We start from the raw sequence: 72,089 nt of genomic DNA on the forward strand, positions 1-72,089 counted from the left end.
TCTTTGCTACTGGCACCACCTGGGAAGCCCTCTTTGTTGAGTCTGTTGGGTCTTAATTGTCTTTAGCTTGAAATAATCCACATGTCAAAGTGGTACATTCTGGAGTGGCCAACCCTGAACCCCTGAGCCTAGAGTTCTCAGGGGTCTCAACCTTAAGTTGAGAGCCTAACAAAGAAAGGAGTCATTATGCTTTGTGCTTGTCTTTGTACCACTCCTATCTTCTCAGAAGTCAAAAGCCCAGTTTGGGGATTTTCTTGGTGGTCCAATGGCTAAGACTCCGTGCTCTCAGTGCAGGGGGCCTAGGTTGGATCACTGGTCAGGGAACTAGATCCTGAGTGCCACAATTAAAGATCCTGCATGCAGCCTAAATAAAGAAAGACAAGAAAGCCCAGTGGGCAGGGTTGTAAATTCATTCCAGTCATGAGGACTGCAAACAAGATAGTCATTCCACAATCCCCTGTCACTCTGACATCAAGTGAGGTGCTGCAAAACTATTCAATTCTGAGTCTAACTACTCAGAATTAGCAGCAGGCTCTCAGGGTAAAGGGAAGAATCCATAACAATTCTTCATTTCCGACTCCAGCTGCAAGTGAGGGCCCCAGGCCACCTGCAGTTTTGATCAACCAGCTACAAATCCAAGGTGTTCCCAAGACCCCTTTCAGGTTTGATAATTCGCTGGCATGACTTACAGATCTCAGGTAAGTATGTCGACTGAAAAAATACATGCAACCTAAAAGTTGAGAGTTCTGTTTTATTTGGCAGAAATTTTTAGGACTTAAGCCTGGGAGGCAGCATCTCAAGTAATCCTGAGAGAACTGGAGGGATGGGGTGGGAGGAGCCAGGTTATATAGAAGCTTGCAACAGGGGGCAGGTAGTCTGAATGTCAAAAGTATTTTTGTGAATTAAAGAAAACCAGATATCCCAAGTTAAGGGATTTAGCGCTTTTCTATGTATGGGAAGATGCAAATCTGGGGCTGGTATGCTGTTTTCACAACCTGAGTTCCTCAGGGCTCACTATAGGGAGTGGCGTAGTCTGATAGCTGCTAGATAGAAGGTATTCTTCTCCTTTCTGAGTTCCCTCAGGCTCATGGGCTCACATTGGAGGGCTGCAATTGCTGATGACTGATATGGCAGGAAATATTCCATTTCTCAAATGTTATACTTATAAATGGGGCTTCCCAGGTGGCACAGTGGTAAAGACCTGCCTGCCAATGCAAGAGGAGATGCAGGTTCAATTCCTGGATTGGGAAGATTTCTGGAGTAGAAAATGGCAACTCACTCCATTATTCTTGCCTGGAAAATTTCACGGACAGAGGAACCTAGGGGGCTACAGTCCATGGGGTCACAAAGAGCTGGACATGACTGAACCCGCGCACCACACCACATACTTACAATTGCAGTTTTACTATAAAAGATACATGTCAGGACCAGCCAAGTAAAGAGACTTACTGGGTGAGGTCTGGGAGGTTCTGCAGAGCTTCCGAGCCCTCTTCCTATGGAGTCAGGGTGCCTTATCCTTCTAGTGCATTGATGAGGTCACCCACCAGGAATCTAGAATTTTTATTGGGGTTTCATTGCAGAGGCATGATTGACTGAATCATTGGTCACATGACTGAACTCAATCTCCAATCCTCCTCTCCTCCCCTGAGGTCAGGCTGGCTCAAGTTGCTAATCATCGAATCACATGGCTGGTCTTTCTGGGGACCAACCCCCATCCTGAAACATCTTATCTCTTAGCATAAACTCAGGTGTGATCCAAGGGGTTTATAAATAACAAAAAACCCCTATCACTCAGGAAATTGCAAGGATTTACCATCTCTTTTCAAGGAACTAGTGGCAAAGGCCAAAGAAATTATTATACTGTAGGCTACTGCTTGGCCTTTAGTTATCATTCTATTCATATGCTGAACATTTGGAGCAGCCAGTGAGGGCTGGGGATTGTTGCTGTTGTTGTTCAGTGTCCGACTCATTGTGACCCAAGGACTGCAGCATGCCAGGCTTACCTGTCCTTCACCATCTTTCAGAGTTTGCTCAAGCTCATGCCCATTGAGTCAGTGATGCCATCCAACCATCTCATCCTCTGTTGCCCCCTTCTCCTCCTGCCCTCAATCTTTTCCAGCATCAGTGTCTTTTCCAGCTCTTCACATCAGGAGGCCAAAGTATTAGAGCTTCAGTTTCAGCATCAGTCTTTCCAGCGAGTATTCAGGGTTTATTTCCTAGGATTGACTGGTTTGATCTCCTTGTTGTTTAAGGAACTCTCAAGAGTTTTCTCTAGGATTGAAAGCATCAGTTCTTTGGTGTTCAGCCTTCTTCCTTCTTTATGGTCCAACTTTCACATCTGTACATGACTACTGGAAGAAACATAGCTTTGACTATATAGACTTTTACTGGTAAAGTGATGTCTCTGCTTTTTAATATGCTAGGTTTTTCATAGGCTGCAGTCACCATCCACAGTGATTTTGGAGCCCAAGAAAATAAAATCTGTCACTGTTTCCACTTTTTCCCCATCTACTTGTCATGAAGTGATGGGACAAGATGCCATGGTCTTAGTGTTTTAAATGTTGAGTTTTAAGCCAGCTTTTTCACCCTCCTCTTATCCTCATCAAGAGGCTCTTAGTTCCTCTTCACTTTCTGCCATTAGAGTGGTATCATCTGCATATCTGAGGTTGTTGATATTTCTCCTGGCAATCTTGATTCTAGCTTGTGGGTCATCCAGCCCAGCAGGATTTTAACTCCATTTCCTAATACATTTGACTATCAATACCAATATTATATTCAGTATCATAATCTTACTAACAATGCCGGTGTAGATGTAACCTAAAATACAAAGACAAAAGATACTGTTACATTCCTACAGTCCCATTTCAGTTCAGTTCAGTTCAGTGGCTCAGTTGTGTCCGACTCTTTGCGACCCCATGAATTGCAGCATGCCAGGCCTCCCTGTCCATCCCATTTAGTCATTAATAATTAGTCCAGTCCATCATCATATCACATGACAAAAATATCTTCCAGGGTGAGGTCACTCAGGTTTGCAGGCTTCCATTTGATCTTGCCAGGTTCCAAAAACAGGAATGATCTCAACAATATATAGCTTCACCTATTAGGGCAAGTAGTGTGATTGAGCTAAGAAACAATATCATTTCTTGCTCTGAGTGTCTTTTGAAGTTGTATTTACCTCATTGCATAACCTCATCTTTGTACTTCTTATCCATAAATACCACCCACTCCAATCCCTCAACAGAGTTGCTTATAGCTAGCTACAGTATGCATTTCTCAAATGGCAATTCTTCTGCTATTCTTGAATAAATTCAATTTCTGGAAATTTGAACATGCCCCGGTTTACTCTTTATGTTGATAGTTATACAGTTACAGAATTGTAATAGAGAAAAACAAATCTGATTCTATATTAGATTTGTTCCTTTTACCTTAACTTTTATATTCTATTGCTTTTGCTACAAGTTAATTAATTACTAAAAGGATTCTGCCTATGAAAGTGAGTGTAAAGTGTTAGTTGCTCAGTCATGTCCAACTCTTTGTGACCCTATGGACTGTAGCCCCCCAGGCTCCTCTGTCCATGGAATTCTCTATAGCTTCGAGTATACATAATGGCCTATCTCTGGGAACCCTGCCACCCATGTCTGAAAGTTAAGCTAAAATTCTTTCGTTCAGCTTACAGGAAACATCCTGACATAGCCCACCTGTGAAGGGCTGAAGGAAGAAAAAATTAACACATCCCCTCTGGAGTTTGGTCAAAACCAGGAAATAATTGCAACAACTTACAGCTTTTTACTTTTAGGAATTTTAGAAATCAATTTTAGGAATCAGTGAACTAAAATGGACCAGAATGGGTGAATTTAATTCAGATGACCATTGTATCTACAACTGTGGGCAAGAATCCCTTAGAAGAAATGGAGTAGCCCTCATAGTCAACAAAAGAGTCCGAAACGCAGTACTTGGGTGCAAGCTCAAAAGTGACAGAATGATCTCTGTTCGTTTCCAAGGCAAACTGTTCAACATCACAGTAATCCAAGTCTATGCCCTGACCACTAACGCCAAAGAAGCTGAAGTTGAATGGTTCTATGATGACCTACAAGACCTTCTAGAACTAACACCAAAAAGCAATGTCTTTTTCATCAATGGGGACTGGAATGCACAACTAGGAAATCAAGAAATACCTGGAATAACAGGCAAGTTTGGCCTTGGAGTACAAAATGAAGTAGGGCAAAGGCTAACAGAGTTTTGCCAAGAGAATGCACTGGTCATAGCAAACACAGGTCCATATAGTCAAAGCTATGTTTTTTCCAGTAGTCATGTATGGATGTGAGAGCTGGACCATAAAGAAAGCCAAGCAACGAAGAATTGATGCTTTTGAACTGTGGTGTTGGAGAAGACTCTTGAGAGTCCCTTGGACTGCAAGTAGATCAAACCAGTCAATCGATCAGTCCTGAATATTCTTTGCAGGGACTAATGCTAAAGCTGAAGTTCCAATACTCTGGTTAACTGATGCGAAGAACTAACTCTTTAGAAAAGACTCTGATGCTGGTAAAGATTGAAGGCAGGAGAAGGGGATGACAGAGGATGAGATGGTTGGATGGCATCACTGACTCAATGGACATGAGTTTGAGCAAGCTCTGGGAGTTGGTGATGGACAGGAAAGCCTGGTGTGCTGCAGTCCATGGGGTCGCAGAGTTGGACACAACTGAGCGACTGAACTGAACTGAACAACTTCTTACTTTACCTTTGACTTCCAGGCCCCAACCCCCAACCCTGTATTATAGAAGAAAATAGCATCCAGACCTCAGCAATATGGTTCTTTGAGACAATAGTCCCTTATCTTCTTAGTCTGCTGGCTTTCTGAATAAAGTCACTATTCCTTGCCCCAATAACTCATCTCTTGATTTATTGGCCTGTTGTGTGGCGAGCAGTACAAGTTTGGACTAGGTAACAGAACTAGTGGGGTATTTCTACCACTGGGGAGTTCTACCACTGGGCTGTACAGCTGCCCACTGTTTTGTTACCTAGTCCAAGGGCTTGTTGAATTTTTTATTATACAACACTGTAGCAAACCCAAAGACTATTTCATCTCAGGTGCCTCAGAGACTGTATATTTTATAGCTATAGATCTGTGTTCTGCTTTATTTGGTGTACCTTTAAATAAAAATTGCGAGTACTTGTTTGCCTTCTCCTGGGAAAATCATTAATATACCTGAATTGTTAGGCCACAGGAGTTTATTGAGGTATCCTCTTAGGTTTTACAAGTCCTCAACCATGATTTGTGGTTATAATCTCATGTAACATGTGGATGACTTTTTAGTTGGGTTTTTTGGTTTAGTTTAGTTTAGATGAGGTATACACTAAGACTAATCTTACTATCATTTTACTGTTTTAGCTCAGAAGGACATAAGATCTCAAAAACAGTTTATAATTTTGTTATTAGCTTAGACACAGTTTATCCAGCAGTAAATCCCTTACTGTTGACAGACTACAAACTGTTAAAAAATTTCCCCTACTAGTGGTAGTGGTAGTGTTAGGTACTCAGTCGCATCTGACTCTTTGTGATCCCATGAACTATAGACCACCAGATTCTTCTATCCATGGGATTCTCCATTCAAGAGTACTGGAGTGGGCTACCATTCTCTTCTTCAGGGCATCTTCCCGACCAGGGATCAAACTCGGCTCTCCTACGTTGCAGGCAGATTCCTTACCATCTGAGCCACCAGGGAAGCCCACCTGGACTAGTACAATGAAATATTTAGGAAGATTCATGGATCTCCCTGGTTACTGAAATTGCCTTGGTATCATATGATTTAACTAAATCATGGGTAACCAAAGCACTTCCCTGTAAATCTAAACCTTAACAGATCTGGATCCGCCTAATTATAAACCTCTCTACCTTAAAAAAATTTTTTTAAAAGTTTATCTTTTTGGCTGTTCCACAAGGCATGAGGGATCTTAGTTCTCTGACCAGGGGTCAAACCCATGCCCCCGCAGTGAAAGTGTGGAGTCTTAACCACTAGACCATCAGGGAAGTCCCTTTATCTTTCTTGAGAGATCTGAGCAAACCCTTGTTGTTCTCTTTTACCTTCTTGGCATTCATCAGACACCAGTAGCTACTATAGTCTCTTGACTCAGTCGCAAAACCTACTGGCCTTGTCTAAGTGCAACAGCTTCAGCAGCTAAACAAATGGAGGTTTCTGTTGACCCAGTTCTAGGGTCTCCTTCAAACCTAATAATCTCTCATGGTGTATAGTCTTTGTTGCACACTGAAAATATACAACACTTCAGCAGGTAAGGTGACTTCTTATGAAATCCCATTATGTTCTCCCACTCATAATTGTGGTTTTTAAAATTTTGTTATTTTTCTATAATCTGAAGATGGAGGAACTCATAAATATTCAGCCTCTTGTTGTCAACTATCTGGGCCCCCAACTGATTTGTTAAAATCCAGACTTAATCTTGTTTTTTGACAAGTCATAACTTAAAACTGCAACATGTGGGATGCACTATAACAGGTGTCACTTCATGTCCAAAATATGACCTCTTGCCAGAGGGACATGTTTGTGCAGGTGGCAGGGTTCATTGCACCCATAAGAACTTGCCACTTAGCTAGGGCTAGGAGATTCAACACATGCAATAAGAGTAGATATGATTTTGGATCAGTCTATGGTTTTGGAATGCTTTGGATACGACAAAAGTTTTTTTAACTTTAGTAGAAAACCCTTTAAAAAATGGTCATGTAGTACATACAGTTTTATCAGCATCTATGAGCAGCAACCTGACCTGCCTCTTGAGAAATCTGTATGCAGGTCAGGAAGCAACAGTTAGAACTGAACTTGGAACAACAGACTGGTTCCAAAGAGGAAAAGGAGTACGTCAAGGCTGTATATTGTCACCCTGCTTATTTAACTTATATATAGAGCACATCATGAGAAATGCTGGGCTGGATGAAGCACAAGATGAAATCAAGATTTCCGGGAGAAATATCAATAACCTCAGATATGCAGATGAAACCACCCTTAGGGCAGAAAGTGAAGAGGAATTAAAGAGCCTCTTGATGAAAGCGAGAGAGGAGAGTGAAAAAATTGGCTTAAAACTCAACATTCAGAAAACTAAGATCATGCCACCTGGTCCCATCACTTCATGGCAAATAGATGGGGAAACAGTGGAAACAGTGGCTGACTTTACTTTTTTTGGCTCTAAAATCACTGCAGATGGTGATTGTAGCCATGAAATTAAAAGACACTTGCTCCTTGGAAGAAAAGTTATGACCAACCTAGACAGCATATTAAAAAGCAGAGACATTAGTTTGCCAACAAAGGTCTGTCTAGTCAAAGCTATGGTTTTTTTCAGTAGTCATGTATGGATGTGAGAGTTGGACCATAAAGAAAGCTGAACAATGAAGAATTGATACTTTTGAACTGTGGTGTTGGAGAAAACTCTTGCGAGTCCCTTGGACTGCAAGGAGATTCAACCAGTTCATCCTAAAGGAAATTAGTCCTGAATATTCATTGGAAGGACTGATGCTGAAGCTGAAGCTCCAATACTTCAGCCACCTGATGCGAAGAGCTGACTCATTGGAAAAGACCCTGATGCTGGTAAAGATTGAAGGCAGGAGGAGAAGGGGATGACAGTGGATGAGATGGTTGAATGGCATCACCAACTCAATGAACATGAGTTTGAGTAAACTCTGGAAATTGGCGATGGACAGGGAGGCCTGGCGTGCTGCAGTCCATGGGGGTCACAAATAGTTGGATACGACTGAGCGACTGAACTAAACTGAACTGAGCAGTCTTTCCTAAACACTTAAATATTCTTTTATGACCTAAAACCTGAAGACTTGGCTTTTTGAAGAAATATAAGGGAAAAACAGCTCTTGAACCCTGATGGAAAAGACCCTATTAGCGAACTAGCATGGTAGTGATATCCCAAAGGGTTGTTCCTTGGATTTATGCCTCTTAATTAAAGAGGCATAAGCCATGTTTGAGGGCTTCCCTGGTGACTCAGACAGTAAGGAATCTGCCTGTAATGCAAGAGACCTGAGTTAGATCCCTGGGTTGGGAAGATTCCCTGGAGGAGGGCATGGCAACCCACTCCAGTATTTTTGCCTGGAGAAGCCCCAAGGACAGAGGAGCCTGGCAAGCTGCAGTCCATGGTGTCATAAAGAATTGGACATGACTGAACGACTAAGCACAGCACACAAACCATGCTTGAATCACTGCAGTAAAGTCACTACAGGGGACCTCAAATTGAAGATTCTTTTTCTTTCTTTAAAATGATGGCTGCTTGTTTATTTATTTTCATTGTAGCATGCAGGGTCTTTAGCTGCAGCATGTGGGATCTAGTACCCTGACTAGGGATTGAACCCAGGCTCCCTGCATTGGGAGCGTGGAGTTTTAGCTACTGGACCACCAGGGAAGTCCCTGAAGATTCTTAAGAATCATCCAAAGTAGAAAGTCTCTGGGAGGAGATGGCATTCACCCAAGATTTCTAGATAAAGCAGAAGACTACTTGAGATGTAGACAGCTTCTATCCAGGATCCACTGAACATTGAACAAGACCATATATTGTCATATCTTAACCTGTGTTCTTTTGTTCTTTGTTTTTATATTAATAGCTATCTTATTGCCTCTTTTGTTGGTATAAGGCTACCTTTATATCCCCTATAAAGCCTCCATTCTTGATTTTGCTTTTTGTATCCTCAATCATTCTTTGATATGAGTTCAATATATGGCTATTTTTTAGTAGTGAACTGCCTGATGCATTCAGCAAGATTGGCTCTTGGGTTTGCACACATTTTCCTTTGAGAGACACCCTGTCTTTCTTTGACACTTGTTCCTTGTAATGAATCAGTTGATTTTCTGAGAACTAGACTTGACTGTTAAGTGGTTTTCTAGATGGCAATACCTCCACTGGCCACACAGCCATAAATCTAAAACTCTCTGTCATATCTTATCTAGAAAAGAAGGTTCCTGTCTCTACCAAAACAATACTCAGGCACCTTTCATGGAAACTAGCTCTATAACTGAACTTTCACAGAAATATAACTTGGGAGAGAATTAGGAAACAAATCATGTATTTTTGAAGGCCATCTTACTTTCAGAAGTCTTACAAGTAAGATTACTTATCTTTTACTAATGATCTTACTTCTGCAAATTTCATTGCCTGGCCCTGGATCATTCCTGATTCATGGTGCCAAAATATTACAACACTGTCTGATAATGTCTTAGGAGTATCTTGGCTAAAAACAGATCAAAGGGGACTCTTTAAGACTGGCATTTGAATAGTATAGAAAGGGCTACTAGATACTCCTTGCACACTGTATGGGAACTTGTTATGTTGGTAAACTGTTGCCTGCTTCTAAGATAGTTTCTGACCCCCTACAGAGCCCATGTTGGCCTATTGGTTTCTCTCTCAGAACAAGATGTTGTTAGACAATGTAAATCAAGGAGAAAACTTGGGTTTTGATTGGAGAATTGAACCTCTAATTGCCCAAGGGGAATTCTGAACTGATTTCTTCTCTCTTTCAGTCTCTTTCTCTCATGTTTTATAAGTATAGAAAGTAGGTGAATGCTGTGATGCAGAGAGAGCCAGACAATTCTACCAAGGCTGTAGCTCTCATCCAAGAGGTTCATGAAATTGGACAGACACTGGTTCAGAATAGGAAATTTTAGATATAATATTAGTCTCTTAAAGGGTATCTTATGCTGGTTTTGGAAAAGTATGTTGTGTTGCTGTATTTCTATTCCTGCACACCTCTTTGGGATCTTTAATATTGTTAAAATGCTCTAGGAAGCAAACAAAGACATGATAAATTAGACAATTTGGCTAATATTCCATACTTGGTTCTATGGTATTTACATTGGCAGTGAGATCATTTTTCTTAGTTTAATTTAGGTATTATTGGATCCTGGCTGAAAAGTGGACTACAAACTCTGATCAGAAATCCTCTTAGTATTTATTTGCACTGTGGTGTTCAAATGAGAGGTATTCTAAGTCCCTCTGTATAGTCACTGAACCATCAAATGATCCAACAAATGACCATCCAAAGAAGGAATAGAAAAACTTTACACTTAAGGAGGTTGGAAAAACCACCTTAAGAAACTGGATACTCAGTCATGACAACTCCAAGAGTAGTGAATATCTAGGTTGATCGTACTCCCAGATGTTAAGGGCCTAATCTTCAGCTCTTGCTTAAGAATGACCACAATGAGAAATGAAACTATCTATAAACAAACAGTATGTCTTCTACGTTAATAAAATTTAACTATTTTATTGCCTTCATCAATATTTATTATTTCAGGAAACTCTTAACCAGGAAGATAAAATTTGCAAATACCTGTATTTTCCATTTCAAAAACTTCCCTAAAAACCCATTTAAATAAACTTCAAAGTATTTAATACATAACATCAAATGATGATTTATTCTCCAAGACATGTTAAAACCCTTGCTTCAGAACTCTTACCTTGCTGTATATACTAATCCTAAACTTTTACGTCACAATCCTTCCCCAATAGTAGTTAAGACATCATCCCCATATTTGAAGAATAGCTTTAAACCAAAACTCAAAACCCAAAACCTCATAAATATTCCAACTTTGCCTTTCCACTTCAAAAGATAACTAAGACTCTATCAATGTAGTTCTTTTCTTTTACTAGAGTCAAAAAAAAAAAAACTACAGTAAGCAATAAACTCAACTTTGCCTTGTGAACAGATTATTTTGGCAGTGTTTTGAGGGAGTCAGCATTTGACAATATTTACCAACAGACATAGCATACTTGCCAAACTGAAGACATACTGACTGTGTCACTAGATCAGGCTTCTAGAAGCTCTGGCTGTACCTGGCAATAACCCTTTAGTTGTTGGACTGTGGAGGAGGTAAATAAGGTTCCTAGGACAGATGAAAGTCAGGGTGACCAGGTCTAGTCGGTGGAGGAATGTGCTTAAAGCAGTGTCTGTTTACCAATTTGAAATTTTTCAATATTTTAAACATTGGCTAAAACATTACACTGCCTTTATTGGTGGGAGCCTCTTGATGAAAGTGAAAGAGGAGAGTGAAAAAGTTGGCTTAAAGCTCAATGTTCAGAAAACTAAGATCATGGCATCTGGTCCCATCACTTCATGGGAAATAGATGGGGAAACAGTGGAAACAGTGTCAGACTTTATTTTTTTGGGCTGCAGAATCACTGCTGATGTTGACTGCAGCCATGAAATTAAAAGACGCTTACTCCTTGGAAGGAAGGTTATGGCCAACCTAGATATCATATTTAAAAGCAGAGACATTACTTTGCCAACAAAAGTACGTTTAGTCAAGGCTATGGTTTTTCCAGTGGTCATGTATGGATGTGAGAGTTGGACGGTGAAGAAAGCTGAGCGCTGAAGAATTGATGCTTTTGAACTGTGGTGTTGGAGAAGACTCTTGAGAGTCCCTTGGACTGCAAAGAGATCCAATCAATCCATCCTAAAAGAGATCAATCCTGGGTGTTCATTGGAAGGTCTGATGTTGAAGCTGAAACTCCAATACTTTGGGCACCTCATGCGAAGGGTTGACTCATTGGAAAAGACCCTAATGATGGGGTAGGATTGGGGGCGGGAGGAGAAGGGGACGACAGAGGATGAGATGGTTGGATGGCATCACTGACTCGATGGACATGGGTTTGGGTAGACTCCGGGAGTTGGTGATGGACAGAGAGGCCTGATGTGCTGCAATTCATGGGGTCGCAAAGAGTCGGACAGGACTGAGCGACTGAACTGAACTGAACCAGTTAAATGGGCACATCTTCCTTATAGTTCAGTTGGTAAAAAATCTGACTGTAATGCAGGAGACCTGCGTTCGATACCTGGGTTGGGAAGATCCCCTGGAGAAGGGAGTGGCAACCCACTTCAGTATTCTTGCCTGGAGAATCCCATGAGTAGAGGAGCCTGGCGGGCTACAGTCCATGGGGTCACAAGAGTCATGCTTAGGGACTAAACCACCATCTCCCATTAAATATCAGTCCTTAGTGAACTGATCATGGTAGATGAGACAGAAAAAAGATAACTCATTGAAGCCAATGTGGATAGATGACCATTTGAGGGAATAGATGTCTTTGTCTGTTGAAGGTCTTATTAAGCTATCAGTTCAGTTCAGTCATTCAGTCATGTCTGACTCTTTGCAACCCCATGGACTGCAGCACACCAGGCTTCCCTGTCCATCATCAACTCCTGGAGCTTACCCAAACTCATGTCCATTGAGTCGGTGATGCCATCCAACCATCTCATCCTCTGTCGTCCACTTCTCCTGCCTTCAATCTTTCCTAGCATCAAGGTCTTTTCTAAGGAGTCAGTTCTTCGCATCAGGTGGCCAAAGTATTGGACCTTCAGCTTCAGCATCAGTCCTTCCAATGAATATTCAGGACTGATTTCCTTTAGGATTGGCTGGTTTGATCTCCCTGCAGTCCAAGGGACTCTCAAGAGTCTTCTCCAACACCACAGTTCAAAAGTATCAATTCTTTGTCACTCAGCTTTCTTTATAGTCCAACTCTCACATCCATAGATGACTACTGGAAAAACCATAGCTTTGACTAGACGGACCTTTGTTGGCAAAGTAATGTCTCTGCTTTTTAATGTGCTGTCTAGGTTGATCATAGCTTTTCTTCCAAGGAGTTAAGTGTCTTTTAATTTCATGGCTGCAGTCACCATCTGGTGTGATTTTGGAGCCCAAGAAAATAAAGTGATTTTGGAGCCCAGGAAAATGATTGATATAACCATTCCTATATGGGCGGGCTTCCCAGGTGGCTCAGTGGGTAAAGAATCCTCCTGCAATGGAAGAGATGCGAGAGACACAGGTTCGATCCTTGGCTGATCACTTCATGGGAAATAGATGGGGAAACAGTGGAAACAGTGACAGACTTTATTTTTTTGGGCTCCAGAATCACTGCTGATGGTGATTGCAGCCATGAAATTAAAAGACGCTTACTCCTTGGAAGGAAGGTTATGGCCAACCCAGATAGCATATTTAAAAGCAGAGACGTTACTTTGCCAACAAAAGTCCATCTAGTCAAGGCTATGGTTTTTCCAGTGGTCATGTATGGATGTGAGAGTTGGACGGTGAAGAAAGCTGAGCGCTGCAGAATTGATGCTTTTGAACTGTGGTGTTGGAGAAGACTCTTGAGAGTCCCTTGGACTGCAAGGAGATAAAACCAGTCAATTCTCAAGGAAAACAACCCTGAATATTCATTGGAAGGACTGATGTTGAAGCTGAAGCTCCAATACTTTGGCCACCTGATGCAAAAAGCCAAATCGTTGGAAAAGACCCTGATGCTGGGAAAGATTGAGGGCAAGAGAAGGGGGAAGCAGAGGATGAGATGATTGGATGGCATCACTGACTCAATGGACATGAGTTTGAGTAAACTCCAGGAGACGGTGAAGGACAGGGAAGCCTGGAGTGCTGCAGTCAATGGGGTCGCAAAGAGTAGGACATAACTTAGCGACTGAACAACAACAACGGATTGTTTCTTGACTGCCTTTCCTTTGTTTCTACATTTCTTCACTCCCCTAATTACTAACTGCTTGAATCTGCCTTTTGGAACTCAGGAAGATTGAAACCTTTTCCCTACAAAGAGTCGGAAATGACCAAGAGACTAAACAACAATAACCTATCAAAAAGTTTGCACCAATTTATATTCTATATTAACATGTGTGAAAATGAATAATCCCTCTTATAACCACCACTTGGTATTGCAAATTTTTATATATTTGCCATTAAGCTAGGTGGAAAACGATATCAACAATATCCTTTTCAAAATGCTTATTTATTTAAGGCAGAACAAATTTGAATATATTTTTGTGGTTTCAGTGACCATTTGTGTGTATGTATATGCTGCTTGATCATACCCTTTGCCTACCTTTAAATTTTCAGTTCAAAATAATTTCACAATTTGTATGCAATTACAAAAAACCTCGAATAGCCAAAGTAATCTTGAGAAAGAAGACTGAAACTGGAGGAATCAACCCACCTGACTTTAGACTGTACTACAAACCTACATTCATCAAGACAGTAGGGTACTGGCACAGAGACAGAAATACAGATCAATGGAGCAAAATAGAAAGCCCAGAGATAAATCCATGCACCTATGGACACTTTATCTTTAACAAAGGAAGCAAGAATACACAGTGAAGAAAAGACAATCTCTTTAACAAGTGGTGCTGGGAAAACTGGTCAACCACCTGTAAAAGAATGAAACTAGAACACTTTCTAACACCATACACAAAGATAAACTCAAAATGGATTAAAGATCTAAATGTAAGACCAGAAACTATAAAACTCCTAGAGGAAAACATCGGTAAAACACTCTCTGACATAAATCACAGCAAGATCCTCCTCTATGACCCATTCCCTAGAGAAATGGGAATAAAAGCAAAAATAAACAAATAGGACCTAAGTAAACTTAAAAGCGTTTGTACAACAAAGGAAACTATAAGCAATGTGAGAAGACAGCCTTCAGAATGGGAGAAAACAATAGCAAATGAAGCAACTGACAAAGAATTAATGTCAAAAATATAGAAGCAGCTCATGCAGCTCAATTCCAGAAAAATAAAAGACCCAATCAAAAAATGGGCAAAAGAACTAAACAGACATTTCTCCAAAGAAGATATACAGATGGCTAACAAGCACACGAAAAGATGCTCAACATCACTCATCAGTTCAGTTCAGTTCAGTCGCTCAGTCGTGTCCAATTCTTTGCGACCCCATGAATTGCAGCACACCAGGCCTCTCTGTCCATCACCAACTCCCGGAGTCTACCCAAACCCATGTCTATCAAGTCGGTGATGCCATCCAACCATCTCATCCTCTGTCATCCCCTTCTCCTCCCGCCCCCAATCCTACCCCATCATTAGGGTCTTTTCCAATGAGTCAACCCTTCGCATGAGGTGCCCAAAGTATTGGAGTTTCAGCTTCAACATCAGACCTTCCAATGAACACCCAGGACTGATCTCTTTTAGGATGGATTGATTGGATCTCCTTGCAGTCCAAGGGACTCTCAAGAGTCTTCTCCAACACCACAGTTCAAAAGCATCAATTCTGCAGTGCTCAGCTTTCTTCACCGTCCAACTCTCACATCCATACATGACCACTGGAAAAACCATAGCCTTGACTAAACGTACTTTTGTTGGCAAAGTAATGTCTCTGCTTTTAAATATGCTATCTAGGTTGGCCATAACCTTCCTTCCAAGGAGTAAGCGTCTTTTAATTTCATGGCTGCAATCACCATCAGCAGTGATTTTGGAGCCCCCCAAAATAAAGTCTGACACTGTTTCCACTGTTTCCCCATCTATTTCCCATGAAGTGATGGGACCAGATGCCATGATCTTAGTTTTCTGGACATTGAGCTTTAAGCCAACTTTTTCACTCTCCTCTTTCACCTTCATCAAGAGGATCTTTAGTTCTTCTTCACTTTCTGCCATAAGGGTGGTGTCATCCGCATATCTGAGGTTATTGATATTTCTCCAGGCAATCTTGATTCCAGCTTGTGTTTCCTCCAGCCCAGCGTTTCTCATGATGTACTCTGCATATAAGTTAAATAAGCAGGGTGACAATATACAGCCTTGACGGACTCCTTTTCCTATTTGGAACCAGTCTGTTGTTCCACGTCCAGTTCTAACTGTTGCTTCCTGACCTGCATACAGGTGTCTCAAGAGACAGGTCAGATGGTCTGGTATTCCCATCTCTTTCAGAATTTTCCACAGTTTATTGTGATCCACACAGTCAAAGGCTTTGGCATAGTCAATAAAGCAGAAATAGATGTTTTTCTGGAACTTTCTTGCTTTTTCGATGATCCAGCGGATATTGGCAATTTGATCTCTGGTTCCTCTGCCTTTTCTAAAACCAGCTTGAACATCTGGAAGTTCACGGTTCACGTATTGCTGAAACCTGGCTTGGAGAATTTTGAGCGTTACTTTACTTTACATTTACTTTTACTTTACATTTACATTACTTTACTTTACTTTACATCACTCATCAGAGAAATGCAAATCAAAACCACAATGAGGTACCATCTCATGCTGGCTGGACTGGCTGCTATCAAAAAGTTTACAAACAATAAATGCTGGAGAGGGTGTGGAGAAAAGGGAACCCTCCTACACTGTTGGTGGGAATGCAAACTAGTACAGCCACTATGGAGAACAGTGTGCATATTTCTTAAAAAACTTGAAATAGAACTGCAATACGACCCAGCAATCCCACTGCTGGGCATACACATCAAAGAAACCAGAATTGAAAGAGACATGTGTACCCCAACGTTCGTCCCAGCACTGTTTACAATAGCTAGGACAAGGAAGCAACCTAGATGTCCATCGGCAGACGAATGGATAAGAAAGCTGTGGTACATATACACAATGGAATATAACTCGGCTGTTAAAAAAGAAAGCATTTGAATCAGTTCTAATGAGGTGGGTGAAACTGGGGCCTATTATACAGAGTGAAGTAAGTCAGAAAGAAAAACACCAATACAGTATATTAACACATATATATGGACTAGATAGATGGTAACGATGACCGTATATGTGAGACAGCAAAAGAGACACAGATATAAATAACAGGCTTTTGGACTCTGTGGGAGAAGGCGAGGGTGGGATGATTTGAGAGAATAGCATTGAAACATGTATATTACCATGTGTGAAACAGATCGCCAGTCCAGGTTCGATGCATGAGACAGAGCTCTCAGGGCCAGTGCACTGGGATGACACTGAGGGATGGGATGGGGAGGGAGTTGGGAGAGGGGTTCAGGATGGGGGACACATGTATACCATGGCTGATTCATGTCAATGTATGGCAAAAACCACTACAATATTGTAAAGTAATTAGCCTCCAATTAAAATAAATAAATTAATTTAAAAAAAAGAAAAGCAAAAAAATTTTCTGTTCATTTTGATGATATTGTTTGTCTTCTGAAGAATTTATTCTTAAATTTGTTTTGTGTGTTAAACAATGTTTTCTCATTTTTTTTGGATGTGATTTGTGGTAGTTTTGCTATGTGGAAGTTTAACATTTATATTTAGTCAGATTGCTAACTTTTTCTCTTTACTTTTCAATATCATACTTAGAAGATTTTTTCTACTTCAAGAATATTACTTTTTAAAACCTCAATCATGTTCTATTATTTTTGTGGTCCTTTTCTTCTAAAGTCATTTATTGATTTCAGCTTTTTTTTTTTTTCCTTTCCACAGATCAAACCCCGGGCCCTTTGCAGTGGAAGCATAGGAGTCTTAACTACTGGACCATCAGGGAGATCCCTGTGTTCCCCCTTTCATGTTTGAATCTCTGATATATTTGAAAGTCAGTTTGATATTCTACTTGAGGTCATGATCCAACTTGATTTTTTTGAAAGGCGCTCAGTTTCTACTTGTTCAATATTGAGTATACAAGGATTGATCGCTCATTTGTTTGGAATCTTTAATGACATTTCCCCAAAGCTTTGTTACTGTGAGTGCTTAAATTTCCACTTTTGGGGTAGTCTTTAGCAATTCACTCTGCGTACTGTTTTCCCACAACTGCTGGCTGACGGCAATGAGGAAAAAAATTCTGCTGAAACTAGAACAGGCTGCAGCTCACATGGTAGGGGAGTGGTAAAATTCACAACAGGAAAGATGGTTCTTTATTTTGAAAAAAAAAATATCTTGGCTGACTTTTTGGATGGGAAAGGTGAAGCCCCCTCTCTCCATCAACCTCAGCCAGGGCTTAGTCCTGAAGCCTTGGGTGAACTGCTTTGCATGAGAAAAGTAAAAGGAAAGTGAAGGTCAGAGGCTGGCAGCTAGGAGAATCAGGAGCTGGCAAAAAGATCTGGAGAGAGATGGGAGAAGATGGCAACAAGCCAGAGCCTGAGGGATTATATGGCCAGCAAGAAACAGCCCACCAGGGAGAATAGGTAGTAGCTTTTTAGATTAGCAATATTTAGTATTACATTTTAAGTTGTTGCTTGTATTTCATTATGCTATGATATGCTCCTTCTGTTACCTTTCATCTATAAAAACCTATTATACACCAACTTGTGTTAGAGGCTCTCTGTGGGGAGCGAAGAAAGTGAGGGTGGTATTTTCCACCAGGGCAGAGAGAGACGGCAGCAGCTACCAGGATACAGGGGACTACAGGTTTCAGAATGAATCATTCTGAAGAAAACAGCCCCTCCCTACCCCAGCTTTCCTGCTCTCAGCACACACAAACAACATAAGCTCCATGAGGGCAGGAGTTTTCTTGCTTTCTTTTTTAACATATAGCTGGATTTTTTTTGTTGTTGTTGAACATACAGCTCTCTCTTTTTAAATTTGGCTGCTGGGTTTTAGTTGCTGCACATGAGACCTAGTTCCCTGATCAGGGGTCAAACTCAGGGCCCCTGCGATGGGAGGGTAGAGTTTTAACCACTGGACCACCAGGGAAGCCCCAGGACTTTTTTTTTTAACCTAGATATTTCTTGCTTTATTTCTACTGCCTAGAATAGAGCTTGACACACAGTAGTCACTCAGGAAGAGATTGTTGGAATGAATGAATGAAAATCCCACCAAAGATCTGGTTTGACTATAGTATTTAGAATGGGGGTTTCAGGCTGTGTATTTAATTGTTAAAGAAAAGGTGAATCCATAATGCCAGAGATTTGGGATTCTGGCTTTGATTTGTCAGCCTGGAATCCTGCCGGCTTTTGTTCTGATCTCTCATGTGAGATGTCCCTGCATATGTTTGAATTTACTCTCGATGGATAAGCAATTTGTGACACCGTGGTGATGGAGACGTCTTTAACGTCTTCTTTAATTACTTCCTAAATGAAATCACCCTGAAAATGAACCTTCCACTGCATATTTTTATGACACTTACTATATAACTCAATTAAATCAACCCCTCACCTCATATAATGAGGTAACTTGGGAACTCAAAGGCAGTTTTTAACCAGAAGTGTATTCTCCCTTATGGGATCATATAAGTTTTGGAAAAGAAAAGCCACAGGAGGGGACGACCTTAGTTCTCAAGTCCTAGTGTGACCATTGTGAAGACAGTCACTGTCAATAAGGAATGGCCTTTGTGAGTCTAGACAGATGAGAATTGGGACTTCAGTGAAGAATTCTTTCAGAATCAAGGATGCCTTCCCACAACTGTGATTGGTTGATTCTCAGTGACCAGGATCTATGACTGCTCTGTCCTGAGTGTGAAACGCACATCTGGAAGTTTTCTACTAAAGTAAGGGATGGCCTTGGAAGTTGGTGGTTTGGGGGTGGATTGGGGGCTACCACTCCAGGATGGAGGTTTGTCAGCTGGTGCAGGAGTAAAGAATCTGCCTACCAATGCAAAAAACACAAGAGACGTGGGTTCAATCCCTGGGTCAGGAAGATCCCTTGGAGTAGGAAATGGCAACCTACTTCAGTATTCCTGCCTGGAGAATTCCATGGACAGAGGAGCCTGTAGTCCATGGGGTTGCAAAGAGTCAGACATGACTGAGCGACTGAGAATACAGCACATACCAGGATGGCTAAAATATTTGAGGACAGTTATCTGACTTCAAGAGCAGAGAGAAGGTAACGAAGGGACTTGACCACTGATTCCTTTGAACATACAAGTCTTTGTGATCCTCTGAGTTGCAGTTTTCTCATGCATAAAATGGAAGGAATAATACCTACCTCATTGGGTTTTGGTGAAGTATAGAGATACTCTACCTATGGATACCTTTCTGAGTGCTAGGTACACAGGAAATATTGAATAAAACACTATTCTGTTTAAAGGGCTTCCCTGGTGGCTCAGATGGTAAAGAAACTGCCTGCAATATGGGAGACCTGGGTTCGATCCCTGGGTTGGGAAGATCGTCTGGAGGATGGCATGGCAACCCATTCTAGTATTCTTGCCTGGAGAATCCCCATGGAAGAGGAGCCTGGCAGGCTCCTGTGGACAGTAGTCCACAGGGTTGCAAAGAGTCAGACTTGACTGAGCAACTAGGCACAGCAGAGCACATTCTGTTTAAAAATGTTTTTCAGATTTGCTTGGAAATAACTATACAGAAGGAAACTCAGGAAAGTTCAAATAAAGAGCATGTGGGAGGTCAGATTATTAATCAAGTACATGATTGGCATCTCTCTTCTCCCTCAATTCAGGAAGTGAGGCAAGGTGGCATCCACTCGTACATTCACCAGAGTAGAAGCATGGCACAAAATGAAGGGCATGACTCTAGTCTTCAATTGTCTGAAATTTGTTTTAAAAGATTTCTTTTTCTGGCAGAGCCTCATGAACTAAAGAAAATAAAAATGAATAATGAGATGATAATAATAATAAAATTTGGGGCATATAGCTATGTGCCAGACTCTGTCCTGAGCGACCTCCTCGTGTTCCTCCCATTCATCAGCTCTGAGAAGTAGATGAGCTGTATCAGGGAACTTGATGTTCATCCTGTTAAATTCAGTCGAATTAGCTCTGGCCAGGTGGTGCAGGCATCTGTAATATTTTTGTAATCTATTCAGTCCTGGACCAGGGCTTCCCAGGTGGCACTAGTGATAAAGAACCCATCCTACAATGCAGGAGACATAAGAGATGTGAGTTCGATCCCTGGGTTGGGAAGATCCCTTGGCGAAGGGAAGGGCAACCCATTCCGGTGTTCTTGCCTGGAAAATCTCATGGACAGAGGAGCCTGGCCAGCTACAGTCCATGGGGTAGCAAAGACTTGGACATGACTGAAATGATTTAGCATGCAGTCCTTTACCATTATTGCTCTTTTCCATCTTCAAGTTGTCTGAAAATTTGATCACTGGGTCACAAATACCCCCATTCAAGTTGCCAGTAAAAGCATGAACTAGTTTAAGAACATGGATAAAACTTTGTGGAATGCTTTTGTAAAGTCTCTCTGCAGAGATTTTGATTCATAACTCAACAATCTTTGGGTTTGGCTCTACCCAAGCTTTAAAGTGATTAACGTTTATCCATCTTGTCCACAAGGATATCATGATTGCTGAAATGCAGATTTATATTATCTACAGTAGGTCTGTGATTCCTACCACACCACTAATCTTAGGGGAAAAAACCTGTCATGAGTGTTCTTGAAATCAGGGTAGTTCCTAATGATCACAACTTCCTCTTTAAGTGCTTGATATTTTGAAAATAATTGATTCTAAATTTTTTCCTACAATCAGTGGTGGGCTTTCCTACCACTCACTTTGGTTTTATGAAATCCACATTCTGTCCTTTGCTGAAAATCAGAATTTTTTTTAAAAAAAGATATCCTTCAGATTTCTGGCACCTGTTTTTTGTAGGATGACATTGATGATCTTAGGAAAGTTTCAGAAAAAGATAAATCTGGACACTGAATTTTAAGGTGTTGGATTAATGAGGAGAGAATAAAAGTCAAATCTTAGATTTCACACTGCTTTTCCTTAATGCATTGTAAGCACCTTTGTGTTTTGAGTTCAGCCATAAGAAAAAGAATTTTAGTTCATTAGGAAATTTATGTGCAGACAGCTCTTGGGCTTGTTTCTGGAACTTCTCCTTTCTGTCATGTGGTTGTTTTTTGACTGCACAATTTATTGAATTTGGCACTGTTCTTACTCTTTCTTACATGCAAGTCATGCTGTTTCAAATACGTCTTTGATGATTACAATTGCCTGGATATTTAAGATTATCAGAAAACGAATAAGTACAACTCTTAAGAATTGTACTTAATAAAGAGTTTCAACTACTAGTTTTTCAAAGCTTTTCATTCCAAACTTTTATTCTTAAAGAACAAGAGGCCTGAAAGGGGCCTAATTCCCTGAACTCAGCTTTGGTTTGTGCATATGGATAACTGAGCTTCTCTTTCTTTTCCTCAGAATCAGGTACAGAACACTGGAGTTTGCAGCACTGCCAAGTATCTCTACTGAGTACTGTGTATGACATTTCAACACACTTCTGGAAAGGGGTGATACTAAAACCTGCTGCTTGGAGCTTTGGTGGGAGGGACCTGGGATGGATTACGCAGCCTATTTCTAGAGGAATATTAAAACAGATCACCCCACTTCTGTAAAGTTTAGTATTATTTGGGCTGCTTTTTTAAACACCAAGATCAAAGTCAACCATAGAGGCATTCCTTTACATCATGGCAAGGTTGCATTTGTGAAAAGTTGTTATAAGCTGACTTGCAGATTGGATTCTATTTTAAAAGCACTCTGGTGGCTTAATAGTTCAAAGTATGTATTAAGATCTTTCTTCTTTAGTGTGAAAGAATACTCTATTATGTATATCCTGTGTAAATATGGATTTTTATTTGATAATTTTTCTTTAAACAGATTAAAAAAAATCCTGACTCTGCTTCTTTAAGACAGACTGTGAAAACAATAGTCCTTTCTGGAAGCCAGCATTTCAGGGCCAGATGCCCTGAAATCTGACATTTGACATCAATCAATGTTGAAGGCACTTTCTTTCGGGGTCAATTGCCATATTTCTAAGAAAAATATATATCATAATTATAGTTGTCTAAAATAATAACTGGTCTTTTAAAATACATGGTTTGAGAAACATTAAGTAAACATTAAATAAAGCTTTATTTTAAAAGCTGTCAGAAATTTCTTTTCTGGCTGGGTTTAAATAATGACATCTGCCAGATAATAATAAGATGATTTTATGTTAAAAAGTGATTTAAAGAGAATAAATTATATACTTAATATTATCAATATCAATGTAATCATAAATAATACAAAAAAATTGCCATGATTTGAATCACATAAATTTAGATTTTAATGTAAGGTGACTATATCATATGTGATTACTGTAGATATCAACTGCTCACAGCTCTGGCAGTATATTAAAATAACTGAGGAGGTTTGAAAAGACCCTGATGCCTGAGACCCATATCCAGAGACTCTGACTTAATCAATCTGAGAAACAGACTAGAAACTATGTTGTCAAAGGTCCACAGGTGTCCTAATGTACAGTCAAGGCTGGAAACTACTGTTACAGTAATTGTAACCTGAAGTGTGCTTGTGAAAGTTCTTGACTTGGAACTTTTACAATTCAGACTCTCAGGTCCCACCCCAAACTTTCTGAATCAGAATCTGCATTTTAACTGGATCTTGAGAAGATTCATTTGCACTATGTTTTTCACTTCAATTGTAAAAGTTCTTTCATAGCCATTCTTTTATACATACATACATTAATTAATTAATTATTATTATTATTATTTGGTCCATTGATTAAGTATCTGGTGGGGACAACCACTACTCTACATACTGGGAAACATAAAAGTATGAATAAGATTTGAGCCTTCCTTTCCAGAAACTTTCAAAGAAGCAGGGTGGGGGTAGGGTGGAGACATGGAAGCAGATTCAGGACAAGAGTTGTAATCTAGCTCTAATACAGAATTGTCTATAGTCTTCTGGGAAGAAAACTGGAAAGTGAAAGCCTTTTCCACTCTACCCTACTTTCACCCAGGGAGTGCTATTTGAGTTGGGTTTTTGAAATACAAGTAAGTGTAGGGCCAATGTTTTTTATTTTATTTTTATTTATTTATTTATATTATTATTGGCTGTGCTGGGTCTTCATTGCTACATGAATGGCTTTCACTAGTTGCAGAGAGCAGGGCTTAGGTTACTCTCTTGTTGTGGAGTGTGGGCTCTAGAGTGCAGACTTCAGTGCTTGTGGCATAAGCACTCCATATACTGCTCCATAGCATATGGAATCTTGCTGGACCAGGGATTGAACCTGCATCCTCTGCATTGGCAGGCAGATTCTCAACCAATGGACCACCATGGAAGTCCAGGGCCAGTGGTTCTTTCGTTGGTCTTGATTTTTTTTTTAATTGGAGGATGATTGCTTTATGGTGTCATGTTGGTTTCTATCATACATGTCTGCGTGTTAAGTTGCTTCAGTCTTATATAACTCTGTGTGAGCCTATGGACTGTAGCCTGCAAGGCTTCTCTGTCCATGGGATTCTCCAGGTAAGAATACTGAAGTGCGTTGCCATGCCCTCCTCCAGGGGATCTTCCCAACCCAGGGACTGAACCTGCGTTTCTTGTCTTCTGAATTGGCAGGCAGGTTCTTTACCACTTCGTTAACTGGGAAGCCCAGGGCCAGGGGTTTTTAAAGTATGATTCCTAGACTAGCAGCATAAGTATCACCTGGGAATTTGTTAGAAATGTCAGTTCCTGAGACTTTCGCAGAAGTAATGAATGACAAACTCTGAGGGAAGGACCAGCAATTTGCGTTTTCATAAGCCTTCCATTGGATTTGATACACACAAGTTTGAAAACAGTGGCTGTAAGCATTTTCTAGACAGAAGAGATGGGAAGGAGCATTGCAGGCCACTGGAAACGTTCACCCCCAAACCAGAATAAAGCTCATTCACAGCGTACCATGAAGTTTTTCATGGCTTGAACATAGTGTGTTGACTGTACTTGGAATTTTGCAACAGTTTTGCTCAACATTTTGTTTCACGTAGCTTTATTGTAATTCCCTTTTTAGGTCATTTGGTCATAAGTCATTTAAATTTTATGATTGTGATTATCCATCACATTTAAAGAGAAAACTCTGTGTTTGGATGTATGATTCATTGTTTTCTTTTTTGAAAGGCAAACTGAAGTTGGCTGAATACTCTATTTATTATACCCAAACATTGTGATTTCTATAGAAATGCATAGCAAAGCCACAGTATAAGGCCATCCTCATTTATATCTAAATGAACCTTAAATAGTCTTTCTTGTTGCAGAATTGCCTATGACCTCATTGGATGGAGGAGTCTGTATAAACCCAAACCTCATCAATTTTAATGAGGTTAGTTTTTCTATTTTCAATATTTTCTTATCATAATATCCAAGCAAGAGAACACACTTCCCCCCCCAACCTTTCTTTCTCCCCTTCTCTATTTAAGGTGCTAATTAGTACCTTGGAGGCCAAGTGAAGGTCACTGGAGAGGAAAAGCACCTGAATAATAAGCCATGAAATACAGCTCAAAGAAATTCCCACTTGAGAGCTGGAAGGGATCACAGAGGTCAAATAATTCAGCTGTCTTACACTGGAGGCCTCTGAGGGCTTAAACAAGTTGCTCAGAGTCAACTGCTAATGAGAAAGCTGGAACCAGAAACCACGTTTCCAAACTCTTGTTTATTGTTCTTTCTGTTACATCACAGATGCACATAAGACTGTATCCCCAGGAGGATAACACAAACTGTATATGAGTGGCTGTAGAACAGCCGTTGATTTTTCCTTTTGCAGTTTGTATGGGGCTAGTCATACACCAGGGAACTTCCCTGATGGCTCAGCTGGTAAAGAATCCAACTGCCAATGCAGGAGATGTAAGAGAGACGAGTTCGATCCCTGGGTTGGGAAGATCCCCTGGAGAAGGAAATAGCAACCCGCTCGGGTATACTTGCCTGGAAAATTCCATGGACAGAGGAGCCATGGAATGGACATGGAGCCATGGAATCAAGCCATGGACAGCGGGCTACAGTCCATGGGGTCGCAAAGAGTTGGACATGACTGAGTGTGCGTGTGTGTACACACGCACACACAGTCATATACCAGATCACATCCAATTTAATGGTTTTAAAGTATGTATTGGTTGTTATCTCCAAAATTCTCTTTGGAACGAGTTAGAGGTTCAGTTCAGCTCAGTTCAGTCACTCAGTTGTGTCCGACTCTTTGCAACCCCATGGACCGCAGCACGCCAGGCCTCCCTGTCCATCACCAACTCCCAGAGTTTACCCAAATTCATGTCCATTGAGTCGGTGATGCCATCCAACCATTTCATCCTCTGTCGTCCCCTTCTCCTCCTGCCTTCAATCTTTCCCAGCATCCAATTTGATGGTTTTAAAGTGTGTATTGGTTGTTATCTCCAAAATTTTCTTTGGAATGAGTTAGAGGTAAGTAGATGATAAAAAGGAAATGAGAAAATCAATCAATCTAATGCTCGTTTCCTTACTGAGGCCCAGGCTTTATGTTCAATAACCTCCTGAACAGGTCCATCTGGACACTGCAGATAGGCATTAGAGAATAAGCATTTCCCATTATATGCATATTCTCTCCTAACACTTGCTCCTTCCACCCTTTATACTTTATCATTATTTACTCAGGACCTTTAGGATCATTCTCAACTCTTCTTTCTCTCATTCCACACATCAACTCAATCACCAACTCTCTCCATTTAATCTCCTGTCACTCTTACATCATAAACAGTTTCCAAACCCTATACTTCCTTACCACCTGCACTTCCGTTGTCTTAAATTAGGCTACTCTTACCCCTTGTTAAAGCTATTGCAACATGCTTTGTCCTATTTTCCTGCCTCCAGCCTCATAGTTGGACATTTCTTTTTTACACTATTTTCAGAGTGATCTTTTTAAAGTGTAAGTTGTATCACCCCATAAACTATGCTTAAAACCTACAATAATTCCTCATCAATAATAGGATAAACCTTAGCACAGTACACTCAACTTTCTATGATATGGCCTCTGCTTATCATGTTATCCCCACCTCCTATCCCTCTTCAGGATGTGCTTACCCATGCTCCAGCATGATCAGGTTGTTAGGAGCCAATCAAACTTGCTTCTCCTGCCTGGTGAAAGCTTATTCATTCAGCACATCCCAGACATCACCTTCTCAGTCGTGTCGTCTTTGACATTACTTTATTCTTCTCTACAGCTGGGGTGAAATATCTTTTTCTCGGCATCTCTGTACCTTACCTATCTTCTATGCTCTCATGTAATTTTCCCCAACATTTTATCATGAAAATTTTCAAGCAGACAGAAAAGCTGAAAGAATTTTGCATGATTTTGCAAATAACATTTTACTCTGCTTACTTTGTTACAACACTACCCAACCATCAATACATCTTTTTTAAAAATGCATTTCAAAGTATTTGCAGATATCAATATACTGCCTTCCAAATAATTCAGAATACATATCATTCAGAGTTTTGTTGTATGTGTTAGAAGTTCATTTACAAAACATTACTGAGTAGTATTCCATTGTTTTGCTGTATCACAGCTTTTTTTCTAAAAAAAAAATCCATCATCCAACTGATGCACACTTGGGCTGTTTCTAGTTTCTGGCTATTATAAATAAAGCTATTATGAATATTCTTGAACAAGTTTTTTGGGATACGTCTTCAGTTCTTTTGTGTAAATGCTAGGATTAGAATTTATGGTCATAGACTATTTTGTTGTTGTTCAGTCGCTCAGTCATGTCCCACTCTTTACAATCCCGTGGACTGCAGCACGCCAGGCTTCCCTGCCCTTCACCATCTCCCGGAACTTGCTCAAACTCATGTCTATTGAGTCAGTGATGCCATCCAACCATCTCGTCCTCTGTTGTCCCCTTCTCTTCTTGCCTTCAATCTTTCCCAGCATCAGGGTCTTTTCTAATGAGTTGGCTCTTCACATCAGGTGACCAAAGTATTGGAGCTTCAGCTTCAACATCAGTCTCTCCAATGAGTATTCAGGATTGCTTTTCTTATTTAGTTTTAAAAGAAACTGCCAACTTCTGTCTTAAGTGATTTTACCATTTCATAATCCTACAAAAAATGTGTTGCTTCACACCTTGCCAGCATTTGCTGTTGTGAGACCTTTAAAATTTAGCCATTCTGTGGGAGAAAATAATAGCAAACGAAGCAACAGACAAACAGTTAATCTCAAAAATATACAAGCAACTCCTGCAGCTGAATTCCAGAAAAATAAACGACCCAATCAAAAAATGGGCCAAAGAACTAAGCAGACACTTCTCCAAAGAAGACATACAGATGGCTAACAAACACATGAAAAGATGCTCAACATCACTCATTAATAGAGAAATGCAAATCAAAACCACAATGAGGTACCATTTCACGCCAGTCAGAATGGCTGCTATCCAAAAGTCTACAAGCAATAAATGCTGGAGAGGGTGTGGAGAAAAGGGAACCCTCTTACACTGTTGGTGGGAATGCAAACTAGTACAGCCACTATGGAGAACAGTGTGGAGATTCCTTAAAAAACTGGGAATAGAACTGCCACATGACCCAGCAATCCCACTGCTGGGCATACACACCGAGGAAACCAGAATTGAAAGAGACACGTGTACCCCAATGTTCATCGCAGCACTGTTTATAATAGCCAGGACATGGAAGCAACCTAGATGTCCATCAACAGACGAATGGATAAGGAAGCTGTGGTACATATACACAATGGAATATTACTCAGCCATTAAAAAGAATATATTTGAATCAGTTCTATTGAGATGGATGAAACTGGAGCCCTATACAGAGTGAAGTAAGCCAGAAAGAAAAACACCAATACAGTATACTAATGCATATATATGGAATTTGAAAGATGGTAATGATAACCCTATATGCGAGACAGAATAAGAGACACAGATGCATAGAACAGTCTTACGGACTCTGAGAGAGAAGGTGAGGGTGGGACGTTCTGAGAGAATAGCATTGAAACATGTATATTGTCATATGTGAAACAGAACACCATTCCAGGTTCGATGTGTGAGACAAATGTTCAGGGCTGGGGCAATGGGATGACCCAGAGGGATGGGATGGGGAGGGAGGTGGGAGGGGGGTTCAGGATGTGGAACACATGTAAACCCATGGCTGATTCATGTCAATGTATGGCAAAAACCACTACAATATTGTAAAGTAATTAGCCCCCAACTAAAATAAATAAATTTATTAAAAAAATAATAATGAAATAAAATAAAATTTAGCCATTCTGGTAGATGTGTAAAGGTATCTATTTTGGTCTCTCATATAATTTTTAGTTAATTGATCTGTCTTCCTAGACTTTGAACTTCTTGGAGACAGGCACTTTAGTCACTTCCTATGTTTCCTGAGCCCAATAACATCTGACACAGAATAGTGCCTGGAGTGGGAGAATGCATTCATTCTTGTAGGGATTCACCTGGCTGCCATATGTAGGAGCATACACAATTCAGAATTGGATGTATCTCTGGGTGAAGAAAAGTGTGTTTGAGAAGTCTGTCAATAGCATAGTAGAATGTAGGAACCATTGGGTTTGTCTAGGCTGTTTATGGGTGTAGAAACCTGATATATTAGATTCAGAGAGTGTGTATTGTGGGGCTGGAGCTCTCCCTGGGAGGTAGGAAGTAGTGACATCGGTTTGGAGGAGTAAAGAGCTGGAAGAATAGTGGACAGAGAGAGAGAAAGTTAAAGGGATTTTATCAGACCTGGCTAAGAATTATGAAATAATGAAAATTTCAAAGTAATAATCATAAATATCAATGCTCCATTTGAATTTATAGAATTACTATCTTTTATTATTTCTGCTTCTATAGAAAAATGTTAGCTTACTTGTTTCTCTTCAGAAATTTCGGTATTTTGGATAAACAAAGTTAAGTAGCTATTTATTTTCTAACTCTGATAATGAAAATTAGAAGAGACTAAATCCTACGTTACTGAGTTGAAATATGAAGTAGATTTTCACATTACATTGCTACCCTGATTATGACAAATATTCTACTTGACATTTTGTTGTTAATACTTTATTCCTTTTATCCTTATAGCATTCTGATATTTAGAATGACTTATACCGTCAACTTTCACAAACAGAATTAAAATTGGCTAATACATATGTAGTGGAAAATGCAGGCAAATATTTGACTGTCACTAAGTTATCTGAATTTGGTTGTCTCTCTTGATTAAATCACTACGATTGTGCTGTCCTTTCTTCCACCCTGAGAACCAGAGATCAAATCGCCAACATCTGTTGGATCACAGAAAAAGCAAGAGAATTCCAGAAAAACATCTACTTCTCCTTCATTGACTACGTTAAAGCCTTTGACTGTGTGGATGTGAAGAACTGACTCATTGGAAAAGACCCTGATGCTGGAGGGTTGAAGGCAGGAGGAGAAGGGGATGACAGAGGATGAGATGGTTGGATGGCATCACCGACTCAGTGCGCATGAGTTTGAGCAAGCTCTGGGAGATGGTGAAGGACAGGGAAGCCTGGCGCGCTGCAGTCAGTAGGGTCGCACAGAGTGGGACACCACTGAGTGACTGAATAACAAGGTGGCACTAGTGGTAAAAAGAACCTGCCTGCCAGTGCAGGAGACATAAGAGATGCAGGATTGATCCCTGGGTCAGGAAGATCCCCTAGAGGGGGGCATGGCAACCCACTCCAGTGTTCTTGCCTGGAGAATCCCATGAGCAGAGGAGTCTGGTGGCTACAGTCCATACGGTTGCACAGAGTCAGATGTGACTGAATCGACTTAGCACGAACACATGTAAATGGGTAGAGCCTCTTCTTCAGAGTCTGGGCTAAGCCCTCTGAAGCATTTTGATAAGCAGACTTCCCATGGTTACTCCCCATCTTCTCTCTCCACCAGAAATGAGAAGTTGGTTATTTCACTCACTGCCAACCAATGTCAGACTGATCACTGCCCTAGTTCAATTACTGCCACCTCCAACACAATGCCATTTAATAAACACTCTATATTCAGCAGGGCTTCCCTGGTGTCTCAGGTGGTAAAGAATCCATCTGCTATTCAGGAGACCTGGGTTCAATCCCTGGGTTGGGAAGATTCCCTGGAGGAGGGCATGGCAACCCATTCCAGTATTCTTGCCTGGAGAATCCCAGAACAGAGAAGCCTGGTGGGCTACAGTCCATGGGGTAGCAAAGAGTTAGACATGGCTAAGCGACTAAGCACACACTCTTTGCAACTAGTTAGTCATCCCATCACCCTTATTCAAAAGCCCCTGAAAACAAAGTTCATCCACAAAACCTTCCCTGATGGACACGGAAGAGATGCCTTCATCTCATTTGACCCTGCTGTCCAATCAAGACTTGGTTTAATGTTCTTATCTACTACCCATAATCTGTCTCCAAGATGAAAAGGAATAAGTCTATTCAACTTTTTAAAAACTACAATCCTTAAATATTGTAAGTTCTATAATTAGACACTTACATATTTCATAAAATTGATGATGCAATAACGATAGTTTCAGAGAAGCAAAATCTTTAACTGCTTTATATTGCTCACCTCATTCAGTGATACCAATAGACTGTTAGTTAAACTAGTAATAAATTTCTGTAGTTATAAAATTTGTATTTAGGATGCAATATATGTTCCTACTATTATTTGCTTTTGAAGTGAGACACATTCACTGTAACTTTTCCTTGAAAATTTAGGTGGATAGAGAAATAAAGGTTGTTTTTATTTAATTGTAGTGGCTAGATTATATGTGTCTTTTCCCCTAAGCTGCCTCAAATTAATTTTAGAAAATGTACATTTACGTATAAAAAGGTGAAATAAACGCACAAAGAAAAAATTACTGAAAGTTCCCCACCCCCCAAACTCTGAGATTCAAATTCCTCATTCTTCAACTCTCAGGAATCTTATATACTGGTTCTTTCTCATTTTCAGAATGGGCAACAGTTTAGATCAGGGGAGTAATAAAAGCAAGCTAAGTTATTTTATTTTATTACTTTTGTATATCCCAAGAGGATGATGAGTGAAAGGGGAAACATATTTACAATAGTAGCTGATTAGGCTGCACAGTTTAATTCACAGCAGAATTTTCTTTTGAGATCATAAAAATGCCTGTGATGGAATAGGGGATGGAAAAAATGAAGCAAAAAATCCTTTAATCAAAGTGTTGTACTTAAGATACTTTTCACAAGGGAGAAAAAGGAGACTGATTTATTGGAATTGAAATAATTCCTTGGCTCATAAAAATTCTTATTTGGAAGCATTTACCAACTCCTTCTATCATGTCCAGAACTTGTTATTTCTCTCTTTCTCTTCTTCGTATGTAATTACATAGCCCCTTCTCCTATTTCTGAAGGTTGGCTTATTCTCATTTCACTTCTGTAGCCTTTGTCCAAGAATGATACAGGTAAGAAAAAGAAAATGAAAACCAAGGACTTAATCTCTACAGATATACACAAATAATTTAAACCTACTTTCTTGAAATTTTGATCATAGCATCATAGGTATCTTCCTGTTCAACAGGGCTTAGCCAAAAGGCCATCGATTTTGGGCTTAGAAGACCTATTTTTGTGTGTTATTTTATATTCAGCTGGGCTTCCCCAATGGCTCAGCAGGTAAAGATTCCACCTGCAGTGTAGGATATAGAGGAGACATGGGTTCAATCTCTGGGTCAGAAAGATCCCCTGGAGAAGGAAATGGCAACCCACTCCAGTATTCTTGCCTGGAAAATCCTATGGACAGAAGAGCCTGGCAGGCTGCTGTCCAAAGGGTGGCAAAGAGTTGGACATGACTGAGCCACTAAGCACACACATAAACTTCAGCCAAATCGTTTAAGCTCTCTGAGTCTTAGTTCCTCATCTCTAAAATGGGGATAAGATTTGTCTAACCCAGTTCCCAGGGCTGTTGTATCAAAATATGTGGAAGGACCTTGTAACCATGAAGCTCAGTATACATATGTTATTATCACTGTTGTCATTTGACATGTGAGAAAACCAACTGTTCAGAAAGAGTAAGTATTTTCCCTAAGGACACACAGCTTGTTAGTAATAGAGGAGAAAGTAAATGCTGAGTGTCCGAATACTTAAACTGAATTTTATTCCATTGACTCTCTCTAAAGTGCTTTGTTTCATCTTGAAGGAGTTGAGGTTTTCATTCTGTATGATACGGATTCACTGAGTGGTAAATAAAGTAAAAATTTTAATTGTGTCTTTCAGCTTTACAAATTTAGACCTGGACTTGAGGTGCATGTTAATTCTCAGAATTTATTTATTTATTTATTTATTTATTTATTTTACCACACAATTGCATTTATCTCACATGCTAGTAAAGTAATGCTCAAAATTCTCCAAGCCAGGCTTCAACAATACATGAACCATGAACTTCCAGATGTTCAAGCTGGTTTTAGAAAAGGCAGAGGAACCAGAGATCAAATTGCCAACTATATTTATAGAACTGTTCAATTTTGCCAATAAGGTGCCTGTGAAATGGTCTCTCCATTGGCTTTTATTTACATTCCATGATTGCTCCTGAGGTTGAACACCTTTTCAGATGTTTGAGACATTTACTGACATCTTTCATTACTCAGATGATTTGGTAGCAGATTCAACACACCTGAGCTGAGCACTTATATATAAAATCTCCGTATGGAACAAAAATATCAAATAGTGATCTTTGGAGATTGTAAATACAAGAGTATTCATTGAACTGCACTTTTGTATTTTATACACTTTTCTGCATTTTTAATATTCCACATGTCCAAGTATATAAAAACACTCAAAAAACAAAAGGTGAACAAACTCAGTCCCACCTCATCCCCCACAGATTTTCCAAGACAACCACCCACTTTCCAACTCGGCCTTTCCTAGTAACATGTTTTATCAGATTCTTGTGTCCTAGTGTTTTTTTTTCATGCAAAGAGAAGCAAATATTGTTACATACTTATTTACATATATCCCTTTGTTCACAAAAGCAGGCTTGCTAGTTACTGTAGGGAATGCACTTCACTCTTTGTTTACACCTTGGAGGCTATTTCATGTCAGTACATAGTCTCCTTGTTCTTTTTTTTTTTTTTTCCCCATGGACTGCAGCCTACCAGGCTCCTCTGTCCATGGGATTTTCGAGGCAAGGGTACTGGAGTGGGTTGCCATTTCCTTCTCCTTAATTCTCAGAATTTAGAGGAAAGAGAATTCATCGGTGTTGCTTCCTTTTTGCAGACCAGTTGTTTGCCTTTCTCAGGAGTGGGACATATTTTTGTACCTGAGGAATTCACCTTTATCATGCATTCTCTGTGACAATAGGTGGTGGCAGAGAATCTATGGAAGCTTGTTACACAGTATTTGATGGCATGCATCCAAAATATCCAACACCATTCTTCATCTGAAAGATCACCACAGATGGGCGTGCCAAAGATTCTCCTTGGAGTTAAGATACTGTATGTCAACAACAGAATGTCCCTTTTTCCAGATGAGCAAGTCAATATCCTCTCTACATGGTGTTCCAGTTTCCTGTGTTCTAGTTAAATGGGGGTACAAATTAAATGGGAACAAAGGAGACCTATGCCAGGAGACCTGTCACCAGAGGTAAGAAATTAATTTTATGGAGTCATAAAGCAGAAAAAACTGAAAAATGTGTAGTGGAGACACAAAGTGAGGAGGAATCTGTCTGAAGACGATTTTGGCGGTACGAAGATATTTCAACCTTGTACTTCTTGTTACCATTTTGGATTTCTTTCAGATTGTTTTCTTTTTTTGAGCAAACAGCTGGCAGATAGCACACAGGAAATAAAGGACTGCATTGGAGAAAGTGTAGTTTCAAAACAAAAGGTATATAGTGTTGAATACATTGAATAAAGTGAAGGTTCAAGTATAATCCAATGTACCTGACAAAACCAAGTGATTTTCAACCCAGTCAGAAACCAGGCCAGAAGAAGATACGCTTTGGGAGATGTCATTTCTTTTTCAAACATCTAGCTACAAAATTACTGTATCAAGAGACATGCCAAAAAGGGATAATATCTACAGACACTTTGGAAACACCTGCAGCAGAAAACACCATCTGTCAGATTAATGAGGGAAGCTGATAGGGATCTGAGGGTAACAAGGAGAGAGAGAAAAATGGATTTTGTTGGCTATTGTTGCTGAAAGTGTGTGTGCAAGTATAGGAAATAACTTGAAGGAAAGGTGGGAGGGGAGAATGCCTTAATTTCACTATATGGTGGTGGAGTAGAGAGTTCTTGGATCTTGGAGCCAGAGCAGTCTGCTTTATATCCTAGTTTTGTTTCTTATTAGCTTGACTGTGAGGTCTGTAAAGGAAGGATGATGTATCACTTGGGAATATCTTCAGCTAAACATATAGGACACCCAACCAACAATGGCTTAAGTAGTAAAAACATTAAATCATATCCCTTTATGGGCTTCTCTGGTGGCTCAGTGGTAAAGACTCCGCTTGCCAATGCAGGAGACACGGGTTCCATCCCTGATCTAGGAAGATCCCACATGCCACAGACCAACTAAGCCCATTAGCCACAACTATTGAATCTGTTCTCTAGAGCCTGGGAGCCACAACAAGAGAAGCCATCATAATGAGAAGCCCACTCACCACAACTAGAGTAGCCCCCTGCTCGCTGCAGCTAGAGAAAAGCCTGCGCAGAAACAAAGACCCAGCACAGCCATATATAAATAAATAAAATTATAAAAAGAAAGAAAAAACAGAAAAGCTAATGTAAAGCTAAAAAAAACCCCGATTAATTTATTTAGAAAATTATATCTCTTCAAAAGAAGTCTTATGACTTCCTTGGTGGTCCAGTGATTAAAACTTCACCTTTCAATGCAGGTGATATGGATTCAATCCCTGGTTGGGGAGCTAAGATCTCACACGCCTTGTGGCCAAAAAATACCCCAGAAAACATAAAACAGAAGAAATATTGTAACAAATTCAATAAAGACTTTAAAATGGTTCACATCAAAAAAAATCATAAAAAAAGTCTGAAGGTCAGCTTTGCAGGGCTGAGGCAGCATCTTAACAATGTCGTCAAGGGTCCAAGCTCTGTTTTTTGGGGTTTTTTTGCTTTGACATCCAGAGTATTATTAGGCTGGTCAAGTCATGATCCCAAGATGGCCACCTTAGCTCAAAAACAATGCCTCCCATAATCATATTCAGAGCAGAAAGGCAAAGCCTGGGAGAAACACAGCTCTCTCCTCGCAAGGCTCTGGTCTTTATGTGGGAAGATACTCTTTCTCAAAAGTTCTCTGGCTGACTTCTCCTTATGTCTCATGTCCAGAATTGGGTCATCTCTGGCCCCATCAGCCAGTGATTTAGTGTGGGAACGGAGTTGGCCCCATCTTCTTGGCCAAGATCTGATAGCATCTAACTCAGTCTGTTGCAAGTAATATCTGTCTGATAGGGGGGTTAGCATGGGAGATAATACATATAAATCTGGTAGCACTTTGCTTAGCCCATCTCAGATGCACTTTAAATGATCATTATTGTAACTTTAAGCATTATTAGTATTTTCCTACAATCTTTTATTGCCCCATGAACATTTAAATATAGTTGTACTTAGTATATAAAATTTTGGACTCTGCTTTCACTTCGTCATATTTGTAGTTTAAGCATCTCCCAGTATTTCTACATAGTCTCCCTAATATCACTTTAAAAATGATTGTGTGAAATACAATCTGTCAAATGACTGCAATAGAATTTATTTTCGTATATATTGTATACTTCCAGTTATTTTTCAATATTTTAAGACTTCTTTGTGTAAAACCATGTATATTTTGGATTGATTATTTAGGATAGATTCCAGGAATGACATTATTAGGTCAAAGGATGAGTCAGAGATTGGCTAGGTATTTACCAAGCCATGTGGTTTTCCTCTTGAATCACAGGTAAATCACATTTCTTAATCTCCCTTGCAGCCAGGTGTGGCCATTGAGTGGATCCTTGCCAGTGGAATGAGGGCATATATGATGTGCCCTACTTTGGGGCAAAACATGTCTGAAATCTCCTTCTCTCTCTTCTCCTGGATGTCTATGCCCTGAATGACCTTGGTGAAGATGACAGACCCATAACAGCCTGGGACCCTGAATGGTCATGTGGAGCCGAGCCTCCCCTCCAGTTCCATGCTACTGCTTAGAATGTGGGAAACAAATGCTCACATGTTAAGCTAGTATTGATTTTGGAGTTATTGGGTATGGCTGCTGTTGCCACAGCTAATGCAGAAAGTGGTCCCTTGAAATGGTAACCACTGCAATGAATGTCATAAAACTACTTTTATTCCAATTTTCTCAAATTTGGAGCACAATCTTTCAGAATAAAAGAAGAACAACAAAACAAATTATTTAAATGAAATGCATTAAAATAGTCAAGTTGAAAAATTAATGTGCATATAGGAAGAAAATAAACCCACCTATGCAAGTGGCTTGGAATGATCCATAATTAATGTTACTGTAACTCAATAAAATTTACTTACAATACCAAGCTCAGGGAGATGGTGAAGGACAGGGAAGCCTGGTGTGCTGCAGTCCGTAGGGTCACAAAGAGTTGGACACGACTGAGAGACTGAACAACAACAACAACTTTCCACAGTAATTTCTAAGCAGTGCATATATTTATTTTAGTTTGAGGCTATCAATTAAGTAATAAATATTTTTAGACTGTGATGAGTGTTTGTTATTTAAAACATTTGTAGTGCCCCACATCTGGAGCATGTTATAGCCACATGGGCAGGCAACTCAGGATACATGAGGACTCTTAGTGACTTTGGTCTGCACCCCCAGAGTCATACTCTGAAGCTGTAGTTCTGATTCATGCCAGCAGAGGAAATTGTGTTACTTTAAACCATTGGGCAATCTGGAGAAGATTCATTAGAGTCCCTTGGATGGGAAAGAGATCATACCAGTCAATCCTAAAGGAAATCAACCCTGAATAGTCATTGGAAGGACTGTTGACTGAAGCTGAAGCTCCAATACTTTGGTTACCTGATAATGGCCAACTTCAGGGAAAAAACCCTGATGCTGGGAAAGGTTAAAGGGAAAAGGAGAAGAGGGTGGCAGAGGATGAGATGGTTAGTTGGCATCACCAACTCTGTTGACATGAATTTGAGCAAACTCTGGGAGATAGTGGAGGACAGAGGAGCCTGGAGTGCTGCAGTCCATGGGGTTGCAAAGAGTAGGACATAACAGTGACTGAACAACAAAGACAATAATCTGGAGGGCTCCCGAGAGACTGGCTTGATTCTGGGTCTACTAGGGAGCTCTGAACTAAGTGAAGAAATAGTGGCAGAGGCCAATACATTGACTTTTGTTCCCTCTGGGAGGCACAACCTCAAAAGGATAGCTAGGGAAAGTCAGGTGATTGGGAAGCTCATTTTGGGAGGGGGTTTGCCTGAGTCTCTTGGTATGTAATTAATCATGCCCAACAGCTCTGAGTCAGCCAGGTATTTCCCAACTGTTCAGTGAGGAAACACAGATCAAAGTGCAACTCTATGCCTGGGGTGTAGTAAGCATCAAATGATGATGGTGAAGATAACAACCAGGCCACTGGACTTTTCCAGTTACTTTGACTTCCAACTTCTGGGAGCAGGGAATCAAACCCTGCTGAGGCTGGTCTGGTGGGCTTGGTCCCAGTTTCAGTGAGGAGCTGAGAAGACAGCTGGGGAAGTCTGGGGGGAAGAGATCTAGGCACTTGAGTTTGATGCAGGAATAGTACTTCCCAAGGGTGTGAGTTGCAGTTCCATTTTGGAAAAACAAAAAGGAAAACATCTGATACATCTTAACTCTCTCTCCCTAGAGTTAAATATATTGTCACAGTGAATGGAATAGCTTTTGGTCAGGAAAAGAGCAAGGTAGACCTATGTGAACTGACTTAGGAACAGTTCTAGACTATAGTCTCAAGTGAAATAAGCAAATTTTAAGCATGATATATACAGTAAGATAGTTATTTTTTTTTAATTAAGTAGGAGGAAAAAACAATCAGTCAACTTAGTTTGATCTAATAAAGTTTTCCCCTCCCCCCATTCAGTTGACTTAGTTCAGTCTAATAGTCTTCCCCTCCTCCCTTCTCTCTCTTTTAAAAAATAAGTTAGAAATCTTTCAGATTTCCTTTCCTTTCCATCCTCCTCACCAAAGTGGTAACTCCACAAACCGAGGTACCTGCCAGGTCCTTGCAGTCATGAGGAGCAGTGGTCCCTGTGTCCATGGTCTCTCTTTAGTCCTAAGAATTCTGTACAGAGAGAATGTCCCTAATATTTCTGGCCATTGCTCACCCTACCAGCAACTGTGTCTTAGTTTGGCAGCTGGTAAACCCTTGATCTCTTCTTTCTGCATATCCTGTGGTCCTCCCAACTGCGCTGGGTGCTGAATGTCCCTTGAAGTCTGCCTGTGACTTCTACTCTGTCTCCAGTCAGGGATAGCTATCATCTTCTCCAAACCACAGGATTGCCTGGCCCGGTTAAGCCACCAGCTTCTCAACCTGTGCCATTCATCCATACTTTCAAGGGAAAATGGAAACTTTTGAATAGCTTCCGTGCCACATGGCAGCAGAGGGAGACCTCCAACTCAGAACTTCCTTTGGTTTAAATACTGTGATCACTTAAGGGGTTTCCTTCTTTCAGAGCCTTGTTTTAGGAAGTGGGGAAAAGTCCTTTATACTGTGCCCTCACCTTCCTCCTCAAGCTAACACATTTCTCTCTCTCTCTCTAGGATTTTCACTAGAATTGGAGTGGTTGTCATACATATTTTTTCCATGAGTTCTTCCTGCAGCCATATGTTTCTTCTCTTCACAGTCCTTTGACAAGAATGGACAGGGTTTCTACTTCCTCTATATGGTGAGTTTGTTTTACTAAAGCCTGTAATAAGCTCATAATCTAGGTCACTAAGGTTGACTCTAAAGGCGGCTAAAAATATTAAAAACTCTTTTCTCTGTCAACAATAAAGCCTTGCTTTAGGATTACTGTATTTTATCAATTTGAAAATGCCATTATTGTAAAATACACTATTATTTTACATACCATTAAGACTATGATACACTGTCTTAATGATAGTTCTGTGGAAGGCATGAATTGACCATAGCAGTCTCTTTTTGCAGTAGAACCTTTTTTTTTTTTGAACCTTTTTTATCTACATCAAGGGACTTGGGATTTCCTTTTGCCTTTAATCACGATGCTTGGCAAGTGACGGGCAACCCTTTCCTAAGTGAGTCAGTAAAATAGTGTAACTGAGTTTCACAATGGCATGTGTGTATCTTTCTTTCTAGGTCCAGCAGAGCTCTTGAGTTTTGTTTTGCAACAAAATAGGAATTGTAATCATTTATCTGAGTATTTACCTCCCTATATCAAATTTGTTTGAGGGTAAATTCCATTGCCTTGTTTCACTGCCTTTCTGTATATGCAATATATGTATTTTTTTTAATCCAATGGCAAATCATACTGTAATCTTTTTGAAGACAATTTATGCTATAATTGAACTCAACCCAGAAGAAGATGAATAGATTTAGGGAGCAAGGAGACTGCTAATTGAGTCTTGAGGTATTCTTGATGGTGGCAGACTCAGGTATCCTACCTGCACGTTAACATCTCTGAAGGAAGACTGAAGAGGAAAAGAGGAACACCTCGGACAGTCATATAATAATAGTGGCTTTGGACCATTTTCAATATCTGTCTTTCTTTAAGGCTCATGCTGAATGCCCTGTCGGCAATAAATCTTTTCTTGACTTGCTAGAGATCAGATTAGGTTTTCTTTTAGGTTCTTCTCCTGTCATAACCCTTAGCACAGGTTAAAGAAAAAAAAAAAATAGCTGGTTTAACCGTATATCTTCTTACTGAAAAAGAAACTCCACAAGGGTTTGTGTAGTAGGTATTTAGTATATATGTATATATGTATTGAAAGGAAGGAATAAGGAAGTCATGTCATTCCTCTGCTATAATCCTTACACGGATTTCTATTTCTCTTGAACTAAAACCCAGACTTCTTACCATGGCCCACAAGCCCCCTCCAGCCCTCTCTAGAGCAGCCTCCTCCTCACTCACTAAGCTCCAGTACAGAGTAGCCTCCGGCCAACCTCGGACCCCTTGCCACTTCTAAATCCAGCCTCCACACACGTATCTGACCGTGACTCTGCCCTGCTTTCCCATACTTCCTACATCTCTGCTGCAGAGCAAACCTTCCTCTGTGACCTGCCCTTTTCTCGCTAAACAGCTTCCTCTTTCATCCCTTGGACTCTTGGTTTCTCAGGACGCCATGCTGCTCCTCCTGCTGGTGCCCTTGCTTCTGTTCTTCCTTTTATTTTCCTTTATCCTTTAATACCCAGTTTCTCCCAGAAGCCATTCTTAAACCCCATGCTAGCTAAAGCCCCCCACCCCCACCCCTACGGGCTCCTACACTGTGGATATCTTTGTATCTGGTCACTTACCACTTTGAATTAAAGTTATCTCTAGATAGTTATCTTTCCTATTGACTGTAAAATCCCTGAGAGCAAGATCCATACTTTCTCCACCTTTGCATCCCTAGCGTTAAGCTGCATCAGCTGCACTGTAAATACCAATAAGCATGTGTTGGATTCCCTGGCGATCCAGTGGATAAGACTCCACACTTCCACCGTAGGGTGAGTGATTTGATTCCTTGTCAGGGAACTAAGATCCCACATACTGTTCAGCATGGCACCCCCTCCCCCGCTCCACACAATGTGTGTGTGTTAAGTGGAATTAGAACTGAGCTGAGCATCATATACCAGCATACTATTTTCTGAAAGGCCAAGTGTCCCCTGGTCTAGGGAGAATCACAGGTAACTTAGGGGAGAAGTTTTTCTGGGTAATCCTGGGGATGGTGACGCATTCGATTGCCAGGTGGTGCTTGACTAAGGTCCTCAACCACAGTAAGTGTGAACCCTGTCAGTTGCCCCAGGCTGTGACCCTTTGTGAGCAGGCTGGGGTTCCCTCAGAGCTGCAGCCCTTCCTCACATCTTCTGGGAGTCATCTGGGAAAGAGATGGAGGAAGGGCCTCTGGGCAGGGTGAATAGTATGTGCAAAGGCGTGGAGGCCTGGAATGACTGGGGAAAGACTTGCAGTTCTATATGACTGGAGAAGGGGATTTAGGATGAGAAGCAGGTAATAAATCTGGAAAATCTACACGAATAATATTCATAATAACTAGTTTACTGAGTATTTACAATATCTAGGCACTGAGCTAAGGGCTGTAAGGGTGACTGCATTTTGTTCTCCCAACCACACTGCCAGTCATTTGCTTTTGGCTCTTAAATCCATTCCCTCCCATCATCTGGCTTTGCTAGGGATCACAGGAGCTAAGAGTCCTCAGATTTCATAGCTAACTGGCAACCAGTCTCACTGGCAGGGTCCAAAGAAGACCCTGATGGGGCAACAGAAAGCAGGGAGAAGGAAGAAGTTTCTCCCTCTCTTACACTGTCTCTGATCTTTCACAGCAGCTACATCTCCTCTCTGGCCCTGGCTCTGGTTCACAGTTTGCTCCCATGTTCTTCTTGTTGGCCCAGCTTCCACCAGAAAGGCTCCCTGAAGTCCTGCCTAGGGAGGCTGGATCCTATGCTCCAGAATTATGTTCCTATGGTCCCAGGAGTGTAGTAACATTCTACTGTTGCAAACCTCTGGCTTGCCTGACTGTCCCCTGCTTGACTTCTCAGTCCTTCTCTCATCTGCTGAATAATACTCCATATGCTATATTAAATATCCTCTGTTTGAAATACCAGCATGGTTTCTGTTTTCCTGACTGGATATGGACTGACATACTACTGTCTGTGGGAGGCAGGCTCTATTCGGAATCTGTGTCAGGGCTGAGGAAGCTGAGGCTTGGAAGAATGACAAACTCCGGTTTCATAGCTAGGGAGTGGGACGGCAAGGTGTGCTAGCTGGGAGATGGCCTTAGAGTGCAGGAATTGGGTTCAAATCTGAAGGAGGTGGAGACCAGGAAAGATTTTACTCAGAAGAGTGACACAATCAGAACTGTGTTTTAGAAAGGACAGATTCTCTTCCATCTCCATCAGGGTTGCTTATCCCAACAAACTACCTAGTTTCACACAGATCTAAGTTGCAGAAAGGCACAAAAATGCCTTGATTGATATTGTCTTTCTGTTCTTTTGGTTTTCTTAACCATGTGCTATATTTTCCCACAGATTTAGCTAAGAATCATTCACTACCGAAAAGTCTTTTGTGTATCAAACCCAACTATTGCCACATGACCAGTCAAAGTCTTATGGTCAACAGATTGTTTTCAAGTCTCTGTATGTATTGTGAGAATCTGAAAATACTTCTTTTATCAGGATTTTTGGCCCAAAAGTGTACCAGATGCACAAAATGAATCTACAAGATACAAATTATTCATGAGAATGTAAGATTAACTCTATACATTTATACAAATAAATGAGGCAAAATTATGCTTTAATACCTACTTTTGTCTTACAGATAAGCCTGAAGGATCAATAAATTTAATTACAAAAATTTATAATTTATATTGGCCAATCCTAATATATTTTCCCATGGAAACACTGTTTTTTGATATTTTTAAGTTCAGCCAGTTCAAAGTGTCTCTTGATGTTATACAGTCACTATGTATTAATATTCCATAGTTCTTTATTTACTTGGATAAAAACTAGACTCATACAACTCAAAGGTTGAATTTTTGATTCTAGCCCTTTCTATGTCTCTCACCTCTTGTTTAGCTTTCTAACCAGCATAGGATTATACAAGATGCAGGTATTGTTCAGTGGGAAAAATTGTGAAAAATGAAAAAAAAATCTATTAATCTTTCAATGCCCATTGGAATGAAAATGTACTCTTGCACTTTACATTTCTGATGAAGGATCTTGTGAGCCCATGAGAAGCTGCATGTGTACTGATTAAGAGGGCTTCCCTGGTGGCTTAGACGGTAAAGAATCCTCCTGCAATGCAGGAGACCCAGGTTCAGTCTCTGGGTGGGTAAGATCCCCTGGAGAAGGAAATGGTATCCACTCCAGTATTTTTGCCTGGAGAAGTCCGTGGACAGAGGAGCTGGTGGGCCACAGTCCATGGGGTTGCAGAGTCAGACACGACTGAGCAACTGAGCACAGCGATTAAGAACATGGATTCTGGATCCCAGGTGTGAATCCAGACCACCTAGTTGCTAATGATTTGTAATCATTTGAATCTCTCTATCCCTCAGTTCTGTCACATGTAACCTGAAGGTAAGAATAAAGCCTCTGTCACAGCTTTGTTATGAACATGAACTGAGTTAATAGGTATGAAGCATGTGGTCATTATTTATTACTATGAACTCTTATGAGAGTCAGACCATGGTTTGGTCTGGAAAATTTTTATAAATATTTGTATTTATAAAATAAATAAATATATTTATATTATTTATTTAATTATTTAATATATAATATAAAATTTAACAAAAGTGGGAACCATTAATATATTTATGGGAGGAGAAAAGACAATGGCAAGCAGTACATTTTTCAAACCCCAACTGATAACAGCAAACAATTCAGGCTTCATTTTAGTGGATAACAACACCATTCATTCTTCCCTGAAACTAGAATGGGAGTCCTTATTCTCCATGAAGGCAAGTCTCCAAATGTGGGGCCAAAGAGAGGATGGGGAAGCGGTTGGAGACTGAGTACTATAAGACTTGAGGGAGAGGTGCTGGGGACCTTCTGTGGGATGCTCACGGCTGCACAGACCCTGAGGATTCCCTAGTGGTCCTCTTTCTTTCCTCCCAGCGGCAGCAAAGACAGGGCGCCCTGTTTCTCTCTCTTCGGCACCACCTACAGCTTCTGCTCAGGGTTCCTTGTCTGAGCCCAATACAATCTACAGGTGTCTGTAGCCTACTGAGGCTAGCACATTCACTTTTGGAATTTCCAAGTTTAAGAACACATGCTGATAACCGGGAGAATGTAGAACCTTAAAAGAGGACATGGGGCTCCCCTCTCCACTCCTGTCTGTGATCCCCTCTTCACTTCATGGCTTCTGTGGCTGCTGTGAATTCTTTGCTCTGGCTCCTCACACAGGAAAGATGGTGAGTTTTTTTTTTTTTAATTGGAGTTTTAGCTATCCTGCAGGGATCTGACTGATACCTCTTCTTCCGCCAAAAATTGTAAAATGAGAGAACACGCAGCGCCAGGCCCTTTTGGTTGACTCCCCTTCAGAAACTGCCTGCTCTTGGTCTCTTTCCAGGGCCTTTAGCTAGTTGTTTTATAATTAATCTAGAGTTGTTATTTCTGAAATGGTTGGTATCAGAGAATTTTTCTTGGCTTTTCACAGAAATGGAACCCCTATATCTGAACTAACCTTAAAAATTCTTCTACTGAGTCCTTAACTTCATTTACTGTAATTTTTCAGTGGTAGAATTTCCTAGTTATTTAAAAATAGTTAGATTTAACTGTTAAAATAATCAATCTTGCTTGTTAATTCTCTTCAGTTCATTTCAGTTCAGTTGCTCAGTCATGTCCAGCTCTTCGTGACCTCATGAATTGCAGCACACCAGGCCTCCCTGTCCATCACCAACTCCAAGAGTTTACTCAAACTCATGTCCATTGAGTCGGTGATGTCATCCAACCACCTCATCCTCTGTCGTCCCCTTCTCCTCCCACCTTCAATCTTTCCCAGCATCAGGGTCTTTTCAAATGAGTCAGCTCTTTGCATCAGGTGTCCAAAGTATTGGAGCTTCAGCTTTAGCATCAGTCCTTCCAATGAATATTCAGGACTGATATCCTTTAGGATGGAGTGGTTGGATCTCCTTGCTGTCCAAGGGACTCTCAAGAGTCTTCTCCAACACCACAGTTCAAAAGCAACAATTCTTCGGCACTCAGCTTTCTTTACAGTCCAACTCTCACATCCATACATAACTACTGGAAAAACCATAGCCTTGACTAGACGGACCTTTGTTGGCAAAGTAATGTTTCTGCTTTTTAATATGCTGTCTAGGTTGGTCATAACTTTTCTTCCAAGGAGTTAAGTGTCTTTTAATTTCATGGCTGCATTCACCATCTGCAGTGATTTTGAAGTCCAAGAAAAAGTTAATTCTCTTAATATATTGTAATTATTTTAAAGTTGTATCTGATGTTTTCTTATCTGGATCTACTGTGGGTCTGGTTTTTTGGTAGTGAAATTACAATTTTACCATCAGCTGAAATTTTAAGATCAGAAATTGAAGGAAGGATAAGTTCATTTCTTGAATGTACTCTTCCTGTTAGTTGTATACCCATTTCTTTGCTTCTCTTTGCCACAACATCTTTAAAAAAATGATTTATTCCAAATTCTTCTTGTCTTCATTAATTTTTTCCTTAAACTCAGTCTGATCATTCTTCTCTCTTCAGTTCAGTTCAGTTGCTCAGTCGTGTCCGACTCTTTGTGACTCCATGAACCGCAGCACGCCAGACCTCCTTGTCCATCACCAACTGCCGGAGTCTACCCAAATCCATGTCCATTGAGTTGGTGATGCCATTCAATCATCTCATCCTCTGTCGTCCCCTTCTTCTCCTGCCCTCAATCTTTCCCAGCGTCAGGGTCTTTTCCAATGAGTCAGCTCTTTGCATCAGGTGGCCAAAATATTGGAGTTTCAGCTTCAACATCAGTCCTTCCAATGAACACCCAGGACTGATCTCCTTTAGGATGGACTGGTTGGATCTCCTTGCAATCTAAGGGATTCTCAAGAGGCTTCTCCAACACCACAGTTCAAAAGCTCTCTTAGCTCTTCACAAAAACCCTTTTTTTGGGTCATTAATGGCCACCATATTGTTAAATCCAGCATTGTTAGTCCTCATCTTTTTCGTTGGTCTGTTGATTATTCCTTCCTGCATGATAAACTTTCTGGCTACCAAGACACTGGACACTCACTGGTTGTTCCTTTTCTTTTCTTTTATTATTTCTTAAAGATGCTATGTTCTCTCTATTAAAATTTTTTTATTTATTTGGCTGCAGGTCTTAGTTGCAGCATGTGGGATCTTTGATTTTCATTGTAGCATGTGGGATCTTTAGTTGTGACATACAAACTCTTAATTGCAATATGTGGAATCTAATTCCCTGACCAGGGATAGAACCCCAGTTCCCTGCATTGGGAATTTGGAATCTTAGCCACTGGGCCACCAGGGAAGTCCCTCCTTCTCTTTCTTCATTATTGTTTTTCCACTGTTCTTCTCTTCCCTTTTATCTCCTCTACCCTCCCGCTTCCTTTCTTTTCATATTTCTTTTTTTCCCAGTGCTAAATTCTCTACCTTGTTTCTTCTTTAGCTGTACTTATTCCCATGCTGATCACCACCTGTCTCACGGTTTTAAATTTCCCCTATATATTATAACTCCCAAGTGTATCTCCAGCCCAGATCTCTCTTCAAAATTCTGTACTCATCTATTCAATTCTCTACTTGTTATCCACACTGGATGTAAAACACGCATCTCCAGCTCAGTAGGTTCAAAGCTTAACTCCTGCTTGTCATTTTCCTAGACCCACTCCACCTACGATTCCTCCGTCTCAGTTTTTGATGTTTCCCAAATTTCAGACTCTTGAGCCAAAATTCTCACAATGATATACTCCCCCCGATTAGTTAATGAATGAATTGTGAAAGAGCTTTATTGAGATAGAATTTATATACTATAAAATTAACCTGTTTAAAGTGTACAATTGAAGAGTTTTCAGTATATTTACAGTGTTGAATAGCTATCACCATAGTCTGATTTTAGGACATTTTCATCATGTTCCCAAAGGAATCTCATATCAGTTAACAATCACTCCCTGTTTTCTCCTCTCCCTGCTCTCCCAAGTCTGTTTCTATTATCTGCTTTTTTCCTCTAACGGGTTTCAATCATGTTGTATTTTTGTATCCATTTTATAAATAAACTCATACAAACATTTGGAGTAAGAATGGCAGCTCACTCCAGTATCCTTCCGTGGGAAATCCCATGGACAGAGGAACCTGGCAGGCTACAGTCCATGGAGTTGCAAAGAGTTGGACATGACTGAATGGATGAGCAGAAACATTAGTATCAAACATTGTATATGATAACTCAGTAAAGATAATTACAGATGCTATGTGATGATATCTTACTCTAGAGAGGATTAACTTTTGCTTCTGGAATTCAGTTAGTCATGGCAACAGCAATCCCAGTTCATGACACCAATCAGGATTGAATGATTCAAACGTGGTTTTCGGTTCCTGTGAGGATTGGTCTATTTCTGTGTTCATTCTTACTCTGGAGTAATTAAAAATCTGTTGTACTTACTAAGCCTATTCTTTTGCCCTCCTGGCCCTAATTTATTGAAGTTGGTATTTGGAGGGAACCTTTCTTCTACTGTCAGATGTTAATGTCCTGCGGGCCTGCAAATTAAATTGACAAAAAGTAGATTAGCAGGAGAAAAAGTTTACTTGTGTGTGTAAAGTGCATACATGCAGGAGAACCCAGTTGTGACTAACTCAAATGGGTGGTTAGATTTGGGGCTTATACACCTAACAGAGTAGGACAAAGGGAGTTGGGAGAAAAAGCTTCTCTGGAAAGAACAAATAGGTTTCTTTAGGGAAGACAAATGGGTTTTTAGGAGAACAAACAAAAGCTAAGAAGGTTTGCAGTGTTTGTCTTTGCAGGTGCAAGTGGTCTTTCTGTCATAGCCATGAAACCCCCTGGAGAGATTTATGGTAGGTTTACTCAGTCTCTCCTGGAAATACACCTATCCTGAAAACGGAATTTATGGAGCCTCATTTCTGAGAAGTTTCTGCTTTAGCCAGATAAGTGAAGCTCCAAGAAAACTTCTTTCTTCATCTGTTGAGTTCCAAAGGTTTTCTACTTAAACTAATCTTTACACTAATCCTGGGGTTCTCAGTGAGTTCCTGCAAAGTCTTCATTCAGCTACTCAGACTCTCAGATGCTTTCTGGAATTAGAAAATTGGGAAAACCATCTTTAAATGCTATACTATTCTCTCTTGGGTTTCTTTCTATTTTGGTTTTATAATCTTCTCCATCTAGAGGGTTTTCCAGTGACTTTCAATAGAATAAAAAAAAATTTCATCCAACTTTTCTATTTGTTCTTGTCAAGACGGTTAGATTAAAAATGGCCTTACTCTGCCATTGCAAGAAGGAGGACATTTTAGGTGTCATTTGAAGGACTAAAAAAAAAAAAAATACAAGATAAGTACACAATAGTTCTCTTTATACTGCTGTGCCTCTTTATACTTGCAGTTGTTAGCAATCCCTCAAAGTCTGCAACCTATAATATTAAGTTCTTTGAGTTCTAACTGGAGTCAGTTCCGGGCTTAATCACCTGGAGGCAGTGTAAATATATCCTTGGTTTCTCACATGAGCTCATCAGAATATTTTCCTCTAGTTAACAAGACAAGGGATGGGACTTGTGAAGCTACTTTGTCATATTTGCTGCCAGTATGAACAAGCAGTCAGACATAGGATGTGGGAGGGTATCATACACTTTTCTCCATCCTCTTGCAAGAAAACTTTTACTCCACCTAGGTCTCTGTTTTCCTCTCATCCTTCCATGGATCTCTGCTGTCTATGAGGCTCTGAATACTTAATACATTTGAGCTTTATATACTCTTTTCATTTAACTGTTCCCCTAAAATCTTCTTTGTTCTTAAGTGTGGACTACTCACCACAGATCTATTTTGTATATATCATTTTGGAAGCTATTATTGTTCCTCATCAGAAAATATTATTATTACTTGGTTCTGTTTCCTACTTTTTTCACATTGGTTGAAAGAAAATTGCTTTGAGAAATCTACTTTTCTCCCTAGTATTTTGCTTTTTAAAATGACATTTTTCCAGGCAGACTAATTCCACTTTAATTGCTCAGAAGACGCCTTATCTTTTGACACTGTTGACTAAATTATTTGAAATTAGGTAGAACAAGAATCCCTTAGAAGAAATGGAGTAGCCATCATAGTCAACAGAAGAGCCCAAAATGCAGTAACTGGAAGCAATCTCAAAAATGACAGAATGATCTTTGTTCATTTCCAAGGCAAACCATTCAATATCACAGTAATGCAAGTCTATGCCCCAGTGAGTAATGCTGAAGAAGCTGAAGTTGAATGGTTCTATGAAGACCTACAAGACCTTCTAGAACTAACATCAAAAAAAAAGATGTCCTTTTCATTGTAGGGGACTAGAATGAAAAAGTAGGAAGTCAAGAAATACCTGGAATAACAGGCAAACTTGGCCTTGGAGTACAGAATGCAGCGGGGAAAAGCTAATAGCATTTTGCCAAGAGAAGGCACTGGTCTTAAAAACACCCTCTTCCAACAACACAAGAGAAGACTCTACACGTGGACATCACCAGATGGTCAATACCGAAATCAGATTGATTATATTCTTTGCAGCCAAAGATGGAGAAGCTCTGTAGAGTCAGCAAAAACAAGACCAGGAGCTGACTGTGGCTCAGATCATGAACCCCTTACTACCAAATTTGGACTTAAATTGAAGAAAGTAGCGAAAACCACTAGATCATTCAGGTATGACATAAATCAAATCCCATAAGATAACACAGTGGAAGTGACAAATAGAGTCAACGGATTAGATCTGATAGACAGAGTTCATGAAGAACTATGGATGGAGTTTCATGATATTGTACAGGAGGCAGTGATCAAGACCATCCCCAAGAAAAAGAAATGCATAAAGGCAAAATGGCTGTCTGAGGAGGCCTTACAAATAGCTATGAAAAGAAGAGAAGCAAAAGGCAAAGGAGAAAAGGAAAGATATACCCATTTGAATGCAGAGTTTCAAAGAATAGCAAAGAGAGATAAGAAAGCCTTCCTCAGTGATCAGTGCAAGAAATAGAGGAAAACAATAGAATGGGAAAGACTAGAGATCTCTTCAAGAAAATTAGAGATACCAGGGGAACATTTCATGCAAAGATGGGCTCAACAAAGGACAGAAATGGTATGGACCTAACAGAAGCAGAAGGTATTAAGAAGAGGTGGCAAGAATATACAGAACTGTACAAAAAAGATCTTCATGACCCAGGTAATCATGATGGTGTGATCACTCACCTAGAGCCAGACATCCTGGAATTCAGTGTCAAGTGGGCCTTAGGAAGCATCACTACAAACAGAGCTAGTGGAGGTGATGGAATTCCAGTTGAGCTATTTCAAATCCTAAAAGATGATGCTGTGAAAGTGTTGCACTCAATATGCCAGCAAATTTGGAAAGCTCAACAGTGACCACAGGACTGGAAAAGGTCAGTTTTCATTCCAATCCCAAAGAAAGGCAATGCCAAAGAATGCTCAAACTACCACACAATGGCACTCATCTCACATGCTAGCAGAGTAATGCTCAAAATTCTCCAAGTCAGGCTCCAACAGTATGTGAACCGTGAACTTCCAGAGGTTCAAGCTGGTTTTAGAAAAGGCAGAGGAACCAGAGATCAAATTGTTAACATCTGCTGGATCATCGAAAAAGCAAGAGACTTCCAGAAGAACATCTATTTTTGTTTTATTGACTATGCCAAAGCCTTTGACTGTGTGTATCACAACAGACTGTGGAAAATTCTTAAAGAGATGGGAATACCAGATCACCTGACCTGCCTCCTGAGAAATCTGTATGCAAGTCAAGAAGCAACAGTTAAAACTAGATATGGAACAACAGACTGAGTCCAAATGGGGAAAGGAGTACATCAAGGCTGTATATTATCACCCTGCTTATTTAACTTATATGCAGAGTACATCATGAGAAATGTTGGACTGTATGAAGCACAAGCTGGAATCAAGATTGCCAGGAGAAATATCAATAACCTCAGGTATCCGGATGACTCCACTCTTACAGCAGAAAGCAAAGAAGAACTAAAGAGTCTCTTGATGAAAGTGAAAGAGGAGATTCAAACAGTTGGCTTAAAACTTAACATTTAGAAAACTAAGATCAAGACATCTGGTCCCATCACTTCATGGCAAATAGATGGGGAAATAGTGGAAACAGTGACAGACTTTATTTTTTGGGGGCTCCAAAATCACTGCAGATGGTGACTGCAGCCATGAAATTAAAAGACACTTGCTCCTTGAATGAAAAGTTATGACCAACCTAGATAGCATGTTAAAAAGCAGAGACATTACTCTGCCAACAAAGGTCTGTCTAGTCAAAGCTATGGTTTTTCCAGTAGCCATCTATGGATGTGAGAATTGGACTGTAAATAAAGCTGAGTGCCGAAGAATTGATGCTTTTAAACTGTGGTGTTGGAGAAGAGTCTTGAGAGTCCCTTGGACAGCAAGGAGATCCAACTAGTTCATCTTAAAGGAAATCAGTCCTGAATATTCATTGGAAAGACTGATGCTGAAGCTGAAGTTCCAATACTTTGGCCACCTGATGCAAAGAGCTGACTCATTTGAAAAGACCCTAATGCTGGGAAGGATTGGGGGCAGGAGGAGAAGGGGGTGACAGAGGGTGAGATGGTTGGATGGCATCACAGACTCAATGGACATGAGTCTGAGTAAACTCTTGGAGTTGGTGATGGACAGGGAGGCCTGGCATACTTTAGACCAATGGGTCACAAAGAGTCGGACACAACTAAGCAACTGAACTTAACTGAACTGAGAACAATAAAACTATGTAATTAGGTCTGACATTTTAAGAATCTTTTGCATCAGACTTTGTAATCTGTATCTGGCCTGAATTTTTTCTATGCATCATACAAATAATTTCATATTTCCAGTTGTAGATCTAACAATTGCTAAATGTTGAACAATTTATGTTACAATGTATTTCTTTAAAGGAAAATGTGACATCTTCCACTTGTTAGAACTCTGGTGGCCCTGTTTTTTCTGCCTCTGGTTTAAACTCAATGCCTGTGGGTTGAGAGTGTCCTCTAGGAACTAACATGATCCTGTGCAAGTTAGGAATTCAAGGTAAAAGCCAGAGATTGAGGGAAAATGTGAGCATTGTCAATAGATATATAAAACAAGGTTATGGAATTGTGTGAGATCATTGAGGGGTGATTATAAATAGAGAAGCAAAGAGATCCAAGGCTGAGTCTAGGGGATTCTAACAAGTAGAGTTCAAAGAGAGGAATTCTATCAATGAAAACGGATACAGAGCCATCAGTGAGTTAGAGGAGAACCAAAAGAGAGTGGTGTCCAAGACACCAAGAGGTGAAAGCATAAGTATGTTCAGAACTATAAAATTTCCCCCTGAGCACTGCACAAATGTTTTTATCATCCTTGGCACTTTCTATCATATACCAGAGTTATTGAGACTCTATGAATGAGAATCTGTGTTTCTAGAACTTACTTGGTAGTGGACTTTTCAGAATACTTTGGGAAACGCTGTGCTAGATCCTCTCTTACATAAAGGAAGGGTATTCTACATTAAAAATAATTCATATGTTAAATTCCACTGCTGTGAAAGCTTCCCTTTAAAGCAGTTTATTTTTTTCCTTTAGGATATATTTTATATCTGTATTTTTTTTTAATGTGTGTGTGTGTGCTCAGTTGTGTCCAACTCTTTGTTTACATATTTCAGTTGTAAGAGATAAATATAGAAAACTCTTAGGATTTAAAGATTCAAGATCTTAAAATGGAATTTGCAGAAAGTATTTTGGGAAATTTTCTCTTTGCATTTAGGGAAGGTATGGTGCATTGAGAATAGGCCAAAAGTTAAATATCACAGTTATGAAAACCTCCCGTTAAGGCAATTATTGTTTCCTCGGTTGTTCTCTATTAACTTTATCTACATCAGTTTCCTGAATTCTTACATTTTAAACTGAAATTTCAGAGTAGCCTCTTGCTGCCAAATAGCATTTTCTTTCTCACTCACAAGCTTGAGCATCAGAATTAATGGAATATACAATATGTATTTCCAATGCTGTAATTCTGGTGCTTGTTTTTAGAGTAAAGCCACTGATTTGGCAATAAAATTCTACAGCAATAGCTGTCTTTCATCAGATAATGGACAAACACTGTCTTTGTGTTGCAAGATCAAAATGTCCCTGCTTTCCTGAGTTAAATTTCCTCTTTGATTACAATGACATGATCCAATTATTTTGATACATTGATAATACAGTGTCTTTTTGCATATATCCTATCAAACGTAAACTTTGTTTGCATCCCATCAAATGTAATGATACCATTAAAATTTTCTCTTAAGTCACTTAATCGCACTAGATAATAAAAAGCACGGTGGTTAGTCCAGTGGTTAGTCTTATGGTTTGAGCAGTCACAAGCTGTTAAATTGGAGATCAATTGTTTTTGTAAATTCTTTCTTTATCAAATACATTTTTATAATTCTTACATATGCAGTAAGAAGACACAGAAGCACTCAGAGTTTTCTGAAAGACAGGGATTTCTATCTAACTATTTAGGGTAGTATAATATATAGGATTTTAGGGCCATAAAGAAGGCTGAACACCAAAGAATTGATGCTTTTGAACTGCGGTGTTGGAGAAGATGCTTGAGAGTCCCCTGGACTGCGAAGAGATCAAATCCGTCAATCCTAAAGGAAATCAATCCTGAATATTCATTGGAAGGACTGACACTGAAGCTGAAACTCCGATACTTTGGCCACCTGATGCACAGAGCCGACTCATTAAAAAAGACCCTGAATCCAGGAAAGATTGAAGACAGGAGGAGAAGGGGATGACAGAGGATGAGATGGTTGGATGGCATCACCGACTCAATGGACATGAGTTTGAGCAAGCTCTGGGAGATGGTGAAGGACAGGGAAGCCTGGTGTGCTGCAGTCCATGGGGTCACAAAGAGTCGGACATGACTGAGCAACTGAACAACAGCAACATGTTTGTTATATACTGCATGACTTAATTTTATTGCCCAATATAGGATAAAGACCCTGTTGTGGCCTGTCATATTCTGGTCACTTACTTTATACCTCATCTTTAGAACCTAGGATTTTACCAGCGTTAGATTCTGAAGACAACATGTAGGGCAAAAGGAAAAGAGACTGGAAAATCCTTCAAAACTGTTCTCAAAATGTGATCGGCAGAAAAGCACATCAGCATCAGAGAGCTTATCTGAAATGCAAATTCTCAGGTCCACTGAATTGGAATGGTGATATTGGAGCCTCAGAATCTGGTTTTAACAAGAATCTGGGTGATTCTGTTGGCTGCTTGAGTTAAATTCCCTGAGGATAAATTACTGGGCCAATGGGTTGATAATTTCTATGGTTCCTGATACTGTTTCAGATCAGATGCCTGCTTAGAAAGGGATGCTGACTAAATCTGGAACTGTATGAGGTCACCACAGCATGATGTCTATGGAGATATTTTCCTGAAATATCAATTTATTGCTTACAATTGATGTTAATTAGAGGTTTATTTGCCTAGTGTCTTAACTTCCTGACCCTCCTTGTGGTTATTCTATGGGTCAGTGAGGTTAGCTCTGGTGTGTGACCCCACATCTATCTGAGACTTATGCTCGTGAGTTGCTCTCACATTCATTTGAATCTATGAAATAATCATAGGTTTATTTACTCTTATGGAAAACAATCAAAACATTTGAGAGATCAAAACTGGATTAAATGCAGAAAAACAGAGGCACAGACAAAGGGAAGGAAGGAGCATGGATTGCTTGTGGTCTTCATTGCTCTGGGCCCACCCTAACTGCTGCTGACCACTGCACTAATCCATGAGGGCTGGGCAACTAAGTGAGGTATGCATAACTTACTAATTTCCAGGGAATCTGGATAACTTACACTGCCATTAGCTATAAATGTGCTGAGTTATCCAAACCTCCCCTGGGTTTAATTGAAAAGTCCTATCTACCCTGTTATTTTTGCCCCTGCTCTTCTTCAGCTTAGCTGGCAGTCCTTGAACCCAGATGCAGCACCCCAAAGGGAGTGCTGTGTGGTGTTTGGTCATGGCTCACGCCGAGGTCCTGCCGTCTCTCATCATGTATCCCCATGCTCCAGAACCTTGACGGGCAGCACCTTGTTCCTTAGGGAAAGCATGCATCTCTAAGCTCTTGTTGGGGAATGGAGCCATTATTTCACAACATATCTATAGATTTATAGATACCAAACTTAAGATGCTAATCAGCATGCATGGACCTAGAGAGTATTACACTGAGTGAAGTAAGTTAGACAAAGAAAGACAAACAGCATATAATACTGCATGTATGTGGAATATAAAAAAAGGGTACAAATGAACTGATCTACAAAATAGAAACAGAGTTACAGATGCAGAAAGCAAATTTATGGCTACCAGAGGGTAAGGGGAGGGAGGGATAAACTGGGAGATTGGGATTGACATATACATACTTCTATATAAAAAATAGATAACTAATAAGAAACTATTGTATAGCCCAGGGAACTCTACTCAGTACTCCGTAATAGCCTATATGGGAAAAGACTCTTAAAAAGAATGGGTATATGTATATGTATAACTGATTCATTTTGCTATACACTTGAAACTAACACAGAGTTGTAAATCAACTATACTCCAATTTAAAAAAAAGATGTTACCACCATATGCAAAATAGATAGCCAATGGGAATTTTCTGTGTGACTCAGGGCATTCAAACCGAGACTCTGTAACAACCTGGAGGGGTGGGGTGAGGTGGGAGGTGGAAGGGAGGTTCAAGAGGGAGGGGACAAGTGTATACCTGTTGCTGATTCGTGTTGATTTAAGGCAGAAACCAACACAATTTTGCAAAGCAATTATCCTCTGATTAAAAATACATAACTAAATGAAAATGTTAATCAGTGACTTGAAGCCTTGGGATTTTGGATCTGGTATCAGATTTCCCAGGGATATATTTTTGCTATGATTATTTGGTTGCTCCCTCATTTTACACTGTGTGAAGGTAAGTGCTTCATATTTTCCATCCTTCATCTTAAGCCGAATGCCCCTCTCCACTGGTGGGTGTGGCTTCAACGGCTACTCAAAACCACGTAAGTGCAGATCACCCTCTCTATTGGCTGCCTGCTTGGTGTTTTGTCCTCAAAACCCAAGAGTTTCATACCTTTACCCTCTAGTTCCACTTCCCATTGATCCCCTGGAGGTCTTGTGTTCTATGATCCCTCTGGGTGATGGTCACAAGGTGATAATGAGATGCAGAAGAGATATTAGTGAATATCTCATCACATCAAGCAGCAGATCCAATATGCTGTTTCTTGTCTCTTCTTTGAAAACTGATGCTTCTCCTCATTTCCCTGGGTTATGGCTTTGGCTCATCCTGGAGATGACTGTGTTCCTTTAGCCTGGCTATGTTGCCTCTGGGTGAACACCAGTCTCATTTCAGCCGTGTCCAAGTTCTTCCTACCTGATGCTGTTGCCGATATGGCCAGTATTTCCCTTGGGCAGGCCCAGCTTCCATCACCTGGGGTTGAGGAGCAGTGGCCCTTGCTGGACAGGACATGCATTGGCCAGTTCACCGCAGGCACTGCTCAGCCCACAGAGCTCGCTTAAGAGTCATTTAAGTTCCCAGAGCTTGAACAGCCTCGTTTGCCTCCAGCTGCATGCCTGCAGGCTCTCTGTCCATCTGCATTTTCTGAGTCCCCAGGATGGTATCTCGCATTTGCTAAACAGGGGCTGTCCTTGTTTTGCTGCTCTGAATTGGGTGCTGTTACTGGTGTTTTCCACCCACGACTCCAGGCCCAAGGGCTGGCAGTCTGCTCATTGCTCTGATGGTTCTATCTCTGCGTGCAGGGACACAGTCTCTCCCCAGAGAGTGTTGTGCTCTGTTTGATGGGTCTTGCAGTAAAGTTTGCTAGGCCCTGACTACTGCATAGTTTGATGCGAGCTCTGCAGTCTCTCACCAGAGATGAACCCCGACCCAGCCAAGGTCCAGTGAGGGAAGGTTCAAGAGACAGGAACAGGCCACCTCTGCATCTTGAAGCCAGCTCTCCCTTCTGTGTGTTTTATTCCTTTGGGGAGTCTGGCTTTCTTTAGGATGATTTTGTTTCAGAAGGCTTGAAATGGAAATCTTTCCAGTTTGATTCTGTTGGATCTTCCTGCCCTGCTTCTTGGCTCCCACATATTCTTGTATTTCCAAAGCCCAACTTGTGGTTTTTAACTTTCCCTTCAGGAAGCTTCTCAGTCTCTACAAAAACCAGAGAATGCAACAGATATGGGGAACAAAAATTGTCTAGACTTACCTCCTAGACCTGAAACGCATTTATATCTCAGCCTCAGACAGCACGCCTTTGATATTCATGATAACACGGCACTGGCTCCCCAAACAGGCCACAACGACTTATCTGATTCATATTAGTGTCCCGTATGTGACTGGCACAAGACCTCGTGCTAATTGGTGTTTAATTAATATTTTAATTGAATGAATAATACTTGCTGGAATAAAGGAATGTTTTAAAGACAAGGACGAAAGTTGTACACAGCAAAGTTGAGGTTGGATTTCACAAGTTTTCAACCTGGGCCTTCAGATAGAATTATTTACTTTCTAATTTAAAATGCTTGAGGGGCTTTTAAGTCACCTGAATAACAATGTTTTCTGAACTAGAAAGATGGAGACTGTCTGGCACCCAAATATGGCAGAGCAAGTCCTTATCATTTGATGTTAAATGAAAATTTAGATTTAAAGCAGGGTGTACAGCATGATCCCACTTAAAAAATGTATTTGCAGAGAAAAGAAGAACTGAAAGACTTATGGCATAATTATTAATAGTGTTCCCTGCATCTTTTTTTGAGTTATAGTTTCCTAAAATCTGCCCATGATAACAATGGACAGATACTATTTTTATAATAAAATGTTAGATACAATATCTGAAAATTTTTATTTCATTGATAATTATAAGGAGGCAAATAGAGTACAAACAAATTGAGTTCCTCCAGGTAGTTCCTGGAAACAAAGTGACTTGAAAACAAATGCTGATCTAAATGAATTCTATTGCTTAAAAAATCTTAATAGAAAAGTGTATGAAGCCTCTCAGATATCCTCCTTGGAAGAAATATCAGGCAATGATAATGTTTATCAAAGAAATCTTCTACATAAGATAGAATGGGTAGCTTTTCACCATGCTTTTTGTTCACTGGGGAAAAAAAAGACAGAAAATGTTCTCATGAAATTTCAGATGACCTTTGTGTAAGGAAAAATCCTATGAAATATTTTTTATCATGATCATTGTGATCATTGTTTATGATAATAATAGCAGTTTAGGCATAGTGATGAGGATCATGGCATTGACATGGCACATTCAAGTTTGGATCCTGGCTATTATCTACTGTATGATCCTGAGTCAGTTATTTAACTTATTGTTAATGTCCTAATTTTTAAATTGATATTTAAAAATGCCAACTTTATTGATACAGTTCTTGTGAGGATTAACTGAGTTAATGCCTGTAAACAACGTATGCTTTTGATATATAGAAAGCATTTAATACATACATATTGCTGATAAAATTATAATGATAGCAATTGTTGGTACCATTTATTGATAGTTATATATCCAAAGCATTATTTTATTCCCTTTATGTGTTTCCTTACGTCAACTTTAGGACATAGATGAGAAAACTAAGCCCCAGAGAATCTGAGTTACTGGCCCAAGGTAAAAAAACTAGTAACAAAAATTGCTAGAGCTGAAATTTGAACCAGTATCAATCTGATCTGGATATTTTCTCCAGTAGTTCAATATCCCACCAAATTAAAGGATGATAAAGTATTCATGATTGTAATGATTTACTTTTGGTTTGCACAAAAACTCTGCTTCACTGTGGTAGAAAAATATTTATCTGACCACCAGGTGGCGCCTGACCAAGGTTCTCCAATTAAACTCACCGCTCAGAACCCTCACACAGTTTCATTCTGAATAATTTGCCAGGTTCTATCTAGGTGGGTGATATTGCAAAAGGCAGCAGTTCATAAAATGAAATAAATGCGTTTATTTTTAAAATGGAGACGATTTTATGTAGGCTGTGAGACTAAATATGGGAATGACTTGGGACTATTCTGGAACTTCTGTTCTTAGGTATACAATTTATTTGATGAATATAATCTACTTTGATATATATATAGAATCTGTTTTAATAATTTTGATGATAGCTTCAGTTTAATATGGTTTTTATGTACTTGGTTACATTACTGGAAACGAGATTTATGGTAGAAATGGCAGGTAGCCTTTAATTCTGGTTACAAAGTAGAGCAAGGGCATCTATTTTCTTGGCCCTGGAGGAATTGAACAAGCACACACCTATGTTTCATAAAGACAAAATGTGATCAAATAAAAGCAAGTATGTTGTCATTTAATCGGCAGTTTATAATTACTTGTAGGGAGTGTTTTTTCCCCTGTTAGTCTTGGCAATTTCTGAAGTTTATAAGTCTACAAAATCTTTCAACGAGCCACTTAATTAGCTTGTAGCACTTTGTATCATTGTCATTAGGAGAATATGCACAACCATCCTATAGTTGAAACCTGTTGAGAATATTTGCAGCTTAAATTTGCCAATATAGAAATTACCCTATGATGTTAACAAAGAGAAAATCTGAAATAAGAAGGATAAATTCTGAGTGACTAAGAATTGAATTATTCAGTTTTTAGATCACATGAGGCATTTTGCTTCTCATTCATTGGCACATAGTTTAGTACATAAATGTTGAATGGATAAATAATAAATGAATGAATGCTTTACAACGTGCAATGCACAGACCTAAGTATTGTAGGGAATACAAAACAATAGCTGCCATGGTCTCTGATCTCTAGGAGACCAGAGACATAAAAAAAAAAGAGAGAAGTAATTTAAGAGTTAAGTAACAGTAAAAGGCATCACAAGGAAGATAAAACTATATTCCAACTGAAGGCAACATAAGATGAGTGCCATGAATCTGAAGGAGAGAGGAATTTCTTTGAACAACTGTGATCAGGGAAGACTTTCTGGAGGAGGTGAGACACAAGTTGGCTTTCAAAGATGGGAAAATTGGTGAAAAAAGCAGGCACTTCCAAATGGTGAAGAAAGTAGAAGATGAAAAAATGAAGTGAATCAAAGCAATGAAGATGGGAATGTACAGTATATGGGTACCTGTGGTGTTAGCAATAGCAGTCATGTGTGTGAGCTCTTTGGCTAAGTCATGTCCATGTCTTTGCAACCCTATGGACTGTAGCCCTCCAGGCTCCTCTCTCCATGGGATTTTTTTCAGGCAAGAATACTGGAGTGGGTTGCCAATTGCTTTTCTGGGGATCTTCTCAACCCAGGAATCAAACCTGCATCTCCCGCATCTCCTGCATTGGCAGGGGATTCTTTAACCACTAAGCTACCTGGGAAGTCTCATAGCAGACACGGTAACAGGTATAATAGCCCATGCTTCTTAAACTGGAGCTCTTATTTCCCTGGTGGAATCGTTGACCCCACAGTGTAAATGGGGGAGTGTTTTCTCCAGTGCCAATCTCACTTGTTCAGAGGCAAATCCAGCTGAAATGGACCACAGAGCAGGTTGTTTCCAGCCCTTGAAAGCACTTGAAAAGCTTTTGCTTTCGCCTTGCCATTATTTCTTTTTGTATTATCTAATAATTTTGCCAAAAGGTGGTCAGGGAAAATAACAAAAGGAATTTGAACAAATTCATCATTTTTTCCTTCTTGTTGATAGCTCTTGTATAAAGATTAAGAGATATTTTATGAATGATGAAATGAAGTTTGGGAATCATTTATTAATTGCAATCTTTTGTGTGCTCTCTGGTCTCTACCGTTAGCAGAGATAACAGAGTTGGATATTAGTAAAATGCACGATAATAACTGCTAATAGGAGGATGTACATATTTTTCAGATCAAGGACACATTTGATTTTTGGGAAGAAACAACTGGTTCATTTGGCAGAAAGTGCTGAATGAGTTGAGCCAACTCAAATACTTTTCTGGGTCCTGAAAAATAGGCCTCCATCTTTAATGATGACCTGGCTGAAAAGAGAGTCTTGAGCCTCAGTGGGGTGGGCTGGATTTCTTCTATAGTCATAGAACAAACCTCTGAAGACATTTCTAAAATGTCTTGTCAACAGAATGCTTTTAAGGGTTGGATTAAAATCTAGAGCAAGTGGCTGAGAAATGCTACATTATTAATATCCAACAGATAGGGATAGGCTTTGGTCCCAGAGTTTCAAATGACTTGGGAATTCATTAATGGATATATGTGGTATCTTTTGAGATATTCAAGGCACATCCTGCCTTTCAAAAGTTTTTGAAGGGAAGGGATGATAGCAAAGTAATGCATGTTTTCATCTGGAATATTAAGAGTGTTGCAGAAGGCAGGTGTTGATGTTTTTGACGAAAGTTCCCGGTGAGATCTAAGATGAAGTGTTCACGTAGGGGACCGTGATGAGTAAAGCAGACCTGTGGACCTAGTCTACCCCATCCTAACCTGCATTCCCTCTTCCCACAGACCAAATGAGACTGGCTTCCAAAACTTCTGGTTCTCTTTCCCTTGTCCTCTGGGAATCTGAGCCTCCATGTTGTCACAGATAATTCTGAAAGCTCTTAAAGGAGTGTATCAATTCAGTTCAATTCAGTCGTTCAGTTGTGTCTGACTCTTTGCGACCCCATGAACTGCCCCACACCAGGCTTCCCCGGCCATCACTAACTCCCGGAGCTTACTCAAACTCATGTCCATTGAGTCGGTGATGCCATCCAGCCATCTCATCCTCTGTCATCCCCTTCTCTGCCTGCCTTCACTCTTTCCCAGCATCAGGGTCTTTTCCAATGAGTCAGTTCTTTGCATCAGGTGGCCAAAGTATTAGAGCTTCAGCTTTAGCATCAGTCTTTCCAATGAATATTCAGGACTGCTTTCCTTTAGGACTGACTCTTTTGATCTCCTTGTATCACTGGTATATAATTTCTCTGTTACTGCTCTGACAAATAGTTACTGTTGTTCAGTCGTCCAGATGGGCCACAGGGCAACGCTCGCTGCAAAGGCTCTATGGGAGAAGCAGTTTCCTTGCCTTGTTTTTTTTTTTTTTAACTCCTGAGCCTACTTGAATTCCTTGGCTTAGGCTGGGGGCAGGTAGTGTGTGTGTGGGGGGGTGTTCTCCGTCTTTAAAGCCAGCAGTGTAACACCTTTAGCTCTCTGCCCTCTTTCTGTTGTCACATCTTCTCTGATTCTGACTGTCCTGCCTTCCTCTTGTAAGTACTTTTGTGATTACATCGGGCCCACCAAAATACTCCAGGAGACTCTTGCCATCTCAAGATCCTCTACTTAATCACATCTGTAAGGTCCCTTTTTACTATATAAGGTAATGTATTCACAGGCTCTGGAGACTAGGACTTGGGCATCTTTGGAGGGCTTGTTCTTCAACCTACGATAATCAAGCTCTCTGGGGACTAATTCTTCGGTCAAGGTCTGCTATTTTCTCCTTCCTACACTGGGTCTCTGGCATGCAGCTTCATTCAGTGCCGATGCCTCCTTCCCACCAATGGCAAAGGCAGTGGTGCCACAGGTATCCCTCTCCCCCTAGAGATATGGTGTTCCTGTGGGGACTGCCAGCCCTCAGACTGAAGGTGGTGGTGTCAGCCTTGACACTGCCCAAGGCCACTGTTGCCCTTCTTCTTCTGTTTTTCTTTTTTTAAATTAATTTTGTTGAAGTCTAGTTGATTTAAAATGTTGTCTTAACTTCTGCTCTACAGAAAAGAAAAGTGATTCAGTTATATATATATATATATATTCACATTTTTTTCCATTATGATTTATCGCATGATACTGGACATAGTTCCCTGTACTATACAGTTGCACATTGTTTTTGTTCATCCTATATATACTAGTTTGCATCTGCTAACCCCAAACTCTCAATCCCTCCCTCCCCCAGTCCCCTCCCTACTGGCAACCATAAGACTGTTCTCTATGTCTGTGAATCTGTTTCTGTTTCATAGAGAAATTCATTTGTGTTATATTTTAGATTTCACATATAAGTGATATATATGATATTTGTCTTTCTGTGCCTGACTTCACTTAGTATGATAGCCTCTCAGTCCATCCATGTTGCAACAAGTGACATTACTTCATTTTTTATGGCTGTGCAATATTCCACTGTGTATATGTGCCATGTCTTCTTTATACATTCTTCTGTTGATGAACATTTAGGTTGTTTCTATGTCTTGGCTCTTGTGAATAGTGCTGCTGCTACGAACATAGGGATGCGTGTATCTTTTTGAATTATAGTTATGTCTGGCATATATCCAGAAGTCGATTGCTGGATCATAATGCAACTTATTTTTTTTTTGAATTTTTTAAGGAACCTCCATACTGCTCTCCGTAGTGACTGCACCAATTTACATTCCCACCAACAGTGTAGGAGAGTTCCTTTTCTTACACCCTCTCGAGTATTTGTTATCTGTAGACTTTTTAATGGTACTCTGCTGCCCTTTTGGTTGTGACCATCATTCACACAACCACCACTGCAAAGTAGACCAACAATGTTGCCATGTTTCAGCATTTTCTCCACCCTCTTGGGAATCAGATGCAAGTTCAGGAGAGGGGCTGCAAGGCAGGCTGAGTGACAGGTACTATTCTCTGTGTGTTGAAGCAGTTTCTTTCTTTCCTCTTGAAATCAGTCAGTCCCAGCAGGCTCCTGTGTCCCTCCTCACGCTACCAGTTCTCCTTCCAGGCCCAGATATTTTGGAATCGGAGTATAAACACAGCTGGGACTCAGGCTGCTCCATAACACATGCTTCCCAAGTATTAACATTCCACGCTTGAGGAACTCTGGCTCTTCCAAGAAACTCAGAGAGAGAATCAGTAGAGTTCTTAATTTTTTCACACTTTCTACCTAGTCTAGGCTTAAGCATCTGGATCCCATTGGAGGCCATTTGTCCTAATTTAGCACCTCCTATTAATTTTGTAAGGGATTACTATTGAAATACATAATTGAGCAACTTCACAATTTACAAGCCATGTCAAGTGCCATGCCAAATAGGGTTTGACTGGATTTATTACTGTTAAAAAGGAAATCTTTGATTTCACTCCTCCTAGCTACTATTGATTCATTTCATACCGGAGTCTGAAATTGGAGCCATAGAAAACATTCCCCCCCCCGCCACCGCCCTTTGATCTGGTTGGAGTAAATGTTTTCAGTTCATGAAATAAATAGCAAAAGACTTTTCATGAATTTCTATGAATTTTTAATAAGTGTTACTCACAATGGGCTGTGTTGATATTTTACACACTGTCCTCTCAGGAGATTGAGACATCTGAGATCCTACACCAGCTTCAGTGTGTCCAACAGGAATCCAATGTTCATAGTGTTCAGGGTAACGAATAAACCTCTGGGTATGTAGGTTGACCTCGCAGAGGAGGCAGGGGCAGGGTACAAGTTTCTGAAGTAGGGAATTTCCCCTGTACATCTTCCAGCTTCATCATCTTGATGGAGAGGCTACAGGTTTCTGATGACTGGGGAGTATGCTCAAGTCTTTAAGGATTAATGAAGGGGAGGGGACGGAGGGGCAGGTCTGGGAAAGAGTGAGTCTCACAGAGGCCATGAGAAGTGCATGAATAGTGTCTGACTGACTGGGCTGTGGTTCTTCCTTTGGCCATTTCATTGATAGCCACGATTTTTAAATTTTTATTTTTTTGATGCTTACTGTTTCCCTGGGACACTGCCTCCTTCAAAATGAGATTGTCACGTGAGGTTCAGCTTATTCTTGTTTGGATATAATTCCTGATATCCTGCAAATGTATATTTATACCCAGATATACCTATTCACATTAATTTTGTATACATTTATACCCAGATATACCTATTCACATTAATTTTGTGGACAGAGCTGTCTCCAGGTCCCGAGAATAGAAAGAAAGAACGCTTCTGCCATCTTCTGGACATTCTGGGGAACTCAAAGGATTTTTCCACAGGAAAAGAGTTTGATGAATTTCGTTTCAAATTTACTTCAACAGATGAAAATTTAGCCAAGTATTAAACAGATTAATTTTTGCCTTTGTGAAGGCTTGCACGCCTTTGATCATTTTGTTGTTTTAATGAACTCAACGTGGTTGTTTCCGATTTGGCCTTGCAGTCTTGGCCGGTCGCCACGGTCTGCGTGGTGGAGTCTCACCGCCTCCAGCTTGGGTTCCTCACTTTTGGCAGGGTTTGCCTTCCCACTGATGGAAGGTTTACAAAGAGAAAAAAACCATTATGTCTGAAATTCTGCCAGGACACATCAGCGTATTTCCAGGCTGCCATCTATCCTGTAACTCTCTTTAGATTTAATATTAAAAAAAAAATTTCAGTGCACCTGTTTCTAAGGAGAACTACCTGTCATGTAATAGCATGCTTTTATTAAGTCAGCAAATTAAAATTTTTATTTATTACGGTTTACAATTTGGGTTTCTTCCCTCAGGCATTCTGATCTCTGTGTTAAGCACAACTTGCTTCCAAGATCACCCTCCCACCCGCCATAATTAGCCCATAGAGTCACCGGGGGCTTTTGACACTAGCTTTCCCCAGGGAGCTGAGTGCAGCAGCACCATCTGTGGTCATCACCCTAAGTGACTCAGCAGCTCTGCTATCTTTAGAGTCTGGTCTCATCCCACACAAAGGGCTTTTCAGACCCCAGTTTGACATTATGATATTGTACCCCAGCCCTGTAGGGTCAGAGAGTATAATGTGGTGATTCAGTATCTGTCTTACAGCAGAAAAAGGGCATTCAGTGTCCTGCTAAAGGGCAGGTTGATGACAAGGAGCGTGCAAGGCAACATTCAGTGATTCTGCCACTTTGCTTGGGTAGGAGGAAAGCATTTTACCCTGAAAAAAAGAATTGGCTCCAAAAGCACATGAATTCTTTTCTGTTGATTTTTAGGTTTTTGGTATTAAGATCAGACCTAAGCTGGTTGGGTATGGCGATAGAAGAGGTTTTTCTCTGTGAGATTCTTCCCTTGTTCTGTGGCTAGTCAACTGAAGAAGAATTTGTGGAAGCCAACTTCAGTTGTTGAGAGGGCATGCTTAAGTTGTTGAATATTCAAGTTTAGGTGCTGTGCTTGGAAGCTAAAATTGGTGACAGGTTTTTGAAATCTTATCCTCTAATCTTGTTTACTTTGACTAGTTTCTGTACCAGGTCCAGCTTCCCTAAGTGTTTGATACCTATCCATAAATGAGAATAACAGAGTACTCAGGAAAAGTGGGATGTTGGGTTTGCTCCATGGAATATTTCATATCTAAAGTAGCCTTTTATTTCAGAGCAATTTTAAAGCTGGATCCTCACTTAGAGCACCAACTTATAGGTAGGACAGTGAAAAATAGAATAGAAAATGTTCTTGTGGACATGATTTATCAAAACATATTAACTATTTACCTTTAAGGAAAACACTATAGCCATAATTTGTCCCCTGCTAATTAACATGCCATTTCTCAGCATTATTGACAAGCAACTACACCAATAATAATACAGCTCACCATGTTTCTCAGAACTTGTATTAAGAAAACTTCTTCCAAGTTGCCTCTCCCACCTTGGATGACAATGTCTACATTATTTGAGCTTTACTAATTTCACAGTAGTCATTATTTACTAGGGGTAGATTGAAAGGAAATCTACCATTTATGAAGATCTTTTTTGCTAAGAAATTTAATATTCCCAAGAGAGATGGGATCATCTTGTGGAGAAGAGCTCTGCTGGGTGTCAGGACACTTGAGGCCTGGTTTCATCCTGCTACTTACCAACCATGTGGTTCTGGCTAAGGGATCTCTTTAGTCTAAATTCCCTCATCTGGAAAGTGATTGGCATGATGATTTCTATTGCCTCTTCCAGTAGTAGAATTATGTAATCTGTCTTCAGAAGAAGAGTCATTTTTGAGGCACCTTCAGCATATAGATAACATTCTAACAAATTAATTTTTTTATTTATTTAGCTTTGGCTGTGCTGGGTCTTCGTTGCTCTGCGTGGGTTTTCTCTTGGTTGTGCTTCTCATTGTAGTGGCTTCTTTCATTGCGTAGCACAGGCTCTAGGATGTGCGGGCTTCAGCAGCTACAGCACTTGGGCTCAGTAATTGGGGTTCACAGGCTCTAGAGCATGGGCTCAGTAGTTGTGACCCACGGACTTAGCTGCTCTGCAGCATATGCAATCTCCCTAAACCAGGAATCCAACCTATAACAAATTAACCTTGTATCTACACTTACGGAGGCTTTGAAATATGTGAGCAGTTAAAATGTATCCTCTGTCCATTTATATATCTGTCTTTCATCTTCTATCTACCTACACATATACATTACATTAGGTTATCAAGTAGGCAGATGAAGCTGTTCTTAAGCATGGTACCAAAAATTCTGAAAAAGAATCCAATATTTGATAAATGAAAAGCCTGATCAAAATTATCATGAGAAAAATTCTTATTAGATTTTCTTATAGTTAAATACTCTCTATATTGGTCTTATAACTTTTTGGGTTTTTAGAGCTTCTTTAGGTCTTAAAGATTTTATCTATATCTTGAGTTCTGTCTCTAGCTCTAGATTTCCCTTTACACACATACACGTGTGCACACACACACACACATTTGACACATCTGCCAGGCACCTACTGAGCATTTTACATACAATGAATACTCAGATTAACTTTAGGATATAATAGAATGGATTTGGAGATTGTGGTTGTCCCCTCAGCATTCTCTCTGCTCATCTCCATTATGTTTTGCTGTCTTAGAGCCATCTTTTTTGCCAAAGAGGTGGCATATGGATAAAGATGGTCCTAGTAATGGGAAGCCTAGCACTTCTTTGGTGGTCTAATGGTTGAGATTCCACACTTCCAAGGCAGGGAGCACAGGTTCCATCCCTGGTCAGGAAATTAAGATCTCACATGCTGCATGGTGTGAGACTAAAAAATAAAATAGAACAAAAATCATAAAGAAGGAAAGCCCAGGCTTTTTGTTAGATGACTTGAGAAGAGATTCCTCTGTTTATTGAATATAAATGAGAAAACATGAAATTCCAGAAGCATCTGGCAGCCATCTTGTTACCAGAGTGCATCCAGCCTTGGAATGATATGGACATTCCAAAGAACAGAGCAGACAACGCAAAGAAGCTCATGGAATTGTTGAGCCACTGAAGCCCTCTCTACCACTGGACTTTTCAATAATATAAAACATTAAATTCTCTTATTTAGTTGGGTTTCATGACTCATCACCAAAGGCATCCTGACACAAGTAAACATCCTCCCTGTTTTACTGATGAAGAAACTGAAGCTCAGAAAAGTTGAAGGTGGCTAGAAACCAGGATTCAAACCCAGGTTGTCTGACCCCAAAGCCCAAGCACTGAACTGCTACATTGTTTTTTCTCTTTGAGAAAACTTCTGCATAATTCAGATGTCAGCCATTTAACATTGGTTTACTCTCTACTTGGGGACTAAATCTAGAATATTAAAAGTAAAGTGTTTCATAAAGAATGAGAAACATCCTTGGCTTGCTTGGTATAGGGGCTACTGTTTCTGCATGCCCAATCCCTCTCCTCTTTCCTGCTAACAGCCCTCCCTCACTCTCCTGCAACACCTAACCCTCACGATGTAGCTCAGCTGCCTGTTCAGATTCTTGCCCCCAATCCCCTCTGGAACCTGTGTCTCCTGCAGGCAGAGTGGGTGGTGCGGTCATCTATGGGAAGTACCACAGAGAGAAGCCCAGAAGCACCTGCAGGAACTCACAGGTGTCTGTTCTTCCTGAGGCCTGATTGTCCCTCTGTTCTCACAATTCTCTGAGTTCTTGTCATATCCTCCCCACAAATCTCTTTTGGCTTTAAGTTAACCAGACTTGGTTCCTGCTAGTGGTAAGGAAATGTCCCAGGCTATACTTCTGGCAATATTTAAGGCTCCACTCCCAAGGCCACCTATATATTATGTTTCAGTAATTGATGGACAGATAGGGTATGTGGTTATTTCCATGCACCAGTAAGCCACAAGAAGATGTCACAGATGGTCAATTCTGCCTGCCTGTCTCATGAGTTTCCAGTTTAGCAATATTCAAAGCATTCTTTTAGGAGGGATTGTGAAAACTTCTGATTTGTTGAAAAGATACCAAATTACCAGTGAATTATGTACTTTGCACTTAATAATTTAGTGGGGGTGTTAGAACTAATTAGTGTTAGGTGTATTCCCCAGTGGCTCAGTGGTAAAGAATCCATCTGCAATGCAAGAGACACAGATGTGAGTTCAATCCTTGGGTTAGGAAGACCCTCTGGAGGAGGGAATGGAAACTCCAGTAGTCTTTCCTGGAGAATCCCATGGACAGAGGAGCCTGGTGGGCTACAGTCCATAGGATCTCAGAGTTGGACATGACTGAAGTGACTGAACATGCAAGCACATATTCCTATTTAATTACCCAACCCAACTCCACTCAATTCAGGACTGTAAATTTTTCTTACCAGTGTCTGTGCTAAGTCGATTCACTTGTGTCTGACTCTTTGTGACCATGTCTTACCACTTGGATAAGAAAGATAAGAAAGGGAGTGGGTCTTGGAATTCTTGAGCCCCTAGAGGTCTAGCCAATCCCTTGGAGTCTTATGAAATCCCATGACTCACAAGGTGAAACAGACAGCATTGTGAAAAAGTTTCAATAAAACTAGAGCTATATTTCTGTGTGCAAACTGATGGTGATATCAGTTTGTGGCTGGGAATTATAAGCAGGAACCCCCCAAAGTCCAAGCTGAAGTCTCACCCATGGGGTGGACACATTGCTTGAGACCCTTTCCCAATTGGGATTCCAGATTACTGTCATTCGGGACAGTGCTGTTCAAGTCTGGATGTAGGTCGGCCAATTTGGTGGTGTACACACTGTTACTTCTCTCTGTTATTTCTATTACCTTTCTTTTAATGACTGTATATTGAAATTAACTCAAACAGCCTATAAAAAATGGAAATAATTTATGTGTGTAAGGCGTGGTTTCTTTTGTTAACAAATCCTTTGAAACTAAAATGAAAGTAAAACTTTCAGCAAAGCAGTTTCATGGTCAAAGGTATCAATGATTCCTCTGCTTTCTGTCCTCAGAATACTTAGAGGGACCATTTGTCCTGCCCTTAGAGTTTGGAGATGGCATCACCAACTCAACGGACATGAGTTTGAGTAAACTCTGGGAGTTGGTGATGGATAGGGAAGCCTGGCATTCTGAAGTCCATGGGGTTACAAAGAGTCGGACTGAGCGACTGAACTGAAATAAACCAGAGTTTTGGGACTAAAAGAAGGGACAATTTCTGGGAAAGTTTAGCTATGTGTACTGAATCCTTGGAAAATAGCAGGATTTTTTCTCTGAAATACTTTCCTCCTTGCTCCCTCTCCCCCACCATCTTTTACAACTATATATTTCCCTCTTACCTCAAATCTAGGACTAGTATCAACTTGCCCTAGTCTTTCTCAGCTGTCCAAAGTATGATTTACTGTCGCTCAGTTCTTGAGTAGGTAACTGAAAAATTCAGGAAGTTTATTAAGAGCCTCAGCTGTTCTAGGGGAGGAGGGTCAGGATTCCGGATGGAAGGGTGCTGCCACCAGGCTAGATGTTTGGGCGAGCAGGGTTGAGCTCTGAGAGCCCATTTAGCTCTCTGATTTGCAGTTGAATTTCCTGCTCTCATCGATTTTTTTCAGGGAGCTTGGTGTCCTGTACTGCCCTCTAGCTTCAAAAAGGAGCCATCCTAGTTCCCCAGAGATTTTAACCAATTTGAAGCTCAGAGTGCAGGGACTGGAATCTCTGTATTTTTTTTTTCTCTTTCAAAAGACCCCTCTATTTCTTCATAAATTCTTGGGTACAAACTGCAACCTAGGTGGCACAGGCCTTTTAAACTTCCCCTAGCAGCATCCATGCTCTAAGCTGGATAAAAAGTTCTGTTATGCCAGCCAACATAGTACAGCATTAAGGAGATCAATAAATGATATCTAAAATGGAAACATCAGGAAATATTAGAATAATAATATTAGTTACAAATATTGAGGTAACTATCATAAAAAATATCTAAAAGAGCTAAAAATGTTTGCTTCTGAACAGTTGTTGTTATAATCTTATGGAATTATTTTAATTTTTAAACTTTTAGATTCTTGACTTTTAAGAAAATGAACTTTTAAAAAAACAGCATCCTTTTTTTTTCCTTTGATGGACTCAAAATTTGTCTCCATGGGTTATACATATGATCTCAAAGTCCTAATTTCTTTTTGATCTCACTCTTTAATGTTAGTAGATTTCCTCAAATATATGATAGCCGTGGTTATTATCTCATATTGAAGCATGTGACACTGATTGTCAAAAAAAAAAAAAAAAGCTGATTGTAAGCTCTGTGTATGGGACGGAGGCTTTTAGAGAGGTAGCCTGAACTATTGAATAACTGGAATGGGCTTCTTCATTAGAGTCCCCAGATGATATCTATAGGGGTTTCCTCCTTGGACTGATCTTTTTCCAGTGTGACCTTGTTGCCTCTCAAGAGGGGAGACACTGTTTTCACTCCCCTGAATCTGTTAGACCTTGACACTGTTTTGACCAATAGAATAAGTGGAAGTGACACTTGGCCAGTTCTGGGCTTGGTCTTTAGCCTTGCAGCTCTGCTTCCTATGCCTGGAAGCCATTCTTCATGTAAGAAGTGCAACTCTCCAGTGGCCACTCTGCCTTGAGAAGCCCAAGTCATGAGAAGCCCAAGCTCAGACTATGGAGAACGAGAGTCTTTAGGAAAAAAGACACACACACACACACACATATGCACACACACACACATGAGAGCAAGACTGAGAGGGAGGCCAAGGATCACTTAGGTGCCAGAACATGAGTGATGGAGCTGTCTTGACAGTCGTTCCTCCCAACTTAGCTACTTCAGCTGATACTGTAAGGTTCAGAGACAGCACGATCAGTTGAATCTTTCCTTAATTCCTGACCCATAAAATTGT

This window comes from Giraffa tippelskirchi, chromosome 7, assembly GCF_054371585.1.
Source record: "Giraffa tippelskirchi isolate mGirTip1 chromosome 7, T2T-mGirTip1v1.2.pri, whole genome shotgun sequence".
Classification (NCBI taxonomy): domain Eukaryota; kingdom Metazoa; phylum Chordata; class Mammalia; order Artiodactyla; family Giraffidae; genus Giraffa; species Giraffa tippelskirchi.